At 60.6% G+C, this 69,314-nt stretch overlaps 1 protein-coding gene across 1 annotated transcript; it reads left to right on the top strand.

Annotated features, from left to right (window-relative positions):
• The first annotated feature begins 4,824 nt into the window (after positions 1–4,824).
• PRDM16 (PR/SET domain 16) lies at positions 4,825–58,243 on the top strand. Its single transcript, XM_075993354.1, has 22 exons — positions 4,825–4,873; positions 4,975–5,061; positions 5,180–5,314; positions 5,946–6,053; positions 6,907–7,008; positions 7,318–7,419; positions 9,527–9,579; positions 10,005–10,138; positions 10,251–10,476; positions 21,699–21,801; positions 27,537–27,750; positions 29,349–29,496; positions 30,107–30,260; positions 34,476–35,892; positions 38,474–38,561; positions 41,363–41,532; positions 42,137–42,214; positions 47,684–47,853; positions 48,112–48,286; positions 51,824–52,060; positions 52,719–52,893; positions 54,155–58,243. The coding sequence occupies exons 1-22, from the start codon at positions 4,825–4,827 to the stop codon at positions 54,287–54,289; spliced, it is 4,260 nt and encodes a 1,419-aa protein (XP_075849469.1). The 3' UTR covers positions 54,290–58,243.
• The last annotated feature ends 11,071 nt before the right edge of the window (positions 58,244–69,314 follow it).

Genomic DNA, 69,314 nt, shown 5'->3' on the forward strand with positions numbered 1-69,314 from the left:
GTCAGTTGGCAGCGCCGGCCGGACCATGCGATGCGTGTGGCACCTGCGAGACAGGCTTGGGTTCTCTCTCTGCAGAGTCAGCCCAGGGACACACAGATGGCAGGGCATTTACACCCAGAGTCCCCTTAGAGCGCCGGGGTTAACTGAGGCCAGAAACTGGAGAGACCCGCTGGAGGCACAGCGAGGGCCCCGTCCCAGTGGCCTCTGTGCGGGGACCCAGCTCTGGGCACACACTAGTGAGTCCCACCACAGAAGCTCTGTTCACAGATGTCGTTTCTGGGCGAAACGTCTTACACCTCGACCTGCTCCCCGAGGCTGTGGCCGAGTCCAGGCCTCCCGCACGCCCATGCTTTAGGCCACCAGCTGCAACAGCCTTGCACCCCACGGAGGGAGGGTCCCCCGAGCAAGGCCCAGGGACGCCCCACACCCTCCGGCTCTCGGCAATGCCTGTGAGCTTTCTCCTTGGGGACACGTGCACGTCCAAGACCTTCTGGACGAAGGAGGGAGACCCCACAGGGAAGGCAGAGGCATTTTCTAAGGGGGGAGCGCAGGATGGAGCCTATCTGGGCACCCCACTCCCCTTCTCACTACCAGGGACGGCTTGTCCCTTTGGGGTCCTGAGGCACCTGTCGAAGGATTCCAGAGGCCAGAGGTGCCAGCGCTTCATGCTTGTCCATGAGACCAGGGAAGGGCCAGCTTCTGACCACCCCGTGCTAGGCGTGGCCCCAACGAGCAGGTGCGGCCAGCCTGGGACGTGTCCAGCGGCGTCTGCAGGACACACGCAGTCGGGCACCCTCAGGGCCCAGGAAGAGCCGGGCACATGGGACCCAGTCGGAATGTCTGCAACAGGCTGCAAGGACAAACCCGGGTTCCTTAGTGCGCGCCACGCGTGCGTATAGCCCTGGGCCTCTGAGCCGATGGGAAGATGAGCCCTTCTAGTTCTGTGGGGGACACTGAGGCAGGACCCCGAGACAGTCCCCACATTGTCAAGTTGGGAATGACGGGAGTTTGCGGCTGGACCGGAACGTGCGATTTGGAGCCAGAACGCCCTGGAGGGAGGGACGGCCACCAACACCCGCTTGTACTCCTGCAGGGACGGAGAGCTCACCACTCTGCCCACCCCGTGGGCTGCCGGTCCCAAGGTTTTGACAAACCCCCTTCTTCTCACTGCCCCCCATCCCCGAGGCATTTCCGTGTTCGCACGAGTCTGTTTCGTTCCTTTATTTTGCTGTAGACGTGAGAGCGGGAGTTCGAATCACTAATTTGCCCGTTTGCTTCTGAAGGGTCAGGGCCACAGCCCATGGCTGACGAGACAAATGACAGACCAGCCTCGCGCTGGGGAGGGCCTCGGAGGGAGCAGTGGCAGGGCAGGGCTTGGGGACACTCCTGGGGTGCATGCGTGCAGGTCACGGGAAAGGCTGGGGACAGGCCCTGCAGCGGGCAGCGCGGAGCAGGCGCGATACCCGGGGATGATTGACAGAGGCCCCTCAGCTCCCCTGTCCCCTGTCCACTGTGGGACGGGGCACGAGAGTCCCCCCCCCCCGCCTCCCCCCAGGGCCCGTGTGACGTGCAGGGTCAGACCAGAGCTCTGTGTCCAGCGCCAGGTCCCTTCTGGCTTCTGCTGCGTTCATAGTCGCTGCTGGGACAGTCACTCCCCATGTGCGGTCCCCGGCCCAGGAGGAAAAGAAGAAAATAAGGAAAGGTTGGAAGGGGAGGAGGGAACAGAGGAGGCGCTCGAAAGAGAGGACTAAGAGGAGACCCGGCAGTAAGGAGCGTGGGGCTCTGCACGGGGCTCTGGGCTGGCCACGGAGGGCGTGCGTGCCGTGAGCCCCCGGCCCCGGGTGCTCTCGGGGAGGTGGTCTGTGCTCCCCGGGGAGCCTCGGGGTGTTGGCACAGCTTCCGGATGTCCGAGGGTTTGCAGAGAGGCCATCTGCACACCCCGAGGGGCTCCGGGGAATCTGGTCTCCGAATGCTTTGGAGGGGGAGGGTCCGAGGTCCCCTGGGCATCACATGGCGACTGGGCGTCTGGGCAGTTTCTGGCCTGTGGCTTGCGCTGGCTCTTCAAAGGTGTGTGTGGCCCCAGAGCGCTGAGAGGTGTGGGGGTTGGTGGCTCTTTTTCCAACATGCCGTGTTTCTCAGGCTGGCTGTGAGCCACGAGCATTGCCTGTCACGGACACTGGAGCAAAGTCCCCCAGGTGTGGACTCAGGGCGTCCCCAGCTCCTTCCTCTGCCACCAGAGACCCCGTCGGGCACATCCGGGTCCCAGGCCGTGCCCTCTGAGACCTGGGAGCCTGGCCCTCGTCTCCCCTCCACGCTCAGCCCTGCCCTGAGGACTGCCTGGAGGAGGCCACACCCGGCCCACACCCCAGCTGCTTGCAGGGACAAGCCCAGGAGGCCCACTGCACCCCGTCTGCCCCACACACTCGGGAGAGAGGCAGCCGCCATCCCGAAGGGACGGACAGCTGCTGTGAGCGGCCTGTTTGTCCTGGAAGCAGCGTCCCTCCCTCCCCACCTGCCCCTCCTCTCCCCCTCCCCCAATGTGCCCCTCAGCCTAAGCAGGTGGCCCCAGGCCTGCCGACCCACTGGCCAGGACTCTTTCTTCTTGGCGGTGGCACATTCTCCTTAGTACTTGGTCAGCTCACCACCCAGACCCATAATGAGCGTCAGGATGGGGGTCACAGCTCATCCACAGCCCACGTCCACGCCGGGCAGAGGTGTTTGCAGAACGCCTTCCCCACCTCCTTCCGTCACCAGAATGGGCTGTCTGTTTCACTGCTCGTGGACGCCATAAATGGCAACCATTGTGTGTGTGTGCGTGTGCCTGTATGTGCATGCGCCCGCGTGGGTGTGCCTATGTGTGTGTGTGTCTGCATGTGCCTGCGTGTGTGTGCCTATGTGTGCATGTGCCTGCATGTGTGTGCCTATGTGTGTATGTGCCTTCACGTGTATGTGCCTATGTGTGTGTGTGTGTCTGCATGTGCCTACGTGTGTGTGCCTATGTGTGCCTATGTGTGCATGTGCCTGCATGTGTGTGCCTATGTGTGCATGTGCCTTCATGTGTATGTGCCTATGTGTGTGTGTGTCTGCATGTGCCTGCGTGTGTGTGCCTATGTGTGCCTATGTGTGCATGTGCCTGCATGTGTGTGCCTATGTGCATGTGCCTTCACGTGTGTGTGCCTATGTGTGTGTGCGCCTTCACGTGTGTGTGCCTATGTGTGTGTGTGCCTGCATGTGGTCGTGCCTGTGTGTGTGTGCCTATGTGTGTGTGTGCCTGCATGTGTGTGCCTGTGTGTGTGTGCCTTCATGTGCTCATGTGCGCATGTGCCTGCATGTGCAGGTGCCTGTGTCTGTGTGTGCCTGCGTGCATGTGTGCCTGTATGTGTGTGTTTATGTGTGTGTGTGCCTGCATGGGCATGTGCCTGCATGCATGTGTGCCTGCATGTGTGTGTTTATGTGTGCGTGTGCCTGCATGGGCATGTGCCTGCATGCATGTGTGCCTGCATGTGTGTGTTTATGTGTGCGTGTGCCTGTGTGTGCCTGCATGTGCGTGTGCCTGCAGACAGACGAGAGACCCATGCGGCTTCACGGCTGGGGCTCATTGCTCTGAATCAGCTCGTGGGTCCTTAAAGAAGGGGCAGGGGGTGAGGAGACCCTTGCCTGCTCCTGCCAGCGCCTGGCAGTTGGGGCGGACGCCGGCCCTGGGCCTCTGGGCCGCATTGCAGCGACAGCCCTCGGGGGGCAGAGGGCTGTGCCAGGGCTGCTCCTCCCCGCGCTCGGGGAATGCATTAGCTGGCCGGCGACAGACGTCTCCGCATCCCCGCCTGTGCGCACACCCAGGATGGGGCCAGCCGCCGGCCGTGCCCATTAAACGTGAAAGAACCGGCCCAGCAGAGAGCCCACAAATTAGGAGTGTAGGAAACTTCAAATGATATGCAAAAAAATTGTCAAGGTTAAGAGAATTTTCCCATCACTTTGCTTCATGCCTCAGCGTTTCTAACGGGGGCGATTTGAGAGCTGGGGGCGGTTTCCTGCGAAGGTTCCGATTCTGAGACTCAGCCCAACACGACTGTGGAGCCAGGCTCTTGCGTGCCGAGGATGGGAGCTGCTAGGATCTGGAGGGAAACCCAGCCCCGTGGCCAGGGCGGCCCCCAGGCCCTGTCCCCACTGTCTCCCAGATGACCCCGGAGGTGTCAGGGCTAAAAGACTTGGTGCACAAACTCAGGCCCATCTCCCAGGCGTGGCTGGGTGCTGCAGTCACCCAGGTCGGAAAGGCTGGGCTCCTGCCCCCGGACAGGAGGGACCGCCGCTCTGGCTTCAGACCCTGAGTGCTGGCCCTTCCTGGCACAGCGAGGAGCCTGTGTTCAGCTGTACCTTGCTGTGACCTTTGACGCCTGCCTCCCTCTGGGTGCTCCTTTTGCCAAGTTTTCGCCCACAGAGCCGAGAGCTCCAGGAGCACCCGGAGCCCAGGCAGGGCCCGGTCAGAGGCAACTGGGGCAGCCTGAGAGCCACCGACCCGGGGAGGGGTGACCTTGCTCTGTCCTTGTGGGTGCTGGCAAGTCGCACTCCACAGGAGACAGCAGTAGAGACCTGTGACTGCCCCGACTCCAGAGCAGGGCATGGAGACCCTTCCCGCTGGCCCGGAGACCATGCGGGGCCGTGGCCGACACCGCTCTGGGCTCCTGGACAGCCGGGTGTCTGGGGCTCCGTCTCCTCTTCTGTGGAATGGGACAACAAGGTCTCCTTGTAGATCCATGGGGGTGAATAACAACAGGCCCCGTTGGCACAGAGCATCCAGAAAGGCCTCAGCCCGCTCAGCTTTGGGGTATGTTTCCCAAAGGCCCCCCGGGGCCCCTGGAGAGGCTGCAGGAGGAAGGTGCAGAGAGGAGACAGCAGTGTGGGAGCCTGCCCTGCCCTTTCTAGAACCAGAGATGGCACAGGCCCCTCCACGCCCCAAATGAGAACCCGGGCCCGCAGCGTCCTGCCCACCCGGCCGAAAGCAGCAGCTTCCAGAGCTCTGCCCAAGCCCCGCCCCCACCTGCTCCATCTTTCGGGAGTTCCCAGGTGGGCTCTCAGGACCCCCGCAGGGGTGGGCCCTCCGTGCCGGGACAGGGAGCGAAACAAGGTCAGGCATCTGCGTGAGGCCCCTGACCATGACAAGGGACGCAGGCCTGGCCCCCAGTGCACCCGCCACTGGCCCAGGACTGCGAGACCGGGGCGAGGGCTCACCTGGTGCCCTCCAAGCTGGGGAATCCTCGTGTCCGTGGCAGGAAGGAGTTAGCCGAGACCTTCTCCATCACCCAGAAGGCCAGACTGGGTGCCCACAGGGAGAAGGGAAATTCCTGGAACCTTTAGAGGCTGCCAGGGGTAAGTCCGCCCTGTGACCGTCCAGGCGGCTGAGGACCAGCAATGACTAGGAAGCAGGGGCTGCCGGGCCCCAGGGCCCCACCTGCAGGGCAGGAAAGGGTGGGCAGGGATTTGAGACCAGAGAATTTGTCACCTCCAGGCTCTAGGCCTCTGCACCCTGAGAGGCACAGGGACAGACCAGAGACTCCATAACGGTGTCCCCTGCGGGTGAGAAACCAGCCATGTCCTGTCCAGACACGCTAGAGCCAGTGGGACATGTTTACCCTGGCACGAGGCGGGCTAGGACGCCGGCCCCAGTCAAATACCTGCAGAGCCGTCACGTGGGAGAGAGGCTTGTTCTGCCAGGGGGTGGGGGCGTCACAGGGAGGGAGGGTCTGTCCACCCAGGAAGGAGTCCCAAGGCTGTCACAGGTTCAACGGGACCCTGGCTATCGGGGAGTACGCCTTGGGGATCCCTGGGGGCCACAGCGCTTCGAGGGGCTGGGACGTGGGTGGGACGGAAGGGGCTGAGGCCCTGCCGAGACACAGGGCCACCTGTGGGTGTCAAGAGGGGACGGCCGTGGCGAGCTCCTCCCTCTGCAGGATTCGGCTGCGAGGAGACCCGCACCCTCCTCCAGGACAGGCCCCTGAGGTCCCGCGAAGGGACAAGCGTTCTCTCTGGCTACGCAGGACAGGCGGTGGCAGTTGACCGTGGGGACGGAGCCCCCCGGGGAGGCATTTACAGGCAGAATGCAGCATCCGGCCCCAGAGAGCCAGCCCCAGGGGCTTCGGCTGGGCCCCTGCATCCCAGGACGTTCTGACACCCGTCCCAGCCCACCTGGGGAGGCCGGGAGGGACGTGGAAGACTCAGAGGGGTGGTGCGAGACGCCAGGTCGGGCCCCGCAGGCTGCCTCAGGGCCACCGCTCACGGGGCTGATGTTGCTCCCAACGACACGTGCTGCATCCGCACAAGCCCCGAGTGGGACCCCTGACAACCCCATGTGCACACACATGTACATGAGTGTACATGCCCACATGCATGCACAGTGCACATGTGTACTCCATGCACACACGACCGTCTACATACATGCATGTGGGTACACATATACACAAGTCCGCACACATTGTGTGCACACGTGCACACAGCCACATGCACAAACTGGACGGCAAGGAGCTTTCAGGCACTTAGAATAGTTGTTGCTCAGCTGGTTGGTGACACGATTGTTCTTCCAGAGACTTCTGGGGGAGACAGGCCCCAAGCCCTGGAAGTCGAGGTGAGGCCAACACCCAAGTGCAACGACTAGACGGCAGGAGAGGCCTGGGTGGCAGAGCCCACGTGGTGGCTGTGACAGCTCACAGCATCATTTGCCATCTGCCCCAGGCCATAGACGGGGACAGAGAGAGACAGAGATACAGGCAGAGAGGCAGAGACAGAGTGAGGCAGAGAGAGGTGAGGCAGAGATGGGCACCGCAGACCCCCCCTACACAGGTGCTGTGGGACTCCCAGGGGTGGGGGGGACCTGGAGATCTCAGCTGGGCCCCCCTCTCCCCCTCCCTGTGACAGAGGAAGGCGGCCGGTGGCCTCAGGGAGGTGGCACTAACCACAGGTTTTGCTCGGTGGGCCTTTTCGGCGGTTTCCTGCAGCGTGTCGGCAGTGGGGCGGAAGGTGGGGGGCCGTGAGCGGCCTCAGGTCTTGGGGAGGGGCCTCTCCCACGTGGGGCTGGTGGCCCCGGGACCACTCCCTGGAGGACAGGACAGCCTGCCCCCGCTTTGGCCAGGCCCCCGCAGCTTCCTCCCTCCCAGGCCACACTCCTCCACCCCTCCAGCCAGGGGCGGAGTTGGCGAGTGGTCTGTGCAGCTTGGGCAGGGCAGGCAGTGACCTCCCCCAACCCGGACAGTGTGGGGACCTGGGGGGGCTTCGCACAACCCGCTTAGCGGCCAGGGCCTCAAATGTCAAGGGGGAATTGGATTGCAGAGGGGGTGTCCTTGGGCCCCACCCTGAGCCCTGAGCACGAGGGCAGTAGCAGACCCCACCAGGACAAGGCCCAAGCCAACCAGGGCCCAGGGCAGCAGGAAGGTGCCCGCCAAGCCTGTGTCTTAGGTGCATTTGGAGCTGAGGGTCTTGACTCCCAGGAAGCGGCCTGACACCGCCTGGCCCCAGGCTCTGCTCATAGCACGGCCATGACAACAGGATGTACCAAGCCGGGCGCTTCAGCATTGAGGGTGAAAGTCTGGATCCCAGGCGGGGGCACTGCCTCCCTGGCGGTTCTCCAGCCCGCTCACAGGCGCCGTGTGCAGTGTGGTGTGGCCAGCAGGCCCCAGGGGAGGAGACCCATGTCCTGGGGACAGGAGGGCACGCTGCCCACCCCATGGTGGCTGTGACCCTATGAGCCGTCACTGGTAGGGGAGCAGCCCCCGCCGCCGCCTCCACTCTCCTTGGGGGCCTCAAACCTGGACCCGCCTCCTCTCTGGACCACGGGCTCAACGCGGCCAGCCCAGCGTGGATGGGACTCACAGCCGGCCGTGGGTCAAGAGGGACTGGAAGCTCGGGAACCCAGGAGTGTGCCCTCTCTCCGGCCGACTGCCCGCCCAGCACCTCGGGGCCCTCACTGCGCACCCACAAGCAGAGCTCCAGGGTGGGGCCGATGTCAGCAGGACACGGAGAGAGAAGCCACGTGGGAAAGAGACCGGCCCCCACGGAGTCTCCGGAGAAGGCAGTGCAGAGGCAGGGCACGTGGACCACGTGACTCCTCGCTGCTCTACGTGGACCGAGCCTTGCAGAAGAGAATTCCAGCGCCAGGCCTGAGACGGCTGGAGACTCTAGGAGGCGTGTGCTGAGCATTAGGTGCTGGGCGCGGGGAGTGGGGCTGTGCACACACATGGGGACACCTGGACACCTGCAGCTCTGGACGCTGCAGCTGAGGGCGGGAGGCAGGCAGGCTGGCTCCAGCCGTCTCCTCCCCTCCCCCACGCCTGTGCCCCCACCTCGCCCGGCCGGCTCTGCTCCGTGCACCCCTCCCTTCCAGAGCCAGGCCCGTTGGCTGTGCTCTGGGCACAGATAACCAAGTCCCTGGAAGGCAGAGGAGTCTCAGCACTGAGGTCTCAGCTCACAGCCCCTTTCTGGATCGGCCTCCTTGGTGTCCAGCCAAGCTGGGCCCCGGTGCATCTGCTCAGAGACTCGTCTTTTATAGGACGGGGCTGCCGAGGGGGTCCACATGGGCTCGGGAGGGGACATGGGTCCAGGGTGTGACAGGGTAGGGATGCACAGAAGGACTCTGCAGCAGCATTGTGAACCCTGGGGCACAGCAGTCACCCCAAACCCACCATTTCCTCGCCAGGTGGCCCTCGGTGGCTTAGGATGTGTCTGTGGCTGTCAGGGGAACACCTGAACTACTCACAAGGCCTGGACTCTCTGGCCAAGAGTGGGTGGCTCCCAGACCTCAGGTGGACAGACGCCTTCCTGTGTGCCGGGCCCTGGTGTTCATAATGCAGAACACTCCGGAGAACTCTGGGGAACGGGGCCGCGGTGCCCAGAGTCTGCCTCCAGCTTCTACTGGGACAGGTCACCGTCCCCTTGCCCTGACTACACAGGTCTTTCTGACTCTCTGCTTCCACCACCTCTGCCTGCCTGGGTGCACTGCCCCCAGAACACACCTGCCCACCAGGACACACCTGCCCACCAGGACACACCTGCCCACCAGGACACACCTGCCCAAGAACACACCTGCCCACCAGGACACACCTGCCCATCAGGACACACCTGCCCACCAGGACACACCTGCCCAAGAACACACCTGCCCACCAGGACACACCTGCCTATCAGGACACACCTGCCCACCAGGACACACCTGCCCACCAGGACACACCTACCCAAGAACACACCTGCCCACCAGGACACACCTGCCCATCAGGACACACCTGCACAAGAATACACCTGCCCACTAGGACACACCTGCCCACCAGGACACACCTGCCCAAGAACACACCTGCCCACCAGGACACACCTGCCCACCAGCACACAACTGCACAAGAATACACCTGCCCACCAGGACACACCTGCCCAAGAACACACCTGCCCATCTGGACACAGCCTTTCTGCTTTCAGGATCTCACTGGAGGGGTGTCCTCTGCCCTTGCCCACTGTCCTCCCTGCACCCTCCCGGGCCTGGGGCTGGGCTGCCCAGGAAGCTCGCCCAAGGTGCTGCTGGCTTCGATGGCCTTGGATTCAGGACCCAGAGTAGGCACCGACCAGAGCAGGTGGTGCCTGAGAGGCTGGACTTGGGGTCCCGCCGTGCTGGGGACACCCTCTCCCGGCAGGGGACGGGGTCAGGTCGTCTCACAGACGATGCTCGCGGAGGGGCAGGGTGATGCCAGATAAGAAAAACAGCCTGAGAAGCTGCCGCCCTGCCGTTGGAAGGACCAGGAGAGGCAGCAGCAGCGCCAGGGTGAAGCCAAGTCAGCGCGTGGCTCTGAGGGCGCGGTGAGAACTGCAGCGCCCGCGCGGGTGTCAAACTGAAAGTTTCCAGTCCTCAGGAAACTAAGTGCTCTTCTTACTTTCAGGATGCCGTGCAAGCTGACGTGAGCCTGCACACACACACACACACACGAGCACGTACACGCACACCCCAGCAACACCTTTACCTTCAAACACATTCCCTGCAGCCCAGCGCCCGACTCTGCCTGGCGCAGGGCTCTGTGCTCGGACGCGGCGGCCTCTGCCTGCTCGCACGTGGCTCTGCCGGGGTCGCCACACTAGAGGCTTATTCTGTGGCCTGCCCAGGGCCGCAGCCTGCTCGGTGAGGACGGGAAAGGCTGTCCCCTGCCCTCTGCCGGGGTCCCAGGGGCTCTGGGCCTGGGAGGGCCGGCGGGAGGGGGCTGAGCTGCAGGTGCTGGCCGCCCCTACCCGAGCCCACACGGCCAGCTTTCTGCTGGGGAATGCAGAGTGCAGACTCTGGCGCACAGGGCTCCGCTGACCCTCGGTTTCTTTCTGTCCGGGCAGATCTCTGAAGACCTGGGCAGCGAGAAGTTCTGCGTGGATGCCGCCCAGGCGGGGGCCGGCAGCTGGCTCAAGTACATCCGAGTGGCCTGTTCCTGTGACGACCAGAACCTCACCATGTGTCAGACCAACGAGCAGGTAGGTCCGGGCCCATACACGGGGGCTCCCTCCTCGGACTGTCCTTGCGGGCGCGGCACCAAGATCGACGGAGGTGCTGAGCTGAGGGCTGGCCGAGCCGCTGCCAGGGACGCCGGCCAAGCCTCTCCGTGCCGTGGGGCGGGGGGCCGTTTGGTGCTCGGCCAGCGCTGGGGAGCTGCCCACCCCGAGAGTGCTCGGCCACAGCCTTCGGTCAGCAGCCCCTGCGGAGGTTGACGCCGCATGACAGCTGAGAAACAGTGGTTTGGGTGAAGCAGGGCAGACGGCGTGGGCAGAATCCCAGCCCACGGGGGATGCCCACGTTCCCTGCAAATCCCACTGCCCACCGGACACGGGAGCAGCAGAGCAGAAGCCACTAAGGCGAGAATCACGTCTAAATGGCGCTGCTGAACTAAGTTCCCCGGGAGGTCCGCGCTGGCCAACCGGAATCTGCTCGGGTGCGTCCGCGGCCAGGCCGGGCTGCCATGAGTCCCCACCGCCCGGAGCCACAGGGGGTTGCCGCCACGGCCTGAGCAGCGGTGAAGGGCACCGGCCCTTTTTTGGCACAGAGTCCAAACTGATCATCTTCCTGAGCTTCGTGGTCCTGGCTTGGTCCCGGCCCCACCAGGGTTGAGGGACATCTTCAGTTTGTTCCCAGCCACCCCCGGGACCAAGGACCCCCTAAATCACGCTGGATTGGACCCTCCTCGAGCTCTGTGGCTCATCCACGTCACCCCCAGACTGACGGCCAAACCCGCACGCAGACCGGGAGAGGAGGTACGGAGTTTCTCCTGACTCTAGAAGGCAACATGTCCCTGGTGCAGGTCGCTGCTTCGCTGATTTCTCGAATGACACGTTTGCAAGTGGACCCTGGAAACTGCACTCCAGAGCCGCCCGGGCGGCAGCTGTCATCCTGGGTTCCTCTAGGCTGCCTTCAGCCCCCAGCCCCCGTCCATCAGAGCGGTTGCTTTTGCCTATGCTATATAGGGGGTACACATGCGATTTCATCTGCAAAGAAAGAGATTCCATCGCTTTGAAACTGTTTGCAAAAGACCACATAACAAAGGGCACCTTCTGGCGTGGCCTGCGCAAACTGTTAAAAGTGGTTCAAGGCTCTTGACTTGAGAGAAATGATTTTTGCATTAAGAATTTCAGAGAGCGAGCGCCAGGGAGGCCCGCGCCCGGGAGGTTGCTGCCGGGGGCTCTCGCGTTCGCTCCTCTGCTGGGTCTCCCGCCCATGGCTGAGTCCGGACGGAGCAGTCGCTCTGCTGGTTCCAGATGGGGGCATGCATCGGCCTCTGCCGCTGGGACTTGGATGGCTTTCAGTTAAACAAAACATTTTGAAAATAACTTTTTCTGATTGCAAAAGGAAAAGAAAGAAAGCAAAAGAATAATCTTAAACATTAGAACAAAACTTAAAAAAGAAACAAATCTTTCCTTTGTTGCAGATGAAAGTGAAATCTGAGTGGAGGAGAATTAGGCTTAAGGCGCGTAGAGTAGTAGAAAGGCGCTCTTCCCGCCCGACTTGGAGCTCCGGGCTGCAGGGACCCTTGTCCCCCGCCTATGGGGACAGGGGTGCATCAGGGCCGGGGCCAGGGCTGCGCTTTTGTGAGATACAGACTAGAATAATGAAGAATGCAAATTGTTTTAATTTAAGAAATAAATGTTTACTAGAACATTTGAACTAAACTTACTCAGGAGAGTAGGTGTCTTTAAGGTATCTAGCTTTTTAAAAAAACAAACAGATGTGTCATCTTCTCAAAGAGATGCTTGTCTTTTAAAAATCTTTATTTTATTAGCCCTATTTCGGGGAAGCTTTTCTGTTAGCTGCACACGAGGTCCAAATGGCCGGGACGGCCTTGCAGCCAGCTGCATCTCCACCGTCAGGACCGGGGGCAGAAGTGCTTTCTCCCCGGGCGGAACAGTCATCCGCAGCCTGTATCGATCCCGCCATTTTTAACGCCGCCGCCATGAGTCATTCCGCAGCTCCGTCCTGGAGGGCAGGGCTCACTTGGCTCTGTCACCTAAACCCGGGACCCCTCACCTGCCAGACGCCTCTCTCCGGCGCTGCCTCATGGGATTAACACTCTGCTTTGGGCCTGAATTAAAGCCACCGCGCAGAGGGGATTTGGAAAGCACATTTAAGCAAATGCAACCCCACGACGGCCCAAAGCAGAGAGATTCCTCTACGTGGTGGTGAGTTTCCAATGCCCTCAGCCTTGTGTTGAGACCCTTCCCCTCTGAGGGAGAGGAGCCCCCTGCCCCCAGGAGCCCCCTCATACCGTAGCCGGTGACGACAGGCGTCACGGGGCAACCAACATTCCTGCCAACTCCCCTCAAGGGTGCGCCTCTGAACTTGGTAACCCACATGGCAGCCGCCCCAAAACACCCAGGAAAGCGGGAACCCCCCCCCCAGGCCGGAGGAAACAGCCCCACGGGCACAGGGAGGACGGTGCAGGATGGGGGCAGAGACATCATCGGGCTCTTAGCGTCTTGTTCTGAAATCTCAACTTTGGATTTCAGTTATCAAAGGAAAATGAACATTTGTGGGATGTATTTTCCTTAGAATAATAAGATTTAAATTCTAATAATGATAATAGGGAAAAACCCACTTTCAGAAACCCACAGGCTCTCAAGAAATACTTGTAGGTGAAACGCAATGACTTTTAGAAAAACTTCTTAGAAAGGCATACAGAAGACTTCGGTCTACTTCTTAAATGCTCTCGGTGGGGCGGCCACGCAGCCTCAGTCCCCGGTCCCGGCCACGGAGACGCGGCTTCTTGCAAAGCAACCTATTTTGACCCTGTGTGGAGCTAAGATAAAAATGCCCCTGAAACACTAACAACAAAACAAAGATTTTTGAAGACAGGCCTCTCTTTGAGAAGGAAACGCCACATGATGTTGATGGGGTTTCTCAGGTTTCCATCGTGCCCAGGGTTCTACCAGGATTTCCTGGTACTTACGAATACACGCACTCACACACACACAAACACGCACACACATGCACTCACACAAACACGCACACTCACACATGCAAACACGCACGCACATGCACTCACACAAACACACACATAAACATGCACTCACACGCGTGAACAGCCTCTCCCTTTGTGTCCACGGAGTGCACACACCCCTCCAGTGCAGCACACACATGGAAGGGGAGGAACCGCCTCTGAACGTCCACAGAACGCCGTGGAGTCTGCCAAACGGAGCTCCGCGGGGAGCACACTGAGGTCGGAAGAGCACGAGCGTCATCCCAACTTATCCCGACTTTCAGAAGCGAGAAGAGACTGGGGCAGAAGAGGGTCTCCGCATCCCACAGAGGAAGTTCTGGAAGCCTCAGCCTCCCAGAGCGGATGAGAGAGGGGCGGCTCTGAACGGCACACTCAGGCCCGCGTGCGGACGGGGACCCGGGCTGCCCGTCGGCACTTGTGCAGACTCGGGGGCCTCCTGGGCGGCCCCTCGTCCCCGGGAGAGACCCACACGTGGCACGGTGGGGGTCGGGGACTCGCGGCTCCCAACGCCCCTCCTGCCTTCGCTGGCCACAGGGTGTCACACATGCCACAGGCTCTCCGGGCTGGGGCCGCCCCGCGCCCCTCAGGGTCCACGCAGCCAAGTGCTCACTAGCTCACCCTTGGGGTGCTCTGGGGAGTCCCTGTCCAGCCTCACCTGACGTGGCTGAGACACCTGCCTTGGGACAGCAGGTCGGCTTACGTGCTCCTGTGTGGTGACTTGGGCTGGGCTGGGGGACGGCACCATGGGAACCAGTGCACCCCAGGGCTCGGAAAGGCTTGGTGACTGTCCCGCGTCTCCCCAAAGGCTCCTTCCAATGAGCCAGCACCTCCTGGGGCCTTGGCGCTGGGACGCAGGTGGCTGGGGGAGGCCCCGGCGCCCCTCCCTTCCAGGCAGGGCTGGCCCAGGCTCCTGCCCCTCTCCGGCGCAGGTCCACAGGGGCTGAGCCATCTTCTCTCGGATTCATGCATCCGCAGGGCCACGGGGCTGCAGAGTGTGCTCACTGGCCACCTCCAGGACCCCATCTAGGTGACAAGACTCCCCCTCCCGGTGCTTGTGGCTCGAGGAGGCCCCAGCCCTGTGAGGCTTCATGAGAAGCCACCGGTCCCATCACGCTGGCCCTTGGTCCTCGGAAGCTGGCCTCTGCCCCCTTCCTGGCGGCTCTGGGTCAGGCAGCCCAGCAGCAGCCGAGGCCACACGGGGCCATACCTTTCCTCCTGGGCCTGGCCTCGCGGCCTCAAAGGTGACTTGTGGTTTTTCTATATGCACCAAGGACACGGGACGTAGCCAGGGGCATGCCGGGCTTACAGGCGGCCAGGCTGACCAGAACCAAACCTCCAAGCAGTCGCTGGGGAGACCAAGACCGCACCTTTCTCCCGGGATGTTGGGGGTGGTCCGATCGCAGCCCTAGAGCCTCGTTTGGCAGCCGAGCGTGTCCAGGTCACCACGGGGACCTTCACCTTAGCACCAACCAGAGAGCAGAGGAAGTGCCCACAGGTGTCTCGGTGCCCCTCCCGACCCCTCCCACCATCCTGCAACTCCTCCTTCCCTTTTGGGGAAATGCAAGACATTCAGATCACCCCTGGGTGGTTCCTTCTCCTGCAATTCTGATCTACTGAGTTGGTTTGGAATGTTTCAGGAGACACAGGCTGGGCCTGTTCCTGAATTTGTTTTAAGGTTAAGAAAGAAAACAAGAGCTTGGAAGTGGAGTGCCCACAGGAGGAAGCAGGAGGCGGGGAGAGGCCTGTTCACTTCAGCTTCCTTTCTCTTTCTCACGTAGCCTCGACAGGGCAAGAATGTTGGTGGCGGGCTTCAACTGGCCGGTGGGCTGAGGCTGGTGGGAGGTGGGGCTGAGGTCACAGGCATACTGGGGAGCACAACTCGGGGGCCTCGGACCCCCAACACCCCTCGGAAAGGCTCTTTGACTACCGGCAGCACCCCTAGTTGGAAAAAGCAGCCCAGTCTGCCAGCCTGTACAGCACCCAGGGCTGGCCGGGCGTCAGGACAGCCCAGCACCCAGCACATTTCCCGGGCAGAGCAGAGGGGCCAGGGGGCCAGGGCGCCAGGCTGGGCTTGTCGGCCAGAGGCTGCAGCAAGCACCTACGGCTGGGCCGCCCCAGGCAGAGTAGGGGAGCCCCTCCCGGGAGCCTGCTCCGTGGAGGCATTTATTAGGAGACTAGCCGACTGAGACTGATAGCCCGGCAGCACCGTGGCCGGGAGAGCCAGCACTTGTTTTTGATGAAAGCCTGGTGCTGTCCAAGCCGAGGCACAGCCCGCCTCGAGGGGCATCCTCCTTCCATTTTGGTTTCCCAGGCTTCCCCGTTTCCTCCGTGCAGGCGTGGGACCCGCCAGGGTGGGAATTCCAAACAGAGGGCACCCAGCACCCACCGTCCTGCTCTGCCCCACCCGACATTTCCTCATTCCCTTCGCTTTCATCTCCCACAATTTTTAAAATGAAAAATCATAAATGTGTGATTTGGTCGGTTCAAACGGGAGCCTGCGACGATGAGATACCATTTTCCCTCTGACAAGGGTAAGGGTGAGGACAGGGGCTGCCTTTTAGCCGTTCTTAATCAGCGTACAAAAGACTTCCGAAATACATCAGGTCTGTTTTGATTCAGAAAAATGTCGCATCCTACAGGCCTCTCTTTGGAGCCAAATGATCCTCCGCTTGGTGAGGAATGAAGTTCAAATGCACTCGTGCTGTCAGATGCCTGTGCTAATCGTGGGTCAGAATCTATAGTCATTCTTTTCCTTCTGAATCAAATGCAACACTTTCTTAGAAGAAGTTATTTAAGAATGAGCAAGATACTGTAACTGTGGACTAATAATTTATACCTCTATAAACCAGATCCAAACTGGACAAGTAAGAAAGAGACAAATGTATATAGAGTTTCGTTTTGTTTTACTGATGTTTGAGCTGCTAGAAAGGTGCCCATGGATAGCAACGAGATGATAAAGATTCAGGCACAAATGAAACTGCCTTAGCAACGCATGGGGAGAGAGGAACGTGGCAAAGCCCGGGCCCCCAGCGTGTCTTCTGCTCCCCCCACTAGAGGAAGGGACTGTCTGCGTGTTCCCGGAGCCTGCCCAGGGTCTGCTGGGGCCAGAACCACTGTGTCCTCGCCCCTGCTCGGAACTGAGAGAAAGGACCCAACATGCTCAGGACTGAGAAAGAGGACCCAACACCAGGCCGAGGCAGGCGCACGGGTGCAGAGAGCCGGGGAGCTCTGCCCGAGTCCCGCATGCTGCCAATGCTATCCCCACTCGCTCTCCGGGCACCATCCACGGTTGTTTTCTAAACACCAGATGCTCAGCCCCTCAGCCCAGGGCCCTGGGTGTCAGCAGCCCCTTCCTAGGGGGAAATGACTCGGAGTCTAAGCTCCTCGGTGAGACCGTAGTCCTTGATGTCGTGAGTCAGCAGCTATTTCTTCGGAGGTCCCCGAGAGACAAATGAAAACATACGGGGGGACCCTCCGTGCAGCGTCCTCTCCCAGAAGGACGGGTGAAGGGCAGGCGGGGTCACTAGGTGCATTTGCTTTTCAGAAGCAATTTTACAGGAATTCAAATTCCACTCCCTGCCTGAGACGCTTTTGTGAGAAAAGCCTCTTCTCCCACACCGGGCCAGAGACTGCACAACTGAATTCTGAGATCCAGCACGGTGAGAGAGCGAATGTTTTTTTTTTTTTTTTTAAAGATAAATACACTGAAGGAGATTTCACCTCTTTTATTCAGAGTTCCTTTAAAAGTTTCTTACACTAGTCAAAGAAAAGGAAAGAGAAAGCGGCCCGGCAGTTCACATAATGGAGAAAGAATTATTTATTGCAGGGAGGAGAACGCAGTGTCTGCATCTTGTGTTCAATCCACGGCCTTCTGATCTGAAATCCAGTCATTTCTACCTGGTGTAATTTGGATGGAGTTGTTCATCTATTTGAGTTTGGAATTTTTTTCCTTTTTTTTTTATTTATTTATTTATTTAATTCAGCATATTATGGGAGTACAAATGTTAGTGTTACCTATATTGCCCATGCCTCCCTCCCCCCTCGAGTCAGAGCTTCAAGCAAGACCATCCCCCAAATGTTGCACATCTCACTCATTGTGTTTGTATATACCCGTCCCCTCCTCCCCCCTCCCACCTACCGGACACCCGATAAATGTTACTCCTGTATGTCCACTTAGGTGTTGATCCATTAATACCAATTTGCTGCTGAGTACATGTGGTGCTTGTTTTTCCATTTTTGAGATACTTCACTTAGTAGGATGGGTTCCAGCTCTATCCAGGAAAATACAAGAAGTGCTAGATCACCGTTGTTTCTTAAAGCTGAGTAGTACTCCATGGTATATACATATACCACATTTTATTAATCCACTCGTGTAATGATGGGCACTTGGGCTGTTTCCACACCTTTGCAGTTGTGAATTGTGCTGCTATAAACACTCGAGTTCAGGTGTCTTTTTCATAAAGTGACTTTCGATCTTTTGGGTAGTTTGGAAATTTTAAGTAGGAATGGAAATTGCAGGATTTAAGTCTTCATATTCAAAAGTAGTATCTTTCCTTTGAATTGATGTGATATTTTAAAAAAAAAAAAATGCTTGAGACGCTACAAGGAGAAAGTATCCAAAAGCTGACGGCCTGCCGTTGCAGACGAGAAACATTTCTTTGTCTTAGAGAAATTTCGTCCGGAGGGAAATGACGCCCGTGTTTTCGTTAAGAGGCTTGTTCTGAATGAACGGGGCCTGAGCTGCCTCCAGCTCCTCTCAGCAGTTTCTCCGCCTGTCACCCGGGAGCGTGGCCACTGGCTCCTCCAGAGCTCGGTTCACCTACACGGGCCGCCACCCCTTTGTGTCTGGAAAGTGGTAAAACGGGGAGAAAGTAGGCAGGGTCACACTAAACACGGCTACGATTCCGAGGACCCGCTCCTGCCTCTGCTCACCCGTGTTCAATAAAGTCATTGTTGCCACAAGAACCTGGAGTGCTGAAACAAGGACTTGACTCCAGACCAAGTCTGTTTGGCATCATTATTTTTTAAAGCTAGTTTGGAGCAGACGTTTACGGGGCCAGTAAACTCAGCCGCTGCCGAGCCGGCTCCCCGCCCTGAGCGCCCAAAGCGAAGAGGAAGTTCCAGCCTGGCTCCGGCAGCTCGACCCCAGCACTCAGGCGGGGCTCAAACCGCGGCGAGGCTACTGTTCAGGAAAAGCACAGACACTTAGACGCTGTCACTTAAATATTCGGTTCCTTCTCCTCCCCTGCGGCCACGCGCCCTCCCCCAAGGCAGCTGTTGGCTGCTGGACGGTGGGAGACTCCGGGTTCCTTTCTTTTTCACTCTTGTGAAAATGCCAGCCTCAGTCTACCCGCGAAGCCACCTGGCCGGAGGGGCGCACAGTGAGAGGATTAGGAACCCGCTGCAGGAGTTTGTAAGGGCCCGCGCCAGCAGCACACACACACCCGAGGAAGGACGGGAGGAGCAGCAAACTCAAAATTGCGGCGCGCAGAGCCCCGAGCGAGTGTGCAGACGCCCGGTTCCCACCCCGGCCTTTGTCCCGGGAAGTCCCTGGCCCCGCGGACCAGGAACCGACCAGGAACCTCGCCGCCCCGCGTCTGGCTGATCAGGCCTTTTGTGCCACTTGGAATGGTTGTAGATGCCGCAGCTTTTGTGTTCGCCTCGCGGCAGCTGGGGTTTGGCGACTCCTGGATTCCTCTTCCCCTGGGTCCCCGTCCCATTCAGGTGGTGGCCCCGACCTCTCCCCGCCCTGCGAGCAGCACTAACAGCGATTAATTCCGTCTGCGGCTCAAAGTCCCAGCAGCCAGGGCGCAGCCGCCTGTGTCCTGGGTGTGCCTGCCTGGTGCCCTCCTTCTGGGGTCCCGCCGGCAAGGGGAGGGGTGGCGGTGCCCCCAGCTGTGCGTGGGGGACCCTCCTGCCGCCTGGGACACAATCCACGCATCTTGGGGAGCGTCCCCGGGGGCGGGGGCCATGGAGGTGGGCCTGCTGAGCAAGAGGTCGGGCGCCCTTGGAGAGGAAAGGGGCGGACTTGGGGTGAGGAGTCTCCAGATTCCCGGTGGCCTTGGAAGGGGAGGGGGGCTGGGCGTCCTCAGAGCCCAGGGGTCGGGGGTTCCTGGGTGGCCCTGGCCAGCTGGGGAGCAGAGCTGTGGGTGTGTGGGGTCCTCAGAGGAGGGTCCCCGAGAGGCTGGGTGCCCCTAGGAATGGGTGGGGACCTAGGAGGTCTAGCTGCCCTGGAAGGAGTGGGGGAAGGCAGCAGGCGGCCCCTGCAGCTGGAGTGGAGGGGGCGGCAGTCGGAGGGGACAGGCGGTGCATGGAAGTGGCCCTGCCCCAGCAACCAGGCAGCCTGGCTGGTGGAGGACGCTTTGCCAACCAGGGTGGGATCGTCCGGTGGGGCCCACGGTGCCCTATGGGGACCCTGAGGAGCCCCAGCTGTGCCGCCCACCTGGCCACCTGCCCCGACTCTGGGACCAGGGATGTGAGCCAGGTGAGCATTAAGCATGCACTTGCTGCATGCACTCCCGGGCTGCCCAGAGGAAGGGGAGACTGTTGCCGGTTTATTGATCAGACGTCGCCTGGGCTTGTCCCAGCCTGGACGCTTCTCCCCACCCAGCACTTAGGGTCCGAGTTTGAAATTCAGCAGCTAAAGTCTGCTTTATTTTTTTTTTTAAAGAAACAGTTATTCGGCCACTGTGTGACTTTTTAGATACGATGGTACAAAACTGGGGCTTTGAGGGTGCTGGGTTTAGTTAGGGACGTTAGCAGGGTCCAGTTGCTGCTCTCCAGCTTCACGTCTCCTCCTTATCTTAGCAACTTGCTTGAGAATAATTGCCAAATAAAGTAACTGCCACCGCCTACCGCATGAGGGGACTTCACTCACCAGCAAGACACACGGTGCACGGGTGTTTCTGCTCTGTGATGTCAGATGCCACGGCTTCTGCGTGTCCCTTCGGGAGTGCGTTGGTGCCACCCTGGAGTTAGCCGGAAGTGGCGGTTTAGGATGGAGCCCACAGCCGTGGGGGAGGGGGAGGCAGTGCGCTGAGCTCCGTCTCTGGAGAGCCAGGGCCAGCCGCTAGGGAGCCTGGCCTGACACCGGCTGGCCAGTGGGGACGGGAGTGTGGCCCACAGCAAGGACGGCCATCTCCCCTCAGTGCCTGGGGGCCCTCCCCTTTCTGAGTCTAGACCAGCCCTTTTCGATGGAGGAGCCCGAGCTCCAGGCCTCCCAGCGGCAGGTGCGTTCCTCCTGGGCCTCTGCGGCCTCCCAGTCCAGCCTCCAGCCAGGCCCACGGGTTCCTGGAAGCTCTGTGGCCACTGTTGTCAGCCTGTAGTCGGACACCCACGTGCCGGCGTGGGTAGCAACTGCCCTGAGAGACACACAGCCTCCGTCCAGCAGTTCCAGACCCAAGATGCCCTTCCCGGGGCTCCCCTTCCCGAACTGCCTTTTCCTACACCTTGACCCCACTCAACCCCCCAGGGAACGACTCTCTTGTTTCAGGACGTTGGCACGCTACAGCTGACATGGCTCAGAGCAGCGCTGCTCAGAGCCGGACACCCCAAGTGCGGTTCCCTTCTACCCCAGATTTTTACTCCAGACTGAAGAATGTACCCCGAGCCCACCCGTTCTCAGGGTGTCCCCATCTCAGACCCTGGCTGGGGGAAGAGCAGGGTCAGCCACCAGGCAGCAAGCCTGCAGCAGGCACTCGCCCCTGTCCCCCAGCTTCCCTGCCCTGCGACCTGACCCACCGCCAGGGCCCGGCTCCGGCCACTTTCGGAAACAACCAAATTCACTCTGCGTGCCCAGCTCCCCCCACACCCACCCAGCCCGGCAGCGGAGCGTCTCACTTACACGCACAGACTTCAACGGAGGAAACGCGAGAGCCGGCCCGGCTGCACTCCTGATGAAAGAGCGGCTCCTGCTGAATGTCCCTGGGACACTCCCTGGTTGGGGACTATGATGGGGACCCTCACCTATTTGGTGTTGCATGCCCTGGATCAAATCCCCAAGCTGGGTAAAATAAATTCAAAAGGGACTCTGCTCCTTTCGAGCACACATCCTGCAGAAGTGCCAGAGGGGACCCTCTTAGGGGCAGTTAGAAGACAGGTCAGAGGGGACAGGCGCCCTCAGCGGGTGCGTGGGGCTGAGCACACACAGAGAGACTCTCCGGACGCCCGCGCACAGGAGCGCTCACCTCTCCCTCTGGTCTCTCCCTCCAGATTTACTATAAAGTCATTAAGGACGTCGAGCCGGGCGAGGAGCTGCTGGTGCACGTGAAGGACGGCATCTACCCGCTGGGCGCGGTGCCGCCCGGCCTGGACGGTAAGCCCCTCCCGTGCGCAGCCCGGGGAGCCCCGCCCCACCTGGGAGGACCCAGGGGCTCTCGCCCAGCTGGTGGCTGTGCCAGGGCTTTGCGGCACAAAAAGCACCTCTGGGCACCTCCACCTGCAGGCTTCCTTTCTCCCTCCTCGGGGCGTCGGAGCTTTACCCCAAATTTAAGAAGGGTTTCGTGCAAGCAGCTGAAGCGTTACCATGGTGAATTACATCTCCGCGGTGTCCGAGTCCTGGCGAATTGTTTTAAAACTGTATTGTTGTCATCAGCAGCGACAGCGGCATCCTTTGCTCTCCCCAGTACTTAGACTAACAAACGAAAGGCACAGAATCAGTTTCGTAACTTGGAGGCATTTTCCACCGCCCTGAATGCTCTGTGGTGTGAGAAGTTTCAGTTTTGCTTAAGAGGAAGGGGATGGCACGTATATCTTTTAAAGCGCTGTGCATCTGAAGATCGCAGTCCAGGAGAAACGTTGGAAGTTGACTCGGCCAGCGGGAAAACGTGGGCTCTGGGGCGGGTCTCGTGGTGGCGGACAGCCACCAAGCTGTTCTGCACAGTAGCCCTGGGAATGTCCCTTGCTCTTGGTTTCTCTCTCCTTGGTGTCTGCTGAGTGGGGCATGGCAAGTGGGTGTCTCTTTCTTGTCGCTCTACTCCAAGGACACCCGAGAGGGTGCAGGGAATGGTTGGTCTCATGCAGCTTTAGACTTGTTTTCCTGCCCCAACCCTGTTGACAGGAGCAGCCGGCCGGGGAGGCTCCCCAGCAGGGCGGGACTGAGCCGCCAGCCCCGCTGAGCAGGTGGCTGCAGGGTTCACGTCCAGCTTCTTTCCTTTGGATGAGCCCCCCCACGTGAACAGAGCGGCAGCCTCCCCTTTCAAGCCGTTCCCGGAGCTGGGGACTCCTGCTCCTGCCGGAGGAAGGCGGGAGGTTGGAGTTTTCCTTCGTGCCTCCTGCCGTCCCCGCCAACACACGGAGACTCACGATTCACGTCTTCCCTGCACGCTCCTCGGAGGACCCGCTGTAATTTCCCGGTGAAGGAGTGGCGTTGCCTCGGCCAGGAAGCTGGCCCTGGCGTTAGCAGGAAGGCTGAGACCAGACACAGAGAACCCTGCCTTAATTTACCCTTTTGGTTGCCCAGTGTGGCCCAGAATCAGGGTCCTCCCTTTGTGCCACAGCACTTCGGTTCCCCAAGCTGCCCGAAAGGAAACCGCCACAGAAGGACGGTTTTATGAGCCGGATGCTATCTGTTCTCTCCTCTAAAGTTTGGTTTTAATTAGGCCGTTGAGAAAAGAAAAATAAATTGCCGAGATCTGGGCATCGGCAGGGGGAGGCAGGGGGTGGGAGGTCTCGTTTTCCTTAAAATAATTGTTGAAAGGACCCGTGCGTCTTGGGTAACCCGGGAGAGCGCCCAAGACAGATCTGCGTAACTCGCGGAGAGTGCTTGACCGTGGAGTTTCATTTGTGCAATGAAATTTCTTTCTTCCAAAAGGTTTTCCTTTTTAAAAAAAGAAAAGAAAAGAAAAAGAAACCTCAATTCCTGCTCTCCACCCGGCTCCAACCCCCAATATTAAATAACCTAAGTCTACATTTTCCTAATAATTTATCAGACGTTTCCAGGCTAATTGCTTTGTACACATAATAGTCCAACATCAAATATTTGACTTTTCCTGCCCTTTTCTGTCAAGATCGTGCCTCCACGGCAGCCCCCTCCCTCCCCCAGTTAAACTCTGAATCGCACAGAAAGCAAATGCAAAAATGTTCCTCACTAAGATAATTATCATAAAAAATGTTTTATCCAGACCCCAGCCAAACGGAGCCAGCCCCTTATCCCTGCGGGGACTTGGAGTGGGCTCTCAGGCTCTGTCGAGCCTCCAGTCTGGGAGATCAGCATGTAGATGCCACATAATTGCGAGCCCCTCAGCTCTCCCGGGCCATCAGGAGCTGATGTGTTTTTCTCCTCCGTTCCTGCGCTGCCCTGAAAGTTGCTGATGGAAGCCGAGACACACAAGCCGGGCACAGGTCTGAGGAGTGCGGTGCCAGCCGCGAGGCGTGACTTTCAGTCACGGAGAGCCTGGCTGCCAGCCAACCCACGGCGCAGAGCGGAGCGTGTCCCCCTGCGGCCCTGGGCGCGGAAGGTTCCTGCAGAGCCGAGGCTCTGCAAGGAAGCACAAGGCCAGTTCTCACCCAAGAGCTGCAGGCCCAGACCGGAGGGAAGCCACGTTCGGATCCCCGTTCTCTTCCGTGAGAACGTCTGGCTCTTGGGAGGAAACGAAGAAAATCGTTTCCATCCAGATATGCTTTGCTTTTTGGGAAGGTTCGTAAGGATTTGCTTTTCCCCTCTCCAAACGAGGTGGAGAGGAAGCAGCGAGTACTCTGTGCAGGCGTGTGGGTCAGCGATCCTGCGCTGGGATGCAATACCATGTTGCCATAGAGCAGATTCTTTTAGTGTTTCTTTGAAACAGAAATTCCCTGCGCTGGGAAAATGAAAACCCCATGGGCTGTGCCCGCTCTTCCCGCCCGCTCCCATGGGCCCCGGGGTGTGTTCAGCGCCGGCCTACCTGCCTGGGAGACACCTGGGAGACCCGTCCACACCGCTCAGCTCCAGCCTGTCCTCTGTCCTCAGCTCTGTCCTTTGACGGGGGGCAGACTTGAGTCCACGCAGTGGGTGGGGCAGAGGAGGGGGGCCACGTTCGCCACCACGGCCGGTCCTGTCACCTCCGGGGCACCCGCGCGTGCCGTCAGAGCGAAAACCAGACTGGACTCTCATTTGAAATCCAAAAATGTTCGTTTTAGATCCAAATTCTAAATGAGAACTGGAGAAATAAGTTGGTCGGTCAGTGGTTGTGTGGGCGGGTGGGGTTGGCACTTCTTCTTGTCTTTGTTTCCAAATTTCAACTTCTGTGATTGTTCTTCGTTGGGTCCAGAAAGAGTGAAACAAAAACTGGCATTTCCAACTCAACCGCAACGCTGGTGGGAGGCCCCGGCCCGGCCCCCGTGCAGCCCGGGAAGGTGGAATAAGCCCATGGGCGGCTTGAAGGGGTCTGCTGCTGGCTCCGTCCTGAGACCGTGTTCTCAGCACTCAGGGACTTGCTCAGTGGTGAAAACCCGAACTTCTCAAAGCAGGGAAGGGCTGCGGAGGGGCTGAGGGTGAGCCCCGCATGCTGGCTCTCTCACCTTGCTTTTCTCGCAGCCCTCGGTGGGAGATCGAGCCCTGCCTGCCCTGTTTTGGGGGCCCTGGACTGTGGGGACTCCAGGCTCACTGTTCCGCCTCTTCCTTGTGCAAATTCATCAGTCTCTCCCAGCCTCAGTTTACCTGTTCTGAAGCGGCATACAAACACAGGTACCCCTGGACTGGTGCGAGGCTGGCTTGCGTGAATCCGCAGAGCTCCTAGGACGGAGCCTAGGAGGCGTTCCCAGCAGCCTTGGGAGTCAGCGTGGCTGCTCCGTGTTTTCCCGGTAGACGCTCGTCCTGAAAAGCGATTGCAGCTTGCGTTCTGTTTCAAGGCCTGCGTTTTGTAGACTGGTAGCGTGTTTACTTATTGCCTGTGTCCTCCCCATGCCACGTGTCACGTCTGAGGTTCCTCCTGGCACCCAAGGGTGAGCCCAGCCCCAGAGGGCTCTGGCTTGCTCCGCAGGCGTCTGGGAAGCTCCGCCAGGCGGCCCTCCCTGGAGACATCTGGACAGGATCTTTGAAGCCGGGAGGCCAGGGCTGGGGTGCGGGGTCCACAGATCCTGGGGGTCCTGCGGGTTTTCTCCGTTCAGCGTCTTGTTTCCCCCCAAACAAGAGCTGCTCAGGTTGGTGAGCAGGGCCGGGACACCTGGACTCGGGCTGATAATTAGATCGCGGCGTTTGGTCCATCATGACCAGCAGTGGTGCCTGCCCAGTTGGCCCCAAACACACACCTGTCCAGAGCTCTTCTCAGCCTGGCAGCCCTTCCAGGTATTTCCCGTGGTCCAAAGACGTGACCGAGAGTCACATCTGGACGGCGTTCGGGTATCCGAGTGGCATCAGCCTATGTGCTCGGCTGCAGCGTGTCAGAGCCGGGCCCCGCGTGAGTCTCCACCTGGGGCTGCTGTGGCTGGGGCTGGGGGGCTCTGAGTGCCCACCATCGGGGTGCCGGGTGTGACCCAGGCCAGATACAGAGAGCAGCTCTTAGGTGCAGGAACCTTCCAGGCAGCAGCTTCCTGGGGACCCCTGTGCTGGCCAGGCTGCAAAGTGGCTCACCCTCTGCTCAGGACTCTGAAAGGGTCCGTGGTGGCCCTGGTCTCTCTGACACCGGGAGGGGGACAGCAGGCAACACCCCCTTCCGTCTGCCCCCACCCCCTGCCTGCCAGCCTCTACACCCAGGTTCAGGCCTTTCTGCCAATGCTCAGGCCAAGTTAATCAGGCTCTTCTCCATGCTGGGCACCAGGCCAGCCCTGGCATGGGCACACACCCAACACACATGCACACATGCACACAAACGCACACGTGCACACACACATTCACACAGAAACACGCACATTACCACATGCACAGATACACTCCCATAACACACACATTCACACACAGACATGTGCATATATATTCTTGCATGCACAACTGCACACACATTGGCACATACAAACACATGTGCATACAGTGTGCACATTCACCCACATATATTCACATGCACAGATGTGCATGTCAAAGCACAGTCACCCATGCACATAAACATAAATACATAGCATGTACACATGCACACATAACATACCAATGCATACACATGCACATTCACTCGAGCAAAGTATATACATACATGAACACACAAATATGCTCTACCCAAACATGCAGGCACACGTGCACACACAGATCACACATATGCAGGTGTGGAAATATGCCACTGCATACAAATATTCACATGTGTGTACATACAGAAACACATGCACACACATTCACATACATGCACATGGGTACATATGCACACTCACACAGATGTGGGTGAGAGTGCACAGACACACACACATTCACACAGAGATGCACAAGCATGGACGCAGATATGCAGGAATATTCACACTCTTGCACATACATTTTGCATGCACAGCTGCACGCTCATACATGAGGTGCACACATGCATTTACACACTGGCACACATGCCCACATGTGCACACAAACACACTATGCATGTTCAGTTCATTTGAGCAAGAGCTGTTCCCTTTCCAGACCGGGGTGGGACACGGGGTCTTGCAGGGGGCCCTGCTCTAGGTGGGAAGCTGCCGTTTGGTGGCGGCAGGCCGGGAAGGGGGGGGGGCCAGATGGGCCTAGAGGCCCCCCCACCTGGATGACAGCTCCAGGCCGATTGTTTGGCTTGGCACCGTGGTCAGGATGCTGCCTCATAAACGTAATAATAGCTGCCCCCCTTTAATTTGTTTGACCTTGATGACAATAATTTATTATATGCACTGGAGCTCTGTCGTCCTTTTTCTCCTAATTCATAAACAAAGCACTTGGCCGGGCTTCCTCCTGCACTCCGGAGCGTGGGGCCTCCTCAGCCCGCCATGGCCGCCCGAGACAAAGGCAGGGCCTGGTGTAGCTCGGTGTCCCCGTGAGGCACAGGTCATGTCCTTGGGCACCGCCGGGGCCCGTCCCTGCGGTCTGCAGGGCCCGGGGCGGGCTGGGGGCTCAGGATGAGGGCTGGAGGGAAGCCGGGCGGGAACGGCCGGCGCGGGCTCCCGGGCTGGCCCACCACCGTGTCCTCTCTCTTGCAGAGGAGCCCGCCTTCCGCTGTGACGAGTGTGACGAGCTCTTCCAGTCCAAGGTGGACCTGCGGCGCCACAAGAAGTACGCGTGCGGCTCGGTGGGCGCCGCGCTCTACGAGGGCCTGGCGGAGGAGCTCAAGCCCGAGGGCCTCGGCAGCGGGGGCGGCGGTGGCCAGTCCCACGAGTGCAAGGACTGCGAGCGCATGTTCCCAAACAAGTACAGGTGCCGCCTGCCGGGCCCCGCCCTCCCTCCTCCCTGCTGGCCCTTGGGCCCCAGCCCTGCCCGCTGTGACAGGCCAGGGCTGCAGGGACATGTGGAGACACCCCTGGGGTCATGTGCCTAACCCACTTGGCAGGTGCCCCCTGGCCCCCAGGAAGATCCGAGTCACCCCGTTGAGATGCCGCTGGCCCCCCGAGGTCCTGCATAGTCAGGGCCGCATTGTGGAAGCAGCTAGAACAGAGCAAAACACAGGCCAGACCCTGAGAGTGGCGGCTGTCAAGCCCCCGGCTACTTCTGGAATAAGGTCCCAGGCCGGGATGGGGCCTCACTCTCTGGACACGAGAGCAGCTCCTTCTCAGATAGTGGGCAGGGGCAGGAAAAGGTCACCCAGGGTTCCCCTGGTCCCCACAGGGTGACGGCAGGAAGGTCACAAACGGGAGCCGGTCCACCTGGCCCTCCCCACCCCGAGGCTAGGCAGGAGTATGGGCCTGGGGCCTGGGGGGCCTGGGCACCTGTGTGTCCCACCCCCAGGGAAGATGGGCTCCTGGGCCGTGCGGGGGCAAAGCCAGGACACACAGTCCCAGGGCCCTGGAGCCAGGGGAACCTTTCCCACTTGGGTCCCTCCTCCTGGGGCTGAGAATTCCCTGCAGGACAGCCCAGCAAAGTCAGAGCAGACCCCATCAGGCCCCTAACCGGCTGTGTGATTGCTGGGGACGTACCGCCGTCCCTCCACGGCCTCCCTGGGGACCGCAAACCCTCCACCCCGAACAGATGACTGAGAAAATAAGTGTTTGGGCAAATCCCGGCTGGGGGCTGCACAGTGAGCACTGCTCAAGAGGGTCCGTGTTTTCTTTACATAAACACATAAATCACAATTAACAACAGGGAAAAAGATACAATCTCCCGATGCTCGAGAGCAGGCGTTTCTGATCTGAATGGATGGCTGGGCCCGTAATTAACGGGCCGTGATACATTACTGCTTTGCTCATGAAGATTAACAGTCGTCCCCGGGACGGAGGAGAGGCAGGGTGTCCCCGGAGAGGCGGGGTCGGAGCTGCTGGCTCGGCCAAGTGGAGCGGCCCGCGCAGCTGTGCTCCACACCTTCCCACGTCCCGGTGGGGACACCCCCGTGACTCCCCTGCCGCCTTTGTGCCTGCCTGGCTCGGCTGGCCATGGGAGTCCCAGGGCCACCCCCGCGGTGGGGCTCGTGACAGTGTTGAGGCCTCAGGACCCCTTGTTTCTCGGGCCCAAGCTCAGCCCCAGCTCAGGAGCAACCTGCGGGCATCCGGGGCCAGGGCTGGGGTCCAGCACTGGCCCCTAGCCCGGGTGGTCTCGGCGGAGGGCTCTAGTTCCATCCAGGGGGTGCCCCTCTGAGGTCACCCAGACCATGGGAGGGGGAAGGGAAGGGCTCCTCGTCTGACATGGGGGGGCTTCTCTGCCCCTGGTACCCCTGGCCAGCCCAGAGAGATGCCAGCACACGCCCTGGTCCCCCAGTGGGGTGGCCGGGGCTTCGAGGGGCCGCTCAGAACAAGCGGCGTAGGGCTGCCCCGCCCCCGCCCCAGGCAGAAGGCCCCGAAGTGACCCCCGTCCTCCGTGCACAGCTTGGAGCAGCACATGATCGTCCACACCGAGGAGCGCGAGTACAAGTGTGACCAGTGTCCCAAGGCCTTCAACTGGAAGTCCAACCTCATCCGCCACCAGATGTCCCACGACAGCGGCAAGCGCTTCGAATGTGAAAACTGCGTGAAGGTAACGGGCACATTCGCACCTGCCGCTGCCATGTGCGCCCTGCCGGGGGCCTGGCCCCACCCAGACACAGCGGGGGCTGCAGACAGGCGCAGGAGCCCATCCTCCGGCAGCCCGTTAGGTGCCCCTGAGGCCACTCGGGTCCTTGCGTTCTCTGGGAGTGCAAGGGCGGCTCGGGGAAGGTCGTGCTGCACAGCTGGGAAGGGTCAGGGCCAAGAGCAGAGCCCGGGTCCTCTCCCCGGCAGGGGCTTGTCCTGCCCGTGCGGAAGGAGGGGGCGAGAGGGGTGAGCCCCGCTCCAGGCCTAGCCCTCGTGGGGCTATGCCTTTCTAGGCCTCGTGGCTACAGCCAGTCAGCCTAGAAGCGCTTTCTGCACCCTGTTGTGTACAGCCTTGTGGCCAGTCTTCTGAGGAACTGTGGGGGAGACCGAGGCAGGGGGAGGCTTGGTGGCTCACCTGAGACCTCAGCAGGTCACTTCCAGGGCAGACACCTGTCCCCTCCCGCCCGTGCAGAGGCCAGAGTGTCGGCTGAGACAGGCAGGGCCCGTGGCCAGAACCAGGCCACGGGGGTGTCCAGCCAGGGCCCGAGCCAACGGCACCTGCCCCTCCTCCGCAGGTGTTCACGGACCCCAGCAACCTGCAGCGGCACATCCGCTCGCAGCACGTGGGCGCGCGGGCCCACGCCTGCCCGGACTGCGGGAAGACCTTCGCCACGTCCTCCGGCCTGAAGCAGCACAAGCACATCCACAGCACGGTCAAGCCTTTCATATGTAAGTTGCCCCCAGCCCGGCCCCCGCCGGCCCCCATCCGGGGGGCCCTGTTTGTCCAGAAAGCTCCGCGCCAGGTTCTGACGCCTCTGCCACGTGCAGCCCGGCCCCGGCAGCTCTCCCAGGGCCACCCTCCCTGCTTTTCTCCCTGGCACCCTGAGAGCAGGGACCTGTCTCTCTCCCTCCCTTCCCGCCGGCCCCCCGCTGCTCCCTCCTCTGGCTTTTCCTTCCACTGGCCGGAGGACGGAGGGGGTGGCGGGAAGGACCATTCCAGCGGTCCAGGTCCTGCCGGAGGAGCTGGCAGACCTCCCTCCCCCAGGAACCCCGTTACCCCTGTTCACTCCCCACCCGGGCTGAGCCCCAGAGGGTGTCGTCTGTGCTGCCCCGTGGGTGACCGTCCAGCGGGTGCTTATGGAGTGTGGTGTCTCCTGGGGCCCTGGGTGTCCAGCGCTGTTCTAGGGGGCTGGGGCCAGCCCTAAAGAAACACACCCCTGTCCTGGTGGGGCTGCTCCCATGGAGAAGACAGGCAGCCGCCTGAACAAGGCGACAGGTTAGGGCTGGGGCAGGGGCTGCTCCTGCGTGTTCAGCCAGAGGCCTGAGACGGGGGCCCTGGGTGCCTGTGGAGGGGGCTCAGGGCGGAGCAGTGAGCACAGCGGCCTTGGGGTCAGGCTGTGTTTGGGGAGTGAATGTGGGGGTAGCAAGAGAGGGGTCAGAGGTCACCGGAGCCAGGTCCCAGGTCCTGCTGAGCCGGTGCAGGGACGTGGACCGGGGTCCTCAGGGGGTCCCCTCTGTGGATCCCTTGTCTGCCCTGAGTGATCACACGCATCACACAAAAATCCCACGAGCAGGGCCCTTTGTCCCCAGTGGACAGAGAAGGACACTGAGACTGAGAGACATTAAGTGACCAGGTGCCCAGGGCTGCACCAGAGAGCCCAGGTGTTGGCTCGGGGGGTCCAGCCCTGCCCTTGCTCCTCTCGGGCTCCCCTAGCATGGGGAGGACTGATCCTGGGAGTTTGGGGACTTGGGGTCCGGTGTCCCCCAGGGTGGAGGCCGCTGTGGCACTGACCACCTGCCCGGAGGGGAGACGCTGGCCGGCCAGCCAGGCTGCCGTCTGCTCCCGCTGCCCAGCCCACCTCTCGAGAGCTGACCAGGATCCCCACCTTGGCAGGTGCCCTGGCAGCCGAAGCTGAGGAGCCAGGGGGAGAAAGAGCTGCCGATTGGCCGCTCCGTGAATTTCCTTTTTACATTTATCAGCCACTCCTCAGAGCAGGCCCCACACAGACCACACCAGGGCGACCCCCGGCAGCGTACATTCCCCTGGGGGGGGCGCGTGGCTCTGCGGAATGTGCACCCCCCCAGCCTCCCACTGCGGGAGGGGCACGTGTTAGTGCAGGAAACGATGGATCGCAGTTTTGAAGCAAGCTTGGACAGAAGAAAATCAAACGTAGGTTAGACGTCACTGCCTTTCTGAGCTTGCAACAAGGTTTAAAGTCCCGTCGGGTCACACTAAAAACACGAGTTCCAGGAACCGCAGCACTCGGGCCCAGCCCCCGTTCCTGCAGCACCATGAGGACTCCGCTCAGAAGGGCAGCCCAGGGGGGGCCCGTGGTCCTCTCACCTCTCCTCTGAGCTCCAGGCCCCCTTCTGTGCCTCGGCTTTGGCTAAGGGGACAAAACAAATAGAAAATCCCGAATGTGGCCAGATTGGGGTTATGAACGTTCATTCGGTTAGAAAGGGATTAGAAATGAGAAATCCAGCCACGCACGCCCTCCGGGGACAGCATCCCTGGCGTGTGCGGGAGGGGCCGCATTCAGGCTGGGCAAGGAACCCTCGCAGACAGCGAGAGGAGTCCAGACCACCCGGCCCCTTCGAGGAGGAAGCGCTGGCTTGGAGGCAGCGCCCAGTGGTGCAGGCACCGACATGCACTGACTCTGTGTCCACCACTGGGGGACACATCCTGCATGGCAGAGGGACACTCCCAAGTCCCCACCTCACTGACCACACAGCCCCAGGACTGTCATTGTCAGTGGTGTGTCTCCCACCCAAAGCTCAGCGTGCACTGCGGGGAGGTGCACATGCATGTGTGTGTGCGCGCGTGTGTGTATGTGCGTGTGTAAGAGGAAGGGGAGTGAGGAGAGGGAGGGGAGAGAGAAAGCGTGTCTAGGTGGGAAGCAGGCAGTCTCCTCCTGGGCTCGTGTCCACAGAGGACCTTGCTGGAATAAGCGTGCATATGTGCATGTGCGTGTGGGAGTGTGGGCGTGTGGGTCGGTACACCATGAGTGCACAATTGTGTGAGTGTGAGTGCATTCACGCAGACAGCTACAAGGTAGAGCCTGCTGACCAGCGCTGGGCCAGGACCCTCGCACCCTGGCAGGGCCCAGGGGCTCCCTGCACCAGGCGCCGGGGCTGCCCAGGCCTCCCCTCTGTAGGAGCCGCCTCCCTTGCAGGCTCTGAGCCAGCCGCCGGCCACCCCCAGGGCCCAGGACCTGCCCCTCCAGCAACCCTGGTCTCCCAAGGCTCTCTGCAGCCCCAGGGTGTCTGCAGGCCCACCCACTGTAGGACCCTCATCACGTGAGCCATGGGTGGAAACCGAGGGTCCCTGAGCCCGGGCACAGCCACAGCCCCTCCCCAAGCTGCTCGGGGCATAGGCCCCTTGGCGGGTCTCCAGGGCAGGGTGGCAGCAACCGCCAACACAGGCCATGGGCAGAGCCAGGTATCACTCGTTGGGCCCCTTGGCCTGAGCGCCTCCCTGAGGGCCAGACAGGTGACCTGAGGGGTGACAGACCTCGCCTGTGGAGCAGCCCCTCCACCAGCGCCCCCAAAGCAGGCAGACGTGGTTAAAGGAGGCAAAGTTTTTCTCCCTTCAGCCTCAGAAACGCCCCACGATGCGGGGCGGGCGGGAAGGCAGAGCGGTTGATGTAACTAGATGTTGTGATTAAGGAGCACGGCAGTGTCGCGGACAGCCCTGCTACAACCGCACGCGCTCGGGCGCAAGGGTGTGTGGCGGGAAAACCCCGCCGAAATCATTGTCCCCACTGGGCCGTGTTAGGAAGCAGATTGTCCCGCAGAGAGAGACACGTGGGTGGGTGGGTGCGTGCGTGTTCCTCCCTTTTTTGTTAGAAAAACAGGAGGAGCAAGCAAGCTGGCGGCCGCTGACACTGCTCACTGGCCTCTGGGGAAGTGGCCGGGCCGCGCCGCTGTGCCTGGGGTCCTGGCTCGGCTCAGACGGCACCGCCCTCCCTGTCGAGAGGAGATGCTGGTGTCGGCAGCCGCGCTGGCCCTGCCTCCTCCCTCCAGCTTGAGGAGGTCCCCGGCAGCAGGGTCTTCACTCTTCTCAAACGTGGAGCCGTGGCTTTCCACGGGACCTCGCCGGGTACCGCCAGGAGCCGTGCTCCCAAATCCCGAACCCCCCAGCTCTGGCCTACTGAGCCCCCCAGGAGCTGTCTGTCCCCCCACGATGCCCTCCCCTCTCCTGGGATGCCCAGGGCCTGGGACAGAGAGGGGAGGAGGGGCCACTTCACGCTCCCGTGTGGCCAGCGCTCTCCTCTCACCCCTGCTGCGCTCTGAGCCTTCACTCAGCCCCTCCCCGGCCCAGTCACCCCTTCCCCGGTGACGTCGGAACATCTTGGCTCCCAAATTAGCACCACCCTACAGAAGGAGGGTGCAGGCGGCAGTGGCAACTCCCCGTTTCCCAACAGGGGAGGTTGAGGCACGGCGGGAACTGGCCACGCCAGCCCAGGCATCCCAGGGAAAGGCCTGGTCCCTGCTGGTTATTGGAGGCCCCAGGGTGGGGCTATGCACAGACACATATGTGTGTTTATGCATGCACACATGTGCACGCATGTACTCTCACACATGCCCTCGCCCAGAGTACACGTACACACATGCACTCGTATGCTCATGCACATGGACGCTCATGTACACAGACAAGCACACATACACATATGAACACACATGCACAGAATGCATACACATATACTTACATGCATGGACACTCATGTCCACACACATGCACACGCATGCATGCATGCAAAGAATGCATACACATGTACTTACATGCATGGACACTCATGTCCACACACACATGCACACGCATGCACGGCACAGATGCATACGCAGCGCACAGGCACACATGTATCCCTAGACGGCTCCTGGCGCGGGCGCAGGGCTTCCCTGTAATTTCATACGCCTTTGTCTTGCTTCCTGCTGACGTTTTAGGCGAGGTCTGCCACAAGTCCTACACGCAGTTCTCCAACCTGTGCCGGCACAAGCGCATGCACGCCGACTGCCGCACGCAGATCAAGTGCAAGGACTGCGGGCAGATGTTCAGCACCACCTCCTCGCTCAACAAGCACCGGCGCTTCTGCGAGGGCAAGAGCCAGTACGCGCCGGGCGGCATCTTCGCGCCGGGCCTGCCCCTGACCCCCGGCCCCGTGCTGGACAAGGCGAAGCCCTCCCCCAGCCTCAACCACTCCGGCCTGGGCTTCGGCGACTACTTCCCCTCCCGGCCGCACCCGGGCAGCCTGCCCTTCTCCACGGCGCCGCCCGCGTTCCCCGCACTCACGCCCGGCTTCCCGGGCATCTTCCCTCCGTCCTTGTACCCCCGGCCGCCTCTGCTACCTCCCACGCCGCTGCTCAAGAGCCCGCTGAACCACACCCAGGACGCCAAGCTCCCCAGCCCCCTGGGCACCCCCGCCCTGCCCCTCGTGTCCGCCGTGGGCGGCGGCGGCCAGGGCCCCACGGCCGGCGCGGGGCCGGGCACGGACTTCGAGGGCCGCCTGGAGGACCCGTGCGTGGGGAAGCTCAAGGCGCGGGGCAGCGACGTGTCGGACGGCAGCGACTTCGAGGATGTCAACACCACCACGGGCACCGACCTGGACACCACCACGGGCACGGGCTCGGACCTGGACAGTGACGTGGACAGCAACCCCGACAAGGCCAAGGGCGAGAGCAAGCCGGCCGAGGGCAAGCCCGAGTTCGGGGGCGGCGCGGCGCCCCCCGGCCCCCCGAGCAGCGTGGCCGAGGTGCCCGTCTTCTACTCCCAGCACTCCTTCTTCCTGCCCCCCGACGAGCAGCTGCTGACCTCGTCGGGCGCCGCGGGCGACTCCATCAAGGCCATCGCGTCCATCGCGGAGAAGTACTTCGGGCCGGGCTTCATGGGCATGCCGGAGAAGAAGCTGGGCTCGCTGCCCTACCACTCCGTGTTCCCCTTCCAGCTGCTGCCCAACTTCCCCCACGCCCTGTACCCCTTCACGGACCGCGCCCTGGCCCACAACCTGCTGGTCAAGGCTGAGCCACAGTCGCCCCGGGACGCCCTCAAGGTGGGCGGGCCCAGCGCCGAGTGCCCCTTCGATCTCACCACCAAGCCAAAGGAGGCCAGGCCCGTCCTGCCCGCGCCCAAGGGCGCCCCGGGCCCCGCGCCCAGCGAGGAGCAGCCGCTGGACCTGAGCATCGGCAGCCGGGCGCGCGCCAGCCAGAACGGGGGCGGGCGGGAGCCCCGGAAGAACCACGTCTACGGCGAGCGGAAGCTGGGGCCCGGCGAGGGGCTGCCCAAGGTGTGCCCGGCGCACGTGCCCCAGCAGCCCTCGCTGCACTACGCCAAGCCCTCCCCCTTCTTCATGGACCCCATCTACAGGTATTAACACGCCCCGCCCTCACCGCCGTCCCCGCGGCTCAGCCGCCTTGGAGCCGGGCGGGCTCCGCACGGTGGCGTCTGTCTGGAACGCCCTCCAGGCGTGTCCCTCTGCCTTTGCTGGCCTCGGGGAGGGGCCTCCACTCTTGGGGTCTCCCTGCATCCCTTGGGAGGGGCGCCTGGCTTGGCTGTGCCTGTAGTGGGCACCGGGCTGGGGCCACGTTTGTGGGGCCGGGACAGGTTCTCCCGGACACGTGTGGTTCCCATGCATAGACACCAACGTGGACATCCATGCACCTGCCAGCCTGGGCCTCTCTGAGCCCAGACAGCCCCCCCCCACTTCACCCCCTGGCATAAGGGAGACACCAGGCCGGTGGCGCTAAGCAGGGGGCTGGCTGGTGGGCGGGCTTGGCCATTGCATCTGATGCAGGCCCACAAGAGAGGGCACGTGCATGCACACACGTGAGCAGGCGTGCACTTGTGCACAGGGAGCATGCAGCAGCCCTTGAAGGCTGGCGTGCTCAGGGCCAGCCACAGTGAGGGGGACATGGGGACAGGCCACAGCTCCTAGAGAGGCCTGCAGGTGAGGTGGTCACACCTGGTCCATGGGTTCTCAGGAGATAAAGATGAGAGGCGTCAGGAAGGCCAGAGCTGCTCCCCGGGGGGCCAGGTCCAGTGGGGTGATCGAAGACCTACAGGCCCTGGAATGTGCCAGAAGGCATGCACGAGGGTCTGTGTGAGCCTCCCCCGGCCTTACCCTTCACTGCAAGGGGACCCCATGACCTCCCCTCCACTGCGTCCTCCCAGGGCTCGGTGCAGGGTGTTGGGCCTTTCCCTGGCAGCAGCAGGAGCCTACAATCAGGCTGGGAAGGCCCCACCCTGGCTCCTCGAGGAGCCCCCCAAAGGCTGGCATGTCCCCAGCTCCCATCCTGCTGTCGGGGCTGCCGGACCCCGACCCACCTTGGTGCACAGACAGCTCCGGGAGGCTCCCATGGAGGGAGCACCGGCCAAGCGTCCGAGCGCGGCTTCACTCCAAGCTGCCCCCGCGTCCACCACAGTGACAATGAAACCAAGGCATCCTGGCAAGACCTTGTGGGTCAGCTGGGGTCTGCTGCTGACCAGGGCACAGGCCGGTGGGGACGCCAGGGGACATGGCTCAGGGAAAGGCAGGAGGGTGCAAACCCACGTGGCTCAGTCCAACTCCCCTGGGCCAGAGAGGCACACATGAGAGCCCTCATCATGTTGAGCAAAACCCTTCTGCCCCCACCAGGTCCCCTCCTCTTGGCTGATGCTACTAACGGTAGCCTGTCCCCTAAAAATGTCAACTCCCACAGTCCAGCTCTCACTCCTGCAGAGCGAGAGACCCTCCAAGTGACCGTCCCCTACACCTCCCCAGAGCCGGATGTTGGTTCACTCTAACCCCTGGGAAGGAACCTTCCCCTCGGGTCACGCAGCCCCGTTCTTCTGCCTTCCCCATCCTGGACCAGGGTCAAGGTCTCCGTGGGGTGACCTGCAGCCTCGGGCCCTGGTTGGGGGGGGGGGGCTCCTGCCCCAGGTCTTCCCCCAGCACACGCACCTGGGGGGCTGTGTTTTCTTCCTGTGGCCCGTCCCCTCCTGCGGTCACCTCATCTGCCGTGCCCCTGTCCGGGTGCCCTGGAGGGTGGAACAGCACAGACCACAGAGTTGTAGGTGGGAGTGAGGTGAGACCAGAGCCCAGCAAGGCCCGAGCGAATATGCCGAAGCTGCTGGTCCGGGAGATGCCATTGCAGGAGGGGCCGTGTCTGGGGAGGTGACAGGTTTACCAAAGCCCCCTCCACGCCAGAGAAGACACAAATCTGCCCCCACGGGGGCCGGGCAGCCCTGCCGTACCCCGGTCAGGGAAGGGAGGTGTGGACGCCCCACCACAACCTGTTTTCCACAGGACATTGGTTTCATAATTAAGTCAACAGAGTTGTCACTGGCTTTTGAAGATGATTTCGGAATGATCATCTTCAGCAGCCATCAGGGTTTTAGGTGGAGCCCTGCCGGGTTGCCGTGGGGGGGGGTCTCTGGAGATGTCCCCAGGAAAACAACCTGCTGGCCACTCACAGTCATCTGCACACATGGGCACAGCCCCGTGCCAGGGGCCATGGGTGGGGAGGTCGGGATGTGAACGTTGAGCCTCCAGGGAGAGCCACGCCCTGTTGTGGGAGAGTCCAGGTGCCCCACAGCAGCCACCCACACAGGCTGACCGGCCAGCTGGTGGGGCCTGGTGTGCACAGTGTGGGGCGGTCAGAGAAAGTTCTAGGCTCCGGCATTAAGCACTCGTGATGTGCACAGGCGTCAGCAGCTGGGGCGGTTTGGGGCACTCGGCGGGTTGAAGGTGTGGGAGAGCTGAGGGGCAGGTGGTGGCCAGGAGGGTCTGTGCAAGGGAGTCGGTGGGCCAGGCCCTGGTGTCCCCAAGGCCGACAGGATCCAGGTGAGAGCTGGCAGGATGGCCCTGGCCAGGCCCCACTCTGTGGCCTCATGACGGACCGGGGCTCAGACGGGCACCCGGCAGGCGGGCGGCTTGGTGGGGTACGTAACCCTCTGTGTTGCTGTCCAGCAGGGTAGAAAAGCGGAAGGTGGCGGACCCCGTGGGAGTCCTGAAGGAGAAGTACCTGCGGCCGTCCCCGCTGCTGTTCCACCCCCAGGTAACACCCACGGCGGGCGGCTGGGGGCCCCCTGGGCCCCCCATGCACACTGCCCGAGGCAGCACAGGGGGCTCTGCAGTGGGGCGCCCCAAGTTCCCGTCCAGGCCACACCACTCGCCAAGGCAGAGGGGGTTCTCTCCCCGTGGCCCAGGGCCACTGTGGGCTGGAGAATGGTGGCCCCGACCCATGGCTCGTGGCTCCAGGAGCAGGAGGAGGGCCAGGGGAGCAGCGGGCAGAGCTGGGGCAGGGAGAGTCCAGGAATTCTGAGCGTGAGGGCAGCAGCCCTGGTGGCACCACAGGGAGGCTGGTGTTTCTGGGGGCGCAAGACCTGAGTGGGTTCATTAACAAATGAAAAGACCAGAAGAGAGGTGGGGCCTTAGTGTGCTGGGACTCGGAGCAGGCAGTGGCAGGAGGGGACTTAGAGGGAGGTCAGGATGTCCGCAGGGAAGGCAGTGGGGTTCAGGGGAGAGCCCCAAAGTCTAGATAGACGGGCACAGACCCCAGTGAGCCTGGGATGCTCCTACTGGCTCCTCGGGGAGGGTCACGGGGGGGAGGGGCCACGTGGGGAGGACATTGAGGCCAGGGCAGCCTGGGCATTCCCATCCCCCATGCTCACCCACCCTCACTGCTGGGGGCTGCACCCCCCCCACGCCTGGAACCCTAGGCTGCTCCTGGCCTCCCCCGCCCCACCTGGAGGGTTGGGCTGCACTGGGACCGGCCCCCCCAGACCCAGACGGGCATTGTTCCCTCTGGCTTTTCCCACCTGGGACAACCCCCTCTAGCTTGTGAAACCTGCGCCAGGGCTGAGTTCACAGCTAAACTTAGCGCCTCCCATTGTTTCGCTGGGGCCGTGGCGCTGGGCTAACAACTTCCCGTGATTCTCCTCGGGAGGGGCTGGAAAGAGCCGCCGGCCAGCCAGGCGCATCCTGTGTTTGTGTGTGTGCGGGGGCTCGGCGGGGACATCTGATCGGGTGGAGCAGGCTGGGTGGCGCAGGCCCACCCAGGCCTGAGGACGGGAGGCCCGGCAGGGGGACGGGTGCCCACTCTGCCTCCCGCCCCCCACGCCCCGCTGCCCGCCCCGTGGGCCCAGAGGCAGGAGGGGGCCTGGGAGAGGCCGTCAGTAAGTCACCAAATTAAATGGCCCGAGGTTGGGAGAAAGCACCGGATAGTTGACGGCGTCTCCAGAGCACTAAGGTCTCTGTCTTAGCTGGTGCCAGGCCGGTGCCCGGCAGCACCACCACCAGACCCTTCTGAGTCCCGACGTGCGGGTGTGCAGCCCCTGGGTGCAGGGCAAGGTGGTCCTGCCCTGGACAGCTCTGGGGGTCCTGCGGAGCCTCGGGGTGGAGGGGAGTGTTCCAGGGCTGCAGCCGAGACCCACGGGCAGGTGGGCAGCAGCCTGTGTGCCCAGGGTCTCGTCACCACCCTCGAGACCTGCCGTCCAGCCTGTGGAGGGGTCGGTGTGGGGCTGGTTGGATGGCCCAGGGGCAAGGCAGTTTCCATCTGTCGGTCATCGGGGACAGGCTGGAAGCACCGTGCCTCTCCATGTGCCTGCCCCATAGCAGTGTGGCCTGGGCAGAGCTGGCGAGGGGTCAGTGGAGGCCACAGCCACCATGGACAGATGGACAGATGCTATTTCCCACTCATGAGCTCCCCTTGGGTGTTTTTATTATAACCGGACGGTTGTTCCCCTCATAGCAAAATGTCTCCACCGCTGTAGCGTGTGGCCTGCAGGCAACATTTGTAAAAAGGCTGCTGTGGTCTGGCCACAGCCCTGGGGACACTGGTCCACTGTTGACGGGCTTAGTGACAAGAGCTGAGGCTCAGATTTTTTGTCCCTTTTGTTAACCCTCTGGGCATAGTGAGAGCTCTTCCTTCCCCCTGCCCAGCCCCCCACAGGCCAGGCACACAGCAGGAGCTCACAAGGTGGCCCATTGCCCTCTGGGAGCTGTCCCCGCTTGTCAAGGGGAGCGGGGGCTGGGAGAGGCACTGCTGACACCTGAGTGGCTCGCCAGCCCCTCCCCCTCCTGTCACCAAGACGGAGGCACAGTCTGGGACTCTAATCGGAACTCCACCCATAGAAGGGAGGAAATGCCCAATCTGTGCTCCCCTCTCCTCCTCAAGCAAGCCCTTGGCATCTCCAGGGAGCAAAGAAGCAGCTCCTTCTGCCCATGTCAACTTGCCCTGGGTCTTGTGACCGTGGGCATTACCATTTTGGGTATTTTGTTCATGAGATCTGGCCATGCAGAGGCTGCCGAATTCCTCCGTAGCACTTTGCCTGCAATTCTGGCGAGTACCACCTGGCGGCAGCACCTCCTCAAGCCCACCGTGTGTGTTTTCAGCTGAGATTCGGGTTGCTCTTTATGTTTCAAGACTAAAAAACAAAACAGAACAAAAAAAAAATGAAAAGTGATTCTGAGTTTAAGGCAAACTGGCCAAGCAGGAGTGCTGGCCAGAGGTCAAGCCAGCTGGGCGTTGCTGGCCTGGGCCAAAATAAGGGCTGGATGGTCACCAACATCCACTGTCTACCGCGCTCTGGTCCCACCCAAGCCAGGCAGAGGCCGGTTGTGGAGGTCAGTTCCAGCTCCCGGGCCAGACGCTAGACGGCAACAGGGACGCCCTGGAGCAGGGCTGGGCACAGAAGGGGAAAGCATCCAGCCCAGTGTCCAAGAAGACACCAGGAACCCCTGGCTCCGGTGACCGGAGTTCTCGCCACGCTCGGTCTGAGGCTCCTGGGTGCCCGTGAGGGTGGAGGACGGGACAGCTCGGCCAGGTCATGACCTCTCCCCCTCTTGTGCCAACAGATGTCGGCCATCGAAACCATGACGGAGAAGCTGGAGAGCTTCACGGCCATGAAGGCCGACGCCGGCAGCTCCCTGCAGCCCCTCCCCCACCACCCCTTCAACTTCCGGTCCCCGCCCCCGACGCTCTCGGACCCCATCCTCAGGAAGGGCAAGGAGCGGTACACCTGCAGGTGCGGCCCAGGTGCCGGCAGGGCGGCCCGGCGGGGGCTCCGGTGCCACGTGGTGGCCGTGAGCTCGTGCTTCCGGGAAGGTTCAGGGCCGAGGCCGCAGCGAAGCACAGCTGCTCGAGGCCACCATCCCCAGATAAGTGGGGGGCCTCCCCCAACCCTCCAAGCTGCGCTCACCTGAGCTCCAGGCAGTGCCACCTCGCCAGGCCCGTCTGAATTCGGAAGGACCGAGGCCGAGGCGCGCTGGTCGGTGTTTCACCTCGGCCCAGGAGGGGACGGGATGTCCAGCGTGGCAGCTTTTGCCGACTTCCCGGGCGCTGGGAGGACACTCCGGCCGCCCCACCAGCTGGCACGGCCCGTCCAGCCAGTCTGGGCCGGCTCTGTCCACTGCTGGGCGGAGGACTGAGCTGCTGCGGGGGCAGGGGCTGGCCCATCCCGGCTTCTCTGGAAACTGAGGCTGGGCTCCGGGGCTGAGGAAGAGATGGGGAACCCGGGTGTGGGGCAGGGCCACCTGCGCACCAGGCGTGAGACGCCGAATGGAGACTCACGCAGGGACGGCAGCGTGAGTCTCTCTAACAGCCCCTCCTCTCCCCTTCCTCTGCTGCAGGTACTGTGGGAAGATCTTCCCCAGATCAGCAAACCTCACGAGACACCTGAGAACACACACCGGGGAGCAGCCGTACAGGTAGGAGCCGCGGTGCAGGTGGGGGGCCAGGGCCACCTGCCCTGTGCTCTGTGGCCTCCCCAGGGCCCCGCTGGAGTCCAGGGCCACCACAAGGGCAGCGGGCAGGGCCAGGGTGACGGTGCTGAGACCTAGGGGCTGGTCAGTCTCTGGACTCATCCTCCTGGGATGTGGTAAGGACGAGGCAGCAGGTGCACAGGAACCTTCTGGAAGGCTCTGGCCATACTCACAAAGGAGGGTGCCAGGGAGCAGTTCTCCACCTGCCCTGGGCTGTGTGTGGGTGCAGGGCCCAGAGTTAGAGGTTGACCCAAAGCCAGGACCCTGGGGAGGGTCTGTGTGGAGGGGAACCTCAGCTTCCCCCTACTCAGCCCAACTCCGAGCATCTCACGGCGCCCACAGGTAGTGGGCCAGGGAGCGGGCAGAGGGCAGGGAGGGAGCTCCGGGCAAACGCGGAGCCCGGGTGCCCCACGGCAGCCCTGGAAGGGAAGCCACGGGTCTCCTCCCAAGATCCCGCCTCCGCCCCGGAGCTGCCCCAGAGAAGCAGCCGCCCAACACGAGGGACGTGGTGTCATTGAGCCTGGGCTCCCAAGAGCCCCCCAGCAAGGCGTGTCATCCCCAGTCAGAGATGAGGGCCCGAGGCTCAGAGACGCCACGGCCAGCCCGGCTCACTCACTGCCGTGGCCCCAGGAGAGCCCCGTTCTCCTTGTCTCCGGCCGCAGAAGGGCAGAGCCGGGGCCCCGACTGCCCGGGCCCTTTGTAGGGGGTGGAGGGCCTGGGAGTTGGCATTCTGAGCAAGAGCTGCAGGCGGTTGTAACTGTGAGGACAACGGGGCGATGCTGAGACGAGTCCAGCAACACACGCCGGCTGTGTCTGGCTCACAGACACCACTGGAAGCAGAGTCCAGCGTTGCTTTAAGTGGATGGCGTGTGATTTCTGTGCTCTGGCCACACAGGGCTTGGGGTGGCCGGGAAGTGACCACACGCCAACACTGGCCCCGGGGGCTCAGTGTGTGTGTCTATCCTGGGGAGGGGGGGCCACACGGGCACCTGCATGCGTCGGGGTCCCCGGCCCCACTCTGAGACAGAGCAGGCGTGTCTGACCTGGGGCGGGGCCGTCGTGCAGGTGAGTGACAGCTCCGCCACTTAGCCGCTGTCAGCTAGCGTCCCTAGCGCCCCCCGGGGCACGGCCGGCCGCCCACGTCCACTCTCCGGAACGTGGTAACTTAGGACGTAACAAAGGCTAGCGGCAGAAAGATTTATTTGGTCCGGTCCCCTCCCAGAAACGAGCCGTGTGTTTTGTCTGTAATGAGAGCCGACTTCTGGACAGTGTTGCGTGCTAAGAGCCCCCAGAGGGCCGGGCTGTGTTTATAGAGGAATTTAATTATCATTGATTTCTTTTGCTCTCTCCAATCTGTGAGCTTCGACTTTGGTAACAGTAATTGCTTTGCAAGTTTGTGTTGCAAATCCTGACTTTATCTGGCCCGAGGCGGGCCTGTGCCGGGCTTTGGCGTGGGTAGCTCGCCTTTCGACACCGCCGGTTTCTGGGCTCGCTTTGATAGTCGGAAGGATTTTAAGTTGGGAGAGGAAAACGCACATCTGTCCCCAGAAGCCGCCCCCACCCAGCCGGTGCCGCCACCGCCCCCCACCACCCCTTGCCTGCAGGGTGTGAGCCCTGCCTCCTCGGTGCCAGCACCCGTGTCCCCTCGCCCTGGGGAAGCCGGGCCAACGTGGCCTCACAAGCGAGCGGGAGGAAGTGGGGCCGCCTTGGTTGCCGGCGGTGACGGGCAGTCACCCTAGAAGACACCGGAGCTCTCTGCCTTTCAAGGCCTTGCCTCAGATGATCCAAAATCATTCAGAACGTGCAGCAGAGCCCCGAGGTGGGGGGGAGAAAGACCCTTTGGTGTGGCGAGGACGGTCCCTGGGGGAAGGCAAACCTCCCACCCGCCAGGCCCGGCCCGGGAGCTGTCTGGGGCGCTTGGCCTCTCCCGGCCTCGAGGTCTCCCGTGGGGTGGGAAGAGGAGGTGCAGTGAAGAATGCCGCTCTTAATTCCTAAGAAAGGGAGCGTGTGGCTCTGTGGGATTCGGGTTGCAGAGACGTAGAAATTGAACAGGGAGTGAGGGGCCGCTTCCCAGCGTCCGTCCTGGCAGCGCAGCCGGGGGGCTCCTGCGGGGACCTGTGGTCCCGAGCCTCACGCCCCCGTCTGCAGCTGTCCCCGAATTCCTGCCAGGCTCCCGTCCTGCCTTCCGAGTGAAGGGAGGCAGCCATGTATCCAGGGGGCCACCGGCCTGTGCACTTTTTTTTTTTTTTAGGGCTGGATTTCAAAGCATGTTCTTTTCCTTCCCCTGCTTTTGCAGTTACCCCCCACGGTGGCTGGGGGTGGCCCCTGGATCCCAAAGAGGACGCTGCTGCCCGGGCCTGGTTCTCAGGCACCCGGGAGGGCTCTGGGGCCCAGGGCTGGCCGTGCCACCTCCCCCGCCCCGAGCCGCAGTCCGCACTGTGGCTGGCGTCCCGAGGAGCACGGTGACGGGTCGCAGTGAGGTCCTCTCAGGCCTCCACAGCCGGCTGCTCCGTGTCCTCCCGCCCCGCCCGGAGCTCGGTGGCGTGTTGTTTTATGCGTCGCAGCCATAAATTTCACCTGCCACTTGTCAGCTTCTTCACAGCGCGATCCCAGCTGCTCACAGAGCTCGCTCCCTGGAAGCCCAGGGCTCGCTGCTCCCCGACGTTTCCGTCCCACTCCCCTGCCCGGGCCGTTTGTTTAGGTCAGAAGCGGGAGAGGCCACACTGGGGACCCTGTGACCAAATTGAAGGCACAGCCCTCTCTCGCCCCCCGATCTGGGGTCACGCGGGGGCCATTAGGTGGAGTTAGGCCGAGGGTCCCCGCGTGCCCAGGGAAACCAGGAGCTGAACTCGTGTGTGTGCGCACAGAGAAAGACAGACAGACAGACAGACAGCCTGTGGGGCCTGCTGGCGGGCACCCGCCCCACTCCCCACAGGAGCCTCTCGTTGGGCAGGGCTGGACCCCCGGCCCTGCAGCCTGGCCTCGCCTCTGGTCTGGAGCTGCAAACTGACCTCTGTCCTTCCCGAGTGACCTCCCTAACGACAGGACGGCTGGGATCCTGGCACCATAGGGCTGCTGTGAGCTGAAGGGTGTGTTAGGATGAGGGCAGCGAGACCAGGCACTTTGAGATGTGAAATGCCTCGTCTCTGAACTGTCGGGTGGGGACACCGAAGCGTCCCCCCACCCGGGAGCTGGGAGGGCTCGAGCCTAGGCCTGAACCCCTCTGTCACCGTGCGAGCCCAGAGAGACGGGACAGCTGGCGCCTCCCGGCGTGGCTGTGTGGGAGGCGGGTCCCAGTCGGGCTGCTGGACGTCCAGCTACGGGAGGAACCCGACGCTCCCCGGGTCACCTGGGGCAGCCCAGCGGAGCAGGGACCCCACTGTGAGGCCTGGACCAGGCCCCTGGGGCCGGGGTGCAGAGGAGGCTGAGTGTCATTTCAGAGGAGCCTGGGACCACGTTGCTCTTTGCTGGCTGCTGTGGAGGGGCCGGGTGGGCCTGGCCTCAGGTGGAGGTTCGGGAACCGAATGAATAAAGCCCCCAGAAGAGATCCGCGGTGGTTCTCGAGGGGCGGAAGTGAGATTTGGGGCAGCTATGGGCCAGCCTGGGGGAAGGCCCTTGGCAAGAGGGGGCCCTTCCAGCAGGGCTGCCCCCCGTTCTCTGGGGGACCCCTCATTAAACTTCCTAGGTTTTATCAGGTGGCTTGGGAGGTAGGTGGAGGGACTCCCAGGCCCTGAAACTCTAAGGACAGTGTTTCACGTAGCTCCCCCCACTTCCTGGGAGTGCCCAGCTGCTGGGCCAGGGTAGCACCCCAAGGGCATGGGGGCCAACGTGTCCTGCCCAGGGAGGCCCCTGAGGGTGCGCTGACCGGACGGTTTGCCTCTGGGATGGCAAACGCAGGGCCACCCCTCCCGGGTCTGGGTGGCCAGGGCTCCCGGCTGTCCTCCGGCTTGTCCCTGTGCATGTGAGCTGCCCTGGAGCAGGCCCCCAGCACCAGCGCAGGGTGGAGGCTCGGGAATCCTGGGCCCTGCTGCAGGAACGCAAGGCCACTGTGCCCCCTCTGGGTGAACGACCCCCACCCGTGTGCCCCCTAAGCCTCCCTGCGCTGGCCGTGCCTGCCAAAAGGCTTAGCCCCCCACCACCACCCCCAAGCTTCCGGGGCACTGGACTTCCCGTGTGTTGTGCTGTGGACCTGGCACAGCTTGTTTCGTTTCCAAAGTGTGAAAATGCACGATCACACCAACAAAATTCCCAAGTGCTTACGTGCCCCTGAGACCCGGATGAGCACCCCGAGGAGTTCTGGTGACCAGGTGCTCACACAGGCATGAGCATGTACGTGTGTACCTGTGTGCACACACACTCTCGCACACACATGCTCTGCACGCGTGTGTCAGGGCTCCCTGTGCCGTCACCCAGCTGGGTGCACGCCCCTCGGGAGGGGCCCTCAGTAACCCCCCGGCTGCGTGTGGACCCCCACGATGGGGACCCCGTTCCTCCTACCGGCAGCAGGCGGCGTCCGCAGAGTCCAGAAGGCTCCTCCTTAGCTCACCCTCCCCGGCCCAGCTCTGCCTTTGTCTCGGCCCGTCTTGCCGCTCAGGTCCCGGCTCTCAGCCCCCCGGGGACGCCCCCTTCCCCTGTGTCGCGGCCACCGCATGCGGCTGTGAAGGCCATGCCCGGCACACAGGCCCCACACCTGCAGCCAGTCGCGCGGCAGACACCCTCGTTGTTGCTATGACAGTTCTCTGGCTATAAGCTGCCTGGCTCTCATACACTCGGATGTTGTGATAATATTCGGCCGGGGGGGGGGCACCCCTTTTGATTTTCCCAAGCAGCCCTGGCCACCCCTGCAGAGGGGGGACAAAGAACAACAGAGCGATGGAGCTGGCGGTGCCCAGAGGGGTCCCTGTGGCCATCGCATCTGAGCAGGTGGCTGGGCTGCCGACCCCACCCACCTCCGGGCAGTTAAGAGCCTTGGGCAGCCCCCAGCCCCCAGTGGGTGGGTTGGTGAGCTGATCCCTGAGTGAGACAGGCCTGCCCGCAGGCCCAGCCACCCGGGGGGGGGGGGCGAGAAGGGAAGGGTTCGGGGAGCACCAGCCCAGCCCCTGCCCGGGCGTCCTTCCGTGGTGCAAGGACGCCCTCTTGAGGCTGCCTGGGGCATGTCACCCTCAGGCTGGGGGATGCGAACAGCAGAGGCCAGAGACCCAGGGCACAGGGCACACTCAGGCAGACCTGCCACCCACATGGTGACAGGGAGGCTGAGCGTCTGCCTCCTTAAACCAGGCTGTTTCCAGGGACGCCTACTGGCTCTAAAGCCGCGAAGCCCGCAGCCCCGGGCGCACACAGGGGGCGCGGTTGAGGGTGGGGGCAGAGGCGTGGGCCCCCTTCCCACCGCCCCTGCGCTCCCGCGTGTGCCTGCAGGTGCAAGTACTGCGACCGCTCCTTCAGCATCTCCTCCAACCTCCAGCGGCACGTCCGCAACATCCACAACAAGGAGAAGCCCTTCAAGTGCCACCTGTGCAACCGCTGCTTCGGGCAGCAGACCAACCTGGACAGACACCTCAAGAAGCACGAGCACGAGACCGTGCCAGGTGGGCGCCGGCGGCAGGGGTGCGGGCAGGCGGGACCCCGTCCCCAGGCCCTGCAGAGGAGGCGTGCATGGGGGGAAGGGGGGAGCCTGCAGGCAGGCCACGTGCCAGCTCTCAGGAAAGCCGGCAGGCACCCCTCAAACCTGTTTGTTAAAGAAAACACTAGAGCACCCCGAATCCACGCTGGCAGCCGGGGTAGCTGGCCCGAGGATGGGGGGGGTCCCCTGAGGGCTGCGCCCTGACGCTCCGCCCCGTCCGCAGTGAGCCAGCACACCGGGGTCCTCACCAACCACCTGGGCACCGGCGCCTCCTCCCCCACCTCCGAGTCCGACAACCACGCACTTTTAGACGAGAAGGAAGACTCCTATTTCTCCGAAATCAGGAACTTTATTGCCAATAGCGAGATGAACCAAGTGTCATCGCGAACGGACAAACGGTAAGAAGACGGTCCCTGCCCGGGGAGGTTGCACCCGGCATCCCTGTGGGCCACCCTCGGAGTGCGCACCTCCACCCCACACCAGCCCCCAGCGCACCCGGATGGGGACCAGCAAGGGCCCAGCGGCGGAGGGTGAGCCCCCAGGCTCTGGGCAGCTGGGGAGGGGACAGGGCGATGACAGTCAGCACCCGGAGCTGCAGCACAGCGCCCAGCCCCAGGCTGCGTGGCAGCCGCTGCCTGCCTGTTAACAGCTGCGTGTACAACACGCCGGCCAAGCGCGCGCCCTGCGGCAGGCAGAGCTGCGCCTCTGAAGCCCAAGGACACTTCTGTTTAACTGGGGGAACTAATGGTTTCCACCCAAGGATGCTCCACTTTGAAACATACATGTACACACATACACATACGTACACACATCTATACACATACATGTGTGCATAGATGCATGCGCTTGCACACACATGCACATGCAAACCCATACACAGGTGCACATATATGTGGGGGCATACATGTGCAGATGTGTGTGTGCACATGTACACATACATTTGCGTGTGTCCATGTACACACCTACACATGCACATACACAGAGCAGCTGGAAAATAGCATAATTCAGAGGAGGAGTGTGGGCAGGTGCTCTGTGCAACCTCGGGTCCCAGGGCTCAGCGTGTGTCTGGGCCCCTTTCTCGGGGAGAACATTTCAAATCCCCGGGATGAAGTCCTTGGTGAAAGCTAACACAGACCAGCCGGCAGAGAACCAGAGACACTCTGAACCCTAAGAGGCCTCAGGATGCAATACCCTAGTTCTGTAGAGGGGAAACCGAGGCCCACAGGACTGGGTGCCCGGCTCCAGTCCCATGGCTGGGCCCTTACCGCAGTGGCCTCGGTGGCTGCGGCTCTGCGGGCACAGGGCCTGGCTCCCTCCCCACCCGCCTCCAGGGCAGAGCTGCATCTTCCCTGCCAAGGTTCCCCTCAGGGGAGGGACGGGCACCTGTCCACGCAGTGAGCGGGCAGGCCCTGGGGCTCTGTGTCCGGCTGCGTCATGTCTGAACTCCATGCCGCTGGGAAGGTGACCTCACCTGTAGGGCCCTCTGCAGAGACGGGGAGACACGACTAGCTGTGGGCTGCAAACGCTGTCGACGGTGTCCTCCCTGGGGTGGACCCAGGACCGGGTGTGCTGCCGCGGTCCTGAGGACAGCAAGGCCTCCACTTCCCGAGCCGGGGTGGCAGGTGCGCCACGCTCCTCGAGCCCCGCCAGACAGAGAGGCCATCGCCAGGAGGAGGAGGCCGGCCGGGCCTCCCGGCATGTGGGACAAAGAGGGGACAGGCACCATCCTCACCCTCGTCTGTGCCGTGGGGCATTTCGGCCAGGGCTGTCCCCCCGGGCAGGGGGAGGCTGCTCCGGGCCCCCCAGGACGCCGTGGCAGAGCTGGGTCTCAACCCGGCCCTCACTCAGACAGCCAGTCTGCTGCGGGCGGCGCCTCGGCCCGGCCGGCCTCTTCCTGAGAGCCGGGGGGACACGGGGGCTCATCGTCAGCCGAAGCGAGGCCACGGGCGAGGTGGACGCTAATCGGCCAGCCCTCGTGGACGCGGGCAGCCCCTCCCGGGCCGGCGCTGCCGTGGCCTGTCCCCGTCCACAGCCACCTCCCTCCTGGGGCCCTTCGGTGGGGACGCGGGCCCGCCAGGCGTCCTGGTCCTGCAGCCCCACGGCCCCGTGTTGAGCCGCGTCCCCTCGAACTTCGCCGCCCAAGTCCTGACCCCAGGACCCCAGAAGGTGACGCTTCAGAGACGGGGCCTTTAAAGAGGCGGCTATATGGCCACGAGGCCATCCTGGGGCAGAGCAGGCCTCGCCCCAGAGGACCGGGGTCCTCACGGAAGGGGACACGGGAGACAGACGTGCTCAGGACGGCGCCACACGGAGACGCAGGCAGAGGCTGAGGTGATGTGGCCACAGCCGGGGTGGCCGAGACGGCCCGAGGCACCGGAGCCGGGGACAGGCCTCGGAGGGGCCGGCCCTGCCCAGGCCTCGACCTCCGGCCTCCAGGGCTGCAAGAGGAGGAGTCCCTGTAGCTTTAGGCCACCGGTCTGCGGTGCAGCCCCAGCCAGGGCCACCGTCCCCGCCAGACGCCAGCCGTCAGTGAGCAGGTGTCCTGTGTGGGGGAGGGGCAGCAGCAATGAAGGTCTCTTTGCCCTGAGTCCCCCCTCCCAAATAGTGGCGTCATCTACAAACACGCCCAGGCCACCGGGTGTGGCTCAGCGACACACGGCGTGTGGTGACCTGACCCGAGAGCCCCATAGGGGCTCCCCCGCGCACACGGTCCCATCCTCGGGTGGACTGCGAGGGACTCTCACGTCACCGAGAGGCCAAGCCCCTGCCCAGGGTCACCCCACCAAGAGCCCGGGCCAGAGGCAGGCCCCGGGTCCCAACACAGGGGCCAGCAACAGGGGAAACAACCCTGAGCCCGAAAGCTGTTGAGGTCCTGCCCGCCCCGGGAGGCAGGTCAGGCGTCCGCGTCTCCTACTCTCACCTGGAAAGACAGGAAGCGGAGACATGCGTCCGCAGACCCAGGGGCTCGGGGTCCCCCGCAGCCCAGTCCTGTGCACGTGCGGGAGTGCGGCCACGGCTACGCGATTGCCCACAGAGGCCGTCCTCGTCTGCTCTTGGTACCAAGAACAGCACCCTATGCCTCCCGAGAGCGTGGCGCCTCCCAGGTGGCCGTGGACAGTCCCCTGGGCTGAGCAAAGACGAGGAGGAGGGGGCTCCAGCCCTGAATGTGGGACTCTGAGTGAAGTGTCACACGCCCTGCTCTCACCCCTCTGCTGTGTGCGGACCCCTGCCCAGGGGCCCAGGGCCCCCACCGGGCTCAGCTCGTGGTCATGGACGTGAGGGTGGACCAAACTCCAGGGGCATTTGCTGGAAGAAGTGAGAGCCCCACTCTTGCTGGTGTGTGGTTTTCCTTTTTTCCTTCAACAAAGAGCAACCGGAGTGGAGTCCTGAGGCTGCAATGACCCGGGGGGAAGGGAGTGGGGCCCGAGCTGGGCTGCAGGGGCGTCCACACAACTCTGAAGCACACTCATCCTGCTGGCTGCAGACTGTGGACGACAGGCAGCCTTGAGCCCAGCCTCACGCTCCAGACCCAGAAACCCCTAGTGTCCCCGGGGCTGATGCCCCGTGTCCTAGAGTTGTCTGGGCTGGCTGGAGAACTGAGCATGCACCTGAGGGCCCCCTCGTGCAGTGCCCAACCCCAGCACCAGTGCAGGGCCACCTGCCCCGAGGTCCCACCCCCTGCTGCTTCCCCGACACCCACACTTGCATGAACCCCAGATGGCCCTGGCGTCCACTCTGGCATGACAGAGCCGCTGCCGTGTGGCCCTGCCCCTGCCACCCTCCGTACAGGCGCTCGCCTCCTGGGGTCTCCCACAGCCTCCACTGCTCTCCCTCCACAGGGACGGGGCCGGGCGCGGGGAGGGGCGAGTGGGCCCAGGACCCGCGCTCCGTGCATTCCCGACCACCAATGCCAGCCTCCTCCTGTGTCACGTTAGGCCGGACATCCAGGACCTGGACGGCAACGCCCCGTGTCCGGGCCTGGCCAGCGGGAAGCCACAGGACGTGGAGGAGGAGGAGGAGGACGACCTGGAGGAGGACGACGAGGACAGCCTGGCCGGGAAGTCGCAGGACGACACCGTGTCCCCCGCGCCCGAGCCCCAGGCCACCTACGAGGATGAGGAGGACGAAGAGCCGCCTGCCTCCCTGGCCATGGGCTTCGACCACACCCGGAGGTGGGGGCGGCCGTGAGCTCGGGACGCGTGGGGGGGTCTGAGCACCGCCAGGGCGGCCTCCCTCTGCAGACACCCCAGCCGGAGCCGGCTCGGCTCCTGCCCAGCAGGCGTCTGCACCTGAGCCCTGCAGGGCGAGGTCGGCCAGGGTGGGGCGTCTCGGCCCCCCCCACCAGCCCTAGAGGCTGGAAGCAGGTGCAGGGAAGAGCACTCCCCGCTGAGCAGGCGCCAAGCGCCCCGCATGGAACTAGTGCCGGCCGAGCCTCCCCCAGCCCTGTCCTGCCCGCCCGCCCCAGTGACGCTCCCTGAGGCCCCCTCTGGAGATGGCGCTTCCTGAGCCACTGTGTCCTGGGAGGAGAGGCCGTGTCCCCCGCAGAGCTGCCAGGAGGCCCCTTCCCGGCCCTCCCGCCCAGGGCTGCTGACTCACGTGTGTGCACGCACTACTCACCACCTCCGGGGCCCCGCCCTCCCGCTGCCCCGCATCCATGTGGCTTCCGTCCAGGTGTCCGTGTGTCCGTGTGTCTGTCTCCTTGTGCATGTGGCTTGTAGAGGCGCCGTGGCAAGCATGCAGGCACGGAGCCGGGCGTGCGGCGTCAGGGAGGCGGCCAGAGGCCAGACCGGCTGACACCGGGCCCCTCCCTCTCCCCGGTCGTTGGTGCAGGTTTATTGAGGAGCAAGAAGGCGGCCTGTTAGCTTTGGAGCCGATGCCGACCTTCGGGAAGGGGCTGGACCTCCGCAGAGCAGCTGAGGAAGCATTTGAAGTTAAAGATGTGCTTAATTCCACCCTAGACTCTGAGACTTTAAAACAGTCACTGTGCAGGCAGGCTAAGAACCAGGTAGGTGCCCTCAGAGCCCCGCCCCACCGCCACCTGGCTCCGCAGCCAGGGGACGCCCCAGTACGTGCCTCCCGCTGGGTCCGTCCTGCGCCCGGGGGAAGCTAGGACCACTGCCCCAACACCCAGCGCCCAGCGCCTCGGCTAGAGAGAGGCCCCGGCCAATGCGCCCTCCCGAGAGCCGCGTGCGGCAGGGAGGGGCTGAAAGCAGGTGGCGGGGACGGGACCCCCACGCACAGTTCCCTGCAGAGGTGCTAGTGCATGTAGGTGTCGGTCCCCTTCCTCTGGGCCCCAGGGGGAGGCATCCACCAGCAGGTCCCCAACCCGTCCAGCTGCCTCAGTCTCCCTCCCTGTCTGATCCAAGCCCAAGTGACCGGCAGCCCAAGCTTTTCCCCAGGGAAGCTGCCTAGTCAGGTGGTCCCCGCTTCCGAGCTGGAGCTGGGACGGAGGTCAGCGAGGGCCCCAGGCTTGGCCCTGGCGCTGCCTGTCTCCGCTCCCTAGGGCAGGTGGCCGCAGGACCCTGTTGGGGTCTCACCTAGCTCTCTGCTGCCATCCCAGAGGGGCCAGGCTCCCCCAGGCCTCAGCAACAGCTGTCTGCATGTCTGTCTGCGTCTTTTACTAATTCTGTCCAGAGTGTTAACGCGGGCGGGGCAAGCCCTGGCCCTCCTCCCCCACCCTCCACCCCGCTAACCGGCACACGACACTCCCAGCAGCCCCTGGGTCCCAGCACCTCATGCCCTAGGCTTGGGCAGAGGCGCCCCGTGGACGGTCTGGTGCCAGGAAACCACCTGGGTTCCCCAGTGATCCCGTCAGCTCTGAACGGCCACACACCCCTTTCCCGGAAGTAACCCCGTGGGGTCACCGCAGTGGGCAAAACAGGCGTCCCCTGCCCGACCAGGCAGAGACTGGCTCTTGCAGGCATGGGGGTCTCAGCGGAAACTGCCCGCCAGTCCCAGGGCCCTCCCGGAGCAGACACGTGTGCACACGGTTCTGCCGATCACTGGGCAGAGAGAACGGCAGGAGGGAGGGGTGACTGCAGGGTGCACCCCAGAGAGGCCGAGGGAGCTGTGGCCAGGGCCGCAGGGTCTTGGCAGGAGGCAGAAGACCCCCCCCCCCGTTCTCACAGCCCCTTGCACCTCCCTCCTTCCGGCGGGGGGCAGAGTCAGCCTCCGTGGTGCCCTCCCCAGGCGGACCAGGCACATGGGAGGCGGGGGAGGGGCGCGGCACCCCAGGCTCACACTCCCCGGTGTTGTCCTCCCCCCAGGCGTATGCAATGATGCTGTCTCTCGCCGAGGACCCTCCTGTCCACACCCCCGCCCAGGGCTCTCTGGACGCCTGGCTGAGCATCGCGGGGGCCGCGTCGGAGCCCAGAGCCTTTAACCCCATCAACCACCTCTGACGGCCGGGAGGCCCTGGGGTCAGAGTCCAGAGCGGGCGAGGGCGCCAGCGTGGACGGCGGCGGCCAGGCCGGCCAGAGCCCCGCGCACCTGCCCGGGCCCACTCCTCAGCCTCCACGCCCCACCCACGCAGCTCAGTTCTGACTCTTCCAACAAAAACTCAGACCCGAAAGATCCGGAAGCAGCTGCGGAGCTTCACCGTCGCCGGGCACGGTCCTGAGAACACTGCTCGGTCGGCCCGGCGCGCGCCATCCGGGACCACCCTCGGGAGCTGCCGCGAGGAATCGGCCCGGCCGGCGAGCGGGACCTTGACCCAGATCGGAAGCGGAAGGGAACGGATAGACGCGGAGTGCTCCAGAGAGAAGGATCTCGCCAATGATTTTTATAACGAAAACGGCAAGGATAACCTTTTTGGTAACCTTATTGACTACAGAGTCTATTTAAGCATGTGGTTTTAAAAAAATAGACAGTATTTTTTAAAAATCAAAAAAAAATGACTTGCAAATTGTTTTTTAAAAGTAATTTTGCAATTGCTTTGAAATTTCAGCTTATTTGCAAACCCAAGTCTGCCTAGGAACCAGCACTGTGCTTGGGTGTGTTCTTTATACTGTAGATAATGGAGAAATTTTCTATCTCTGACCTGTTTGTATAAGCCAAGGTGATCCCAGAGGCAGAGCAAAGGGCCTGGGGCCACTGCTGTGAACCTGTGCAGACTCTGCCAGGGACTCTGAGACCCGGTGCCTGGGGCCGCAGGCTGGCGCGGGCCGGGGCCGGAGGCGTGCCCGCAGCAGCCGTGCGGCGTGGAGTTCGTGCCGGAGTCCACCGGCCCCCACCCAAGACCCTCCAATTGTATGGGGCAGTCCGGGCTGTGGTGCCCGTCCTCCACGCAGGGGTGCAGCTGGGCCCCTCCTCTCCCCACCGCCCTCGGCCTGTACCCCGGCCACCCCCCACGCCAGCCCGGGCCACGTCCTGGGGCTCCGGCCTCCCACCCGCGGCTGCCCTGGGACCCTCCATGCCGCCCAGCTCCACCTGTGCCTGAGACTCCAGACCTGGGACGCAGCCACCACGTCCGCTCTTGGCGCAGGTTCTCGGGAGCTCACACGCGGACGGGCGTCCGGGGAGCCGGCTGGGAAGAGCAGAGACGGACGGCGCGGCCCTGGCGACCGGCGCCTCCTTCCCCGGGACATGTCTGCTTCTCCGTCCGGACAGGCTTTAAGTTATTCCCGTAGGGGCCAATTTCAAATGATGATTTTTTTTTCCCTGATGGAATTTACCTTAATCTGTATATAACTTGTAATTTTTTCTAATTCGTTTCTTATTTTATTTCTTCTTTAACAGTATTTTTGGCATTAGACATTCTTATTGTGAAGAAATGATGTTAATATAAGTATCTAGTGAAGGACCAAAACCGCGTGATGAGGTTGTGTGTCGTGTGGCCGATACCCAGGGAGTGGGCGACCTTTTAATGTGCCAAATACCCCGCCCGCCCCTCCGTGCATCCTGCTGCCCCCGCTGCCATTTACCAGACAATCATATGTTTTTTGTTAAATTTGCGTTTCAGTTGCATTTAAGACAAGTGTTCTATTTATTTCTTTTATTGTTTGGAAGAAAAAAATGATACTAGTGTCCCAACACAAAGAGAAAAAAAAAAAAATTGGCCTAAGTTGCCCTTTAAAAAAAAGGAAAAAAAAAAAAAAAAAGGAGCAGAAATCCAAACAGGCGTGGCTCGAGCCACGTGGGTGTGGGTACGTGTCCCGCCGTGGACATCTCCTCCATGTTTGTCCCAGGGGCAGCAGGACGTGTCCACACGGGCGCGTTCCGTGTCCGTCCCAGCCGCTCCAGGCCAAAGACAATCGTCCCTGCAGGTGCCAGGGGTCCCGGCTCACACCCGAGACCCTCGACGGGAGGCTCCTGCAGGCCCCGCAAGCCCACGCTCGAGTGGAAGGATCCACGCTCGCCACGTCTGCACGGGGCAGAAGGACGGGGACCGCCTGCGCATGGCGTGCGCCGAGGCCACGCGTGGACCCCGGGCAGCCGGGGCAGCTGTGTGCGGAGACAGGGCCGTGGCCACGTCCGTGAGGATTTAGGATTTGCAAACACAACTGCCCGATCCTCCGCAAGAGCGTCCGTGGTGTTCCCTCCGTCAGACCCACCAGGATCGTTTAGGAATTTCTGATTTCCCCTTGACCTAGACGGGATTCTTGTAAAAATTCAGCCTCGGATATGAACACCCCATTTCTGTAAACCCAAATTATATGATTTCTTCTTCGAAAGAATAAGGTGTGTGCTTTTTCTTGCGATGTGACTCTCTCTTTCCGAAGGGGGGAGTGTGGACAGACGGACCCCGAGTGCATCTCTTCGTCAGTAGCAGGACAGAGAAGGGCCCCTTCCCCTCGGCCCCTCGGATTTCCGGGTCAGACTCGGCCACTTTGGGCCGATCATCACGAGCGTTCTCTGTTCTCTTACCGTTCTGTTCTTCCGCCTTCCCCGGAATCCTGGTCGCACGTTTTAAGTCCTATCTTTGTCCCCTGACCATGATGGCAGAGAGCCCAGCTGCCCCCCAACACTCAGCCCCCCCGGGGCCCCAGCACCTGGCATTTCCAGGGGGCTCTGTCCTTGGGCCCCCTGAGAAGAAAGCACTTACGCCCAGGGCCGGAGCACCCCTGAAACACCCCACATTGCACCAGCCCCTGCAGCCTGGCCAGTCTCTGTCCGGGGGCCAGGAGAGCCCTGCGGGCGAGGGAGCCTGGGCCCCCTGCAAGGGTCCTGAGGTCCAGACCACCAGGCCGGGACAGGAGGCCAGGTTGCCATGTGCACTGCGTGGATGGGACAGGATGGCAGCTGGCTGGCTGGTCACCGTGTCTGTGGGCAGGTGGCCTGGGCCAGGGCCCTCAGCTGCTGCCAACTCGCACCCGGGAAGGAAATTTGGGAGGAGGCTCCTCTGGCCCTCCCTCCACTGCCCTGCAGACCCCGCCCCCAGAGAGCTAGCATCCTCACCTGGCTCCTGCACTGTTCCCAGGACAACCGGGTAGGATAGGACACACGGGGCTGTCCATCCTACGGGGCTGTCCATCCTACGGGCCAGGAAGACCCTTTGTGAGTGGGACCCAGAGTGTCCCTGCTTCAAACCCAGGGGAGCAGGTCCCTGCACCCTGCCTGGGACCCCAGGTGTGGAGCAGTGGACAGAGGGTGAGCTCAGGTGTGGCCCGAGACACTGGCCAGCCCGAGAGGCCACGAGTGCAGCTGGTCCATCCAGACCCTGATTGTCCCAACACCTCCGTGTCCCCAGAGTCCGGCCCTGGGAACCGGGAGGGCCCTTGGCTCCCGCCGCCCTGTCTGGTTCCCCCAGTGAGTGCGTGCAAAGCCCTTGCCTAGATACATATCACGTGTTTTAGACTCAGAGCCTCGAAGCACTGGATGGTGTCCCGTCCCGGTTCCCTGTCCCCTGCCCACGTGACTGAAACCTACTGAGCTGTCCTCACTGGGCCGTCCCACGGGAGGGGAGCGGGGAGCTTGCCCCTGCACTGCGGCCCCCGGGGGGACGGGGGCCGGGGACGCCAGGACACAGCGGCTCCTGGCCCGTGGAGGTCCGCCGGGTGTCAAAAGCCATGAAACTGTGTCTCTGTAGCACTGTGATACTGTGACGAGGACGTTCCCGCGTTCTTCTGCGAAGAGTTCCTTCGCTCCTTCCATTCCACGGTTTCCTTTTGTTCTTTCCCGCCACTGACTCACGTTACCACTTCTGGAAAAAATTAAAATAAAATAAGGCAGCTTGAGTTCCCAAACGTGCAATTCAGCCGTGAACAAACGTCATTCTGATGGTCTCCTTCGGCCACGGCTCACGTTGTCACTGTCCTCGTGGACACGAGGGAGGTTGAGCCCTGGTGTGCGAATATGTAATTTAAAGCGTGTGTGTGTTTGCATGCGCACGCGTGTGCGTGCGTGCGTGTGCGTGTGTGTGCATATATATATATATATATATACACTTTGTACCGTAAAGTCTATATATATATATATATATATATGATGCTTGCAAGAGTCCCACGCCATCTTTTGCCGCCGTTACATGACAGATTTGGTTCGGTTTTGTTTTGGTGTTGTTCTGTTTCTGTTTTCTTTTAGAACTGTATAGTGTTGAAAACGAAATCGACTGTAAATGTCCGGTTTTCATATGATGTTTTGAAAAAAAAAAAAAAACCATTGAGAGGGAGGCTGGGGCCTGTCCCACGCCCCCCCTACGCCCCCCGGATTGTAAATGGCTTCTGTTATGTTCATAAGTAAACTGTGCATGACGCGTGTTTAGCGGTCATTGTGTCTGTGCGTGAAATTTTTATCAAGAGGGAGATCCCGTAGATGCGCTTACTATGTATGTGATGAGGGTCGGCGCTGGCGACTGGGAGTCCCGCCCGCCGGCGCGGCAGGGGCGCGGCTCCGGGTTCAGGCGGAGGCCGCCACAGGAGGACGATGAACTCGGGGTACAGGAAGCGTAGGCGATGCCTAAAAAAGAGCAGTTTTGCAAATTTCATTCCGATGCTTGTGACAAAGACAAATGTGCTTGTGTAGAGGCGTTTCGCCAAGGCGGGCCCAGGAGCGGCCGGCGCTGAGGTTGACGCTGTAGAATAGGACTGTATACCAAATGTACCTTCCCGACGCCACAATGAATTTATACCTGAGATTGATATGCAATAAATCTGTGTGCTTTTTCTAAGGCTCGGCGCGCTCCATTGTGGGGAGGGAGGGAGGGAGGGAGGAGCGAGCGGAGGGCTTGACTTGGGGGTCCCTGGGTGCAGGCTCTGGTGCAGATGAAGCCCTCTCCCCGCCCCACTGCCGGGGCAGGCGCCCTGGCTGTTCCCATTTTGCAGAAAAGAACTAGCTCAGGAGGGCACCAGCTACAGGAACAGGCTCAGGAGGCCCCCACAGTGAGTGGTGACCTCCAGGTGTGACCCTGCTCAGGCGTGGCAGCCCACAGGCCAGTCCTCCAGGTGTGCCTGCCTCCACGTGGCATCCCCTTGTGGTGGAGGACCCATCTCCTGTGGCCTGTCCTAAACCCATGCCCTCCTAAGAGTGGACCACCCTCACCAGCCTTCCAAGGAGGCCATGTGCACCCCACCTGGCATTGCCCCCGGCCGGGGCCTGGAACTGCCCCAACAGGTGCTGCCCATGTGGACAGAGTGGGGAGCAAAGACCCCGGTGCGGGAGCAGACCCAGGGTCCCTCGGGGACTCTCTGGCCTCGCCCCAGGGTGCCGCCCCTCTGAAGCACCCAGAGAGTCCTGCGTTCACCTGCCTCCGCTGGGCCTCCACCTCCACCGTGACCCGCCCTGACCCAGAGGCCTCGAGAGGGAATGTCCCCATCCCTGTGAGGCCTCCTTGTGGGTGGCCCAGGGGACTTCTCCCGGACTTCTGCTGACACAGGGTCAGCTGCCCTCACAAGACAGCTCCCCGCCTTGTGGCCTCAGACCGCCTGGGCTCCTCCCTGCCCCTGGAGCCCCCACTTCTCCTCCTGCCCAGCCCACCACTTCAGACACAGCGCCCCCCGCCCAGGGTTTGGGGCATGGACAGTCATTGTCACACAGACAGTGACAACTTCGCTGCAGAGCCAGCATCTCGGTCCAGCCTTGGAGCTTCTCCACGTGGTGTCTTCCCCGGGAGCCCCAGTGTCTAAGGGGCCGAGGTAACAACAGAATTGACATCTGACACTCCCACAGGTAGCTTCTTACCTGCCCTTGGCACTGCCCCTCCTCCGGGAGCTCTCCCCAGACTCCTTCCTACGAGCCACCACCTCCACCCCACATGCCACCAGGAGGCAGCCCCCAAACTCCCAGGACTCACACCAGCAAGGGGCCCCTCCTCCACCAGACCACGGAGGTGGGGTGGGCAGCACCGATTCCACACCAAGAAAGACCCCACCAGGTGTCTGTCTGGCAAGATGACCCCCGCCCACACCAAGACAGTGTCTGTCCCTTCCCAGGTGTTTCGGGAGGAGCAGCTGCAGGTGGCCTTTTCACCTTCAGGGAAAGGTGTCACCTTCCCCCGGCGGCTGTGTGGTTGCTCGGGGTCCGAAGCCTCCCCCACGGACAGACACCTGCGGGACTCACAGGGGGCCCGTAGGCTCCGCTCACCGAGTCCAGAAATGCCACATGCCGTGCGCCGGATTTGGGGGCTGGGAGCACAGAGAGTGCCTTGATGTGTCCCTCCGTCCCCAAAGCCCGGGTCGGGCACACCCCGTAGGAGGTTGGTCGCAGGAATGAATGCGTGGATGAACGAATGAATGGCTTGCCATAAGGGCGGCCACTCGACGCGGATTCCGAGAAAGCCGGTGTCTCCAAAGTCCGCAGAGGGGCGGGAACCTGCTCTGATAACGGGGAAGGGGGAGGTGGGGCTCTGGGGTCCCCCAGCGGCCGTTCCTGGTGGCTGCCCAAAGGGGAGACCTGGAAGTTGATGTTGGAACGAGATTCCTGGGGCCGAGCGCCTGCTGTTTTCTTAACACCACCAAGCGCGGTGTTTCCCCAGCGCGGCCCTGGCCGGGGAAAGCGTTTCAACGTGGCGAGGTTATTTTCCTTCCCAATGTGATTGACGGAAGGGTCGTCATCGGTGAGATCTTAAGCCCCCTTGGTCAGATGTGGGGTTCGCCCCGGGGGCCGGCCTGAAAGGCCTCTCTCTCTCTGGAAACCTGTTTCCGCTCTCGGAGGACAAACGATGTGACTCGCAGAACTGATGGATGGCCCGGCTCCCGAAAGTCATGCACAGGGATCGGATGACAGCGCCCGGCGTCCCCACAAGGGCCCTTGCCCGGCGATGGCCACAGCGGGCTCCAGCCGAGTGAAAACCCTCCCCGCTCTGCGCGGCCTGGCAAACGCTCTCCTCATTAGCCCCGGAGGGGAGAGGAAAATCCGGCACAAGAGCGGGTCTGATAATAGCCCTATTGTCAGGGGGGCCGAGGGAAAGAGAACAGAGACCGACAGAACATTTCTGACAAGTGGACTTTGTCTCCCTGGGCCGGGTCCTCCGAGCACAAAAGGCTGGGGGAAAAGGCTCCGTTTTGGAAACGGGGAAAATCAACAAGAGAAAAAAAGTGCGTCAATGAGGAATCTGTTTTCTGGGGAAAGAGATGCTTTTGAATTCCTCCTCAGATGCATTTTGGGCCAAGGGAACTTGTCAGTTATTTGCAGAGAAGCTATTTTTGAGAACCGTCAACCTTTATTTCTCATGGCAGCAAAAGTTTTCCAAAAATCGAGATGCGTCCTAATTTGGGGTAAAATAGCCAGAATCAGGGTGGCTTTTGTGCAGACAGAAGGGCCCCCGCCCCGGAGAAAGGTGGCCCCCAGTGTAGGCTGCTCGAGGGGGTTATTCTGGGGGGTCAGGGGGCTGCCAGCCCAGCCCAAGTGCCCCCCGGGGAAACAGAGGCCTGCGTCCACTGTGACTGGACCACATCTTCCACGGCTCTCGGTCCCAGCTCAGGACAGGGAAGTGGGTGGAATTTACTCGCACGGCTCCAGGGTGTGAGAAAGGAACCCCCGGTTCCCGGGGGAAACCAAAGTCTTGCAAGCCGTGGAGCCCAGGCCGTGACTGCAAGGTGCACAAGGAAACAGTCAGGAGCGACGGAAACATCGCACACCACAACGGTGGCTGTGCGGCCACAGGTTAATTAGAGACTGCGCCCCCCACACCTAGGCCGCCCAGCCTGCCCTGGGAGGGGCCTGCCCAAAGTCCTTCCCGCCGTAAAGTCCAAACTGGTATCAGCAGAGAGCCCAGGAAGCCCCTGAGACAGAGGAGGGTGGGGAGAGGGTGGGGAGAGGGCCGGCTACAGGGAGCAGAGGGTCTGCGGCTTTGCACCTCCTCCCAGGCCACGGGGAGCCCCTCTTTGCCCCTCTTGTCAGCGTGGAGCCGGAGAGCACAGCCTTTCTGCTCAATACCATCTGCAGAGCTTGAGAATGCATGAGCAATACTGTGGACTGGGAAACTACACACACGCAGCAGAGGAACAAAACAGGCGTGGACGGGAAGTGCCAGGTTCAGAGCCATGGCCTCCTCCAGGAAGAAAGGGGTGCAGGGGCTGGGGGAGGGGCTTCGATTTTACCTGCAGTGTGTGGGAAGGCTTGAGGGTCCTTCAGATACACATGCGGGTCATCTGCCCAGAAAAGGAGAGACATGGCCAGGCGCAGCGGCTCACGCCTGTAATCCTAACATTCTGGGAGGCCGAGGCGGGAGGATGGCTCAAGGTCAGGAGTTCGAAACCAGCCTGAGCAAGAGCGAGACCCCGTCTCTACTATAAATAGAAAGAAATTAATTGGCCAACTAATATATATAGAAAAAAATTAGCCGGGCATGGTGGTGCATGCCTGTAGTCCCAGCTACTCGGGAGGCTGAGGCAGGAGGATCGCTTGAGCCCAGGAGTTTGAGGTTGCTGTGAGCTAGGCTGACGCCACAGCACTCTAGCCCAGGCAACAGAGTGAGACTCTGACTCAAAAAAAAAAAAAAAAAAAAGAAGAAGAGGAAGAAAAGGAGAGACAGAGAGTGTGTTTCACTTGTTCCTTCCCACCTGTTTGCACTTTGCTGCTGCTTCTTGCCCCGTGCGCCTGTGGGAGGGACGCACAGTGGAACGGTGAGCATGCACTTCTCCGTGTCAGAGCAAAGGCAGAAAGCCGCAGGTCTGCCCGCGACTTCCCGGTTAGCGGCAGACGCCCTCTATCCGGACGAACAAGCTCCCTTCCAGGTCTGCGTCACTGAGATTTTATTCTAACGGGTGTTGCATTGAGTCAAAGGTTCTTCCCTCACCCACTGAAAAGATCATGGGATCGTTCTCCTTTCTCCTCTGTTAGTGTGGCGAATTACACAGAGTGATTCTCAAGCATCAGACAACTTTCTGTTTCTAAAATACACCCCACTTGGTCATGATACAGTATCCATTACACACACGGCTGGATTTGATGTGTTAGTAGTTTGTCTAATAAAACATTTCTGTGCCTGTTTCCATGAGGGATATTGGTCCGCAGATTTATTTTCTTGTGATATCTTTTAGTATTAATATTAGAATAATGCCAGCCTCCTAAACTGGTTTGAAAACGTTTCCTCTTTCTCTAGTTTCTGACAGAGCCTACCTATGTACTGTTTCTTCCTTTTTGTCTGAATATTTGACCGAATTCACCTGTGATGTCATCAGAGCCTGGAGTTTTCTTTGTGAAAAGGTTTCTGTTTTTAAATTAAGAATTCTATCCCTTCACTAGATATAATGCTGTATAAACTTTTCTATTTGTTCTTGTGCCAGTTTTGATACTTTGTATCTTTCAAGGAACTTGGCCATTCTGTCTCAGTTGCTGAATCTGTGGGCAAAAGGTTATTCGTAATTATTTTCCCATCACCTCGATACCTGCAAGGTCAGTAGTAAGGGCCCCCTTTTAGTTCCTGACATTGATAATTTGAGTCTTATCTCTTTCCTTCCTGAGAAATCCGGGGTTATCAATTTTACCCATCTTTTCAAATAACAGCCTTTTCTTTTTATGGGTTTTCTTTATTGTTTACTTCCTGTTGCAATGATTTCCACTCATTTGTTATTTTCTTTCACTTCCTTTAGCTTTAATTTGTACTGGTTTTTTTTTATTTTTTATTTTTTTTAAGCATTTAAAGGTAAAAGCTAAGATCATTGATTTTAAACACGTCTTCTTTTCTAATATAAACATTTAAGCTATGAATTTCCCTCTAAGCACTGCTTTAGCTGCATCTCACACATTTTGATACTTTGTATTTTCATTATATTAACAATTCATTTCAAAGTATTTTCTAATGTCTCCTGAGATTTCTACTTTGATTTTTATGTTACATAAAAGTATGCTGTTTAATATTCAAATATTTGAGAATTTTCTAGATAACATTTAAAATTTTTTTTTATTTCAGCATATTACAGGGATACAAATGTTTAGGTGACACATATTGCCTTTGCCCCACCCAAGTCAGAGCTTTAAGCGTATCCATCCCCCAGACAGTGAGCACTACACACATTAGGTGTGAATATCCCCTCCTCCCCCTGCCACCTGCCCGACACCTGCTGAATGTTATCACTATATGCGCACTTCAGTGTTGGTCAGTTAAGTCAGTTAATATCAATTTGATGGTGAGTACATGTGGTGCTTGTTTTTCCATTCTTATGATACTTCTCTTAGTAGGATGGGCTCCAGCTCCATCCAGGGTAATGCAAGAGGTGCTAGGTCACCACTGTTTTTGTTATTGGTTTATAATTGAATTGTGTTGTGGTCAGAAAACAGGCTCTGCGTGATTTCAATCACGTGAAATGTGTGGAGGCTTGGTTAGTGGCCCAGCCTATGGCCAAGCGTGGTGAATATTTCCTGTGCACGTGAAAAGAATGTGAATTCTGCAGTTGTTGGGTGTGGTGCCAGTGTTGCGACAGTGTGTACAGCTAGTGTGACAGCTCTATGACCGGGGAAAGAACCGAGCGGCACACAAAGAGTCGGAGAACAGCCTTTATTCCTCTGGCAGGCTCAGCACGCCTAGTGTTACAGCTCTCTTCCTGTCTTCTGATCTTCTCCCCTTCTTCGGTCTCCTCCTGCTTTTATACCCTTGGCAGGGCTCAAAAAGGGTCCAATGAACTACAAGCTTTAACATCCGATCAACATCAAGCTTTAACATCCAATCAACATCAAGCTTTAACATCCGATCAACAACAAGCTTTAACATCCAATCAACATCAAGCTTTAACATCCAATCAACATCAAGCTTTAACATCCAATCAGCAACAAGCTTTAACATCCAATCAACAACAAGCTTTAACATCCAGTCAGCAACAAGCTTTAACATCCAATCAACATCAAGCTTTAACATCCAGTCAACAACAAGCTTTAACATCCAATCAACATCAAGCTTTAACATCCAATCAACAACAAGCTTTAACATCCAATCAACATCAAGCTTTAACATCCAATCAACATGAAGCTTTAACATCCAATCAGCAACAAGCTTTAACATCTGATCAACATCAAGCTTTAACATCCAATCAACAACAAGCTTTAACGTCCAATCAACATCAAGCTTTAACATCCAATCAACATCAAGCTTTAACATCCGATCAACATCAAGCTTTAACATCCAATCAGCAACAAGCTTTAACATCCAATCAACAACAGTGGGATTCAGAAATTACCCAATCAGGATCACGCAAGCAGTGCGGCGGGAAACAGGCAGCGGCACTCGGGCCTGGGGGCATTCCAGCACGCAGGGCCCCGGGCGGCTCTCTGCCGCTGAGCCCGGCCCCAGCAGCGTGCCCCCCAACTGGCCATGAGCAGCACTGGCCCGCGGAGATGCGGAGAGACAGGGGGGCAGCATGCGGCCGCGTCCCGGAGCCCGACATTTTCCGTGTGGTGCTCTCTAAATGTCAATTAGGGCAAGTTGGCTAAGAGTGTTGTTGACACCTTTTACACCCTTATGATTTTTCTACCTCCTGTTCCATCAATCGTTCAGAGAAGCATTGAGACCCCCGACTATAACTGTGGACCTGTCCCCTTTTCCTTTCAGCCTGGCCAGGGGTCGTTTGTCCTTGTGCGTGTTGTAACCTCCGTTACGTGCACACGCACTTAGGATTGTCTTCTCGATCAACTGAATCCTTTATCGCTGTGATACGTCCCTTTTCCTGATGGCAACAGTCTTGCTCTGAAATCTAGTCTGCCTGTTACCAACATAGCCACTCCTGCCTCCTGTGACCAGAGTTTGCGTGGCTGTCCCTTACCTTCCTTTTGCTCTTATCCTAGCTGTGTTTTACCTTTGAAGCTCCACATATAATAAGCATCGTACAGTTGGGTCTTGCTTTTTCCCCATTCGGATAATCTCTAGCTTTTAACTGGTGTGTTTAATCCATTAACAGTTAATAGAGTTATTGATAATGTTGGATGTGGGCTACCATCTTGCTACTTGTTTTCCATTTGTTGTCTCTGTTCTTTGTCTTTTTCCTCTTTTCCTGCCTTCTTTTGGGTTAATGTTTTCCATTATTCTATTTTATCTTCTGTCTTGGCTTGTTAGTTACAGCTCCTCATCTTGGTTCCTAGTGTCTGTTCTAGGGTTTTCGGTACTTACCTTTAACTTTTCATTATCTGTCTTTAAGTGATAGCATAGCATTGTATGTAAAATATATAAACTTTCCAATAGTGTGTTTCTAGTCTCTTCTCCTGTCTTTTGTACTTTTATCGCAATGCTTTTTATTTTTACATATGTTATGAATTTCATATTACACTATCATTATTTTTACTTTAAATAGTCTATTATCTTTTAAAGAATTTTTAAAGCACAGAAGAAGAGTCTCTCATATTTATCCACATACTTGCAATTTCCAATTTCCACTGCTTGTGCAGACCTGCATTTACATGTGGGTGTTTTAACCTGAAAGAAATGCCTTTGGCGTTTCCTGTAGCGTGGTCTATCCGTGATGAGTTCGCTCAGCTTTTGTCTTTATTTCACTTTCCTTTTTGAAGGATGTTTTCACTAGAAATGGACATCTTGGTTGACACTTTTGTTTTCCTTCAGCACTTTAAAGACGTTGCTCTAGTGTCCCCAGGTCTCCAGGTTTCCCACGACAGCCGGCCGCCGTTCCCGCCTTTGTCCCCTGAAGACTCCCTCCCGGCACTGGTTCCCAGCCGGTTGGTAACCAGCTGCCCTGGTGCGGTTTGCTTTGCACGGATGCATCTTTGATTCCTGGATCTGTGGATCTGTGGGGTTTTACCACATCTGGACGGTTTTCAGCCGTTATTTCTTTAACCACTTCGGTACGAGCGTCGACCATAGTGGACAGCCACAGATGAACGCGCACAGCGACTTGAGCCGACAGCCGTGATAGGACTTTTCTAATTTTTCATTTATCAAAGTAACATTGTGAACATTTAAAAGTAACGTAATGAAAACATATAAGTATATGTTACCTATTCTGATTTACAAGTGAAGCTGCCTGTAAAGTAAAACAAGCTTCCAGTGCTTTCAAGCTTTCCTCATGACACAAGAGCAAAACGGACCCGTCGTCAATGCACAGCACACGCTACCGTGCGGACTGTGAGTGCCGGCTGTGGGCGAGGTGTCGGGGCCGGCGAGCGCCGTGCCCAAGTGGTTAAACATACATTCTCCCCGTCACCTCTTTCTGGGCCCCAAGTTGCACTGATTATTAAACTGGTCAATGCTATCTCACGGGTCGCCGGGGTTTTGTGTGTCTTCTTCTCGGGCTTGGTTCCCTGTGTGCTTCCGTCGGTCATACGACTTGCATCACCCTGGCTCAAGTTCACAGACGTTTTCTTCTGCGGTGTCTGATCCGCTGCCCATCCCAGCCGGCAGAGCTCGTGTTTCATAGACTGTACGTTTTCATGTTTAGAATGTCCACCTCGTTCATTATTATTGTACTTTCCACCGGTCCTTTGATTACGATCGTGGTTTCCTTCAAGTCCTTGGATATATTTGTAACACTTGTTTTAAATGCCTCATCTGCTAATTCCCTCATCTGTGTCATTTCTGGATCTGTTTCTATTGATTGATTTTTCTCCTAGTTACGGGTCACGCGTCCCTGCTTCTTCATACATCTAGTCATTTGGTATAGGGTGCTGGGGCTTGTAAGTGTCAAATTGCATGAGTTTCTGGATTTTGTGGGCCTTCTTTTCAAACATATTGGGTTTTGTGCTGACAAGGGCAAAATTTACTTGTGGGTCAGCCTGGTCCTCTGGAGGCTTGTTTTGAACCTTTGGTAGGTCGGTCACGCCCAGAGGAGCCATCACTCTGGGACTAGTTTAGCCCTTCACCTGGAACGCGGCCTGCTGTGGTCTCCACTGGGCGCTGTCCGTGGTCAGCGAGGTCTTTCTTCTGGGTGGCCGGAAGTCAAGCATCTCCTGGCCCCCAGTGAACTCCAGGACTTGTTCTGCTCACAGCGCTTGCTCCCTGGTGGCTGCTGGTCCCTGGCTTCGTGGAATGTCACTCTGGTCATGCCCAGCCTAGACTCTGGCCAAAGACGCCTGTGAACCCTGCAAGAACGCTGGAGCACCTCGGCCCACCTGCTCCTCCGGCTTCCCTGGGCTCCACACCTGTCCCCGCAGCTGAGACCACTGGGCTCTCTTGCTGAAAGGCTCATTTGCTTCTGTCCCCTGCTACCTGTTGTCCAATGTCTAGAAACAGTTGTTTCTTGTAATTTTTGTTCAGTTTTCTAGTTGTGTATGCTGGGAAGAAAAGTCTGGTACCAGCTACTTCGTCGTGGCCGAAATACCTGTAATGTCTTCCATTCTCAGGTGGGGGGAGGCACACTGTGTCATTTATGTTTTTATTTATTTTTCATTCCATGTGCTTCACTGCACACCTCAAACCGTCCCCGGTGACCACCAGGGATCCTGGGCTTTGGCGTCAGACCGACCTGGCTTCTAATCCAGGTGGCCAGGCCACTCACTGAGCAGGTGACAACAGGAAAACATTTATCCTCTCAGCTAAACAGGGGCAACACCTGCGGGAGTTTCTGTGCAAATTCGGCGAGACGCTGCAAAGCCCAGCGTGAGCCTGGCGCACAGCAGGCGCTGACCGGGTGGGAGAGGCCATTTGCTGTCTTAGGGTACAAGGAGGGGTGGCCTCTGCTCCCTAAGCCCAAGCTCCTGCTCAGCAAGGCCGAGCAGGGGCCAGAGGCAGCAGGCCCTGCCCCACCCACCTGCAGCTCCGCCCGGCCCTGGGCCTCCCCTCACCCAGCACAGAGGCGTCTCTGTCCTCTGTCCCACTGGCAGCCACGGCACCGTCCACGCCAACGGGAGCCTTTGCCCACGGCCCGCGGGCTAGGAGGGGCAGCCAGCAGCCCGCAGTGAGTAATAGGTCAGCCGTGCAGGGCCTGAGAAGGACAGAGGGACGCTGTTCCCTCCCCTCCCGCCCACACCTTCCTGTGTCCCTGGGGTGGGGGTGGGGGTGGGGGTGGAGGCCGGCAGGCGGGCACTGCCCACTGCCCAGCGCAGGGGCGGGGCAGCCCTGCAGCCTCGGCTGCCCTCGGCCCTGCACGCCCGGGAGGGTCAGGCCAGGGG

Source organism: Microcebus murinus, chromosome 2, assembly GCF_040939455.1.
Source record: "Microcebus murinus isolate Inina chromosome 2, M.murinus_Inina_mat1.0, whole genome shotgun sequence".
NCBI lineage: Eukaryota > Metazoa > Chordata > Mammalia > Primates > Cheirogaleidae > Microcebus > Microcebus murinus.

Excerpts from the sequence above, each read along its gene's own strand:
- PRDM16 (XM_075993354.1), top strand. The coding sequence starts at position 4,825 with ATGTTTCCCAAAGGCCCCCCGGGGCCCCTGGAGAGGCTGCAGGAGGAA. Across the intron at positions 27,751-29,348 it reads ATGTTCCCAAACAAGTACAG|CTTGGAGCAGCACATGATCG; the intron begins GTGCCGCCTGCC and ends CTCCGTGCACAG. Across the intron at positions 29,497-30,106 it reads AATGTGAAAACTGCGTGAAG|GTGTTCACGGACCCCAGCAA; the intron begins GTAACGGGCACA and ends CCTCCTCCGCAG.